The following is a 52060-nucleotide window of genomic DNA, read 5'->3' on the forward strand; positions in this document are numbered from 1 at the left end:
GAATGCGAAGGTAACACAAAGAAACTAAGCTACATATTTCGTGAACGGAGATCGGGTAAATCCCGATTTCTTTCTCTGGAATTGAACATTTGGGCGGACCGAGATTAGGGAAGTTCCCGAAATTTGATCTAGTGGTTAAATATAGATGGCAAGCAATACCTAAGAGTGTAAAAGTGTAATATAGATATACGCCTATTTAGATTATTGTTTTAAACAAAATAAACATTTTAAACATGTTTTTTTTTGTTTAGAACAAAGTACTTTGTTTTAAACATTTAAAGCGTTTTAAACAAACATGTTATAAATAAAAAAAACGTTCTTTTTTAAAAAAAAAATGTTTTTTTTTTCAACTCTGACAAAGGTATCGCACCTTTTGTAACAGTTTGCCGCAACGCAAAAATTGCAATTTCATTTGGGATACACGAAATCACAATTGTAAAGTTTTCTGTTTACATCCAGATCTGCTTTATTTAGAGCACATCTTTCCCATTACTATGCTTATTTTTAATAATAATAATAATAATAATAATAATAATAATAATAATAATAATAATAATAATAATAATAATCCAAGTCTCGAAAAGTCAGACATAACCCTATAGTTATTATACCTGCTTTTTTTGCAATTGTAGGGTGTCATTACGTTGCAGTTTGCGTCAAAGTAAGTAAATTTTTGCTTTAAATTTTGCAATAATACGCATACAAGATACAATTCGTTACTGTATTTTATTTTGCCCTGAAATATTATTTGAAATTTTTGAAGCTCCATTCTGTTTGAGTTATCTTACAAGTCTGTGAACAGCAACAGATCGAAAAAAAAGAAAGAAAGAAAGAGAGAGAGAGAGAAACAGCTTTTGAAGTCATTTGAATTGAAAACAACGTCATACTAGTTGACTAACGTGTGATTATAAGGTGTGATAGTCTCTGTTGTAAATTTGTCAAGGAATCTGTTTGCAGCTGTTTGGCAATACTCGACCAAGAATAAGAAAAAGAAGAATCTTATATTTACTTCGATTTGTTTACATGTTACAACAGCCATTCTTCAATTTATTTAAATCTGTGCATGGATTTACTTGATTACAAGTACCGGTTTCAAATGTTTCTCTAAACGTAATCGTAATTCATAGTGTTACGTGTAGAGTAAATAAAAGTTGCAGACAGTTGCAATTGCGTATTAAGAGCTCATCAATGGCTAATGAATCATATGTAAAGGTGGAGTTAATCTGCGAAGAAGATACTGATGATTGTGTTGTTAAAGAAGATGTACTTGACGAGGATGAGTGGATGCATCCAGTGCTGACAGAGAACAAGGAATCAATATCACCAATAAAGGAAATAGAAAGTGTGGCGCAGAATGAAACTACAAGTTCCTCTTCCGGAGTGGAATTAAATGTTATTTTGGTGAAATCAGAATCTGGAATTGAAATAGACTATGCGTCTGACAGTAATATAGAAATGTCAAGAAATGAATTGTTCGAAGAAAATTGCACGACATATTCTACGAACTACAGCCAAGTATCGTAAGTTCAATCCTGTCTCGAAATGTTCAGTTTTTATTTTGTAGTTGGTATAGATTGATAACACGATAACAGCTTTGGAATTTCACAGGTAAAGTGCAATACTACGAGGAATTTAGGATAAGGTACGGATTTGAAAGCAATACGAATAGGATGCTAATTTAATTCAGGGTAATAGTTAAGAAAAGCTACTTCTCATCTCCCGTGCACGAGGATACATCTTACTATTGCACTACCTAAACACACTAAGTACAAGGGCAAGAACTCAGTCTATTACCTACTTTTTAACATCCTAGATAGTCATTGAATAATTCCTGAAAGTATGGCGTTTCTCGTCCTTCCCTAAATGGGAAGTACGGCTCCTTAACTATAATCGAAATGCATTTAGAATGATAGTGAAATGTCGTATGTAAAAGTGTGCTCTTCTAATATCCTTGTTTATGCCCCGTCGCTGACGTACCTACTCCCTACGGACACACCTCTTCGCTGGCGCTCCGGCCCCCCTGCTACGTTCGTCCCTGACTCAACTTTGGTGCTAGGAATGTACCGATATATCGGTATCGATGATATTGGCAATTTTTGGGAGTATCGGTATCGGCAAATGGGCATCGTAATATTAAGTGACACATTTCATCGGTTTCTTTTAGACAAAGTTGTTTTAAATTTTAGCATTTGTACAATTGATTTGTTTATGCGTGTGTACGACTTTGATTAGCACTCCTTATACTCAACTGATACTTTTAGTCCTTCGACGCCAAAATTGTGGTGAAGAAAAGCCAAATTTTCTCAGTCAGGATAATGGCCCCCCGAAGAACCTTTTCTAGGGGGGAATTCTATGTTTGCTATATTGTGTATACATTTTGGTGAACTAGGAGGGGTCCCACCGTGGCCTCCCCCTGTGGTAGGGTTTGCCCAAGTGAACCGAAGCCAAAAAGAACACCGGGATTTTCGGATTGAACTCACCTTAAAACCTACCTGGGTTCTTGAGCTTTTTGTTAGTATTTTATTGGTACAACTAAGGTGATCACATTGAAAGTGATTTTTGTCAGAGCTCAGACTTTCCTTCGGCGAATTAGATGTTTTCTCGTTAAGGTATACAACAACACTCAACATAAGAGCTTTATAAGCTTCTGAAAGCACTGAATGGATTAAAAAAAAAAAAAAAAACGAAGTAATTATAGAACAAATTAATGTATGGATTATGCTTGTAGCCTATTTGAAATAAAATATGCAATTTTATATTTTAGAAAATTTATCCCTGAATAATGTGCTCGCCGACTACTGACACCCTGGGACGTTATCTCTCATACGTTTGATGGGTTTAAGGCCATGGGTGCCGATATTACCAGTAAACATGTGCATTAGTAAAACTATATGTATTATTTTTTTATTAACTTTGATGGTAACACAAGTGGTCTTCAGTAAAATTTGGTTTTACAACAACAACAGTTTAGTCCAGTTATTGCTACTCTTCAAATAAACATTCTGAAAAAAATAACAGCAGCAATAGCGTATTCTTGTCAAATTTCAGGTTAATGATGAAAGTTCCGAAAACCACGAAACGCTTATTATTTCAAGTGCGGAATTCAAACTTAAGTACTAGTGGATGTTTCGATGTACAGTAAAGAAAGCTTGCATTAAAAGAAACAAACAAACAAAAAAAAAAAAAAAAAAAAAAAAGTTCGCGGGAAATTCTTGCAATTGAACGCTCAAAGCATCGGAACTGAATACTTCGACAATAAAGTTATTTATTTTACTCTAGGAAATATTCAATTGCATTTAAGACATTTTGAAACAATTACTTTAATACAACTAACAATTATATAATTCATATTTTATAAACTAATGGCTGATATTCAGTATCTTCCCCAATTTTGCACGTATAAGATTTACAGTGTGTTACTTGATTTATAAAATATAGCTGATTTAGGGACAGCTAGGAAAGGGAGCTAGAAACCCCAGGACACTTATACTTGTACCTTTGTCACAATTTAGACAAAAACAAGGTACTCAGTTCTGGAGCTATGAGACGAGTTCGGGGAGATACTGCCATCCTAAACCAATTTTTTGGTAAGAACTGGCTTGCGACAAGTGCTCGGGAAATTTCCGTAAATGAACGCACAAAGAATCGGAAGTGAACTTGAACAACAAAACTATTTATCTTACGCTTGAAAATATTTAATTTCATTTAAGAGATTTAGACACATTTGTTTTGCAAAACTGGATTTTTATTTGTTTTAAATTAATATATAAGGTGTTCATATCTGGCGAATGTCACTGAGGCTCCTGGGTTGATTCGATCTACATTTATTGGTTCGTCTGCTGTACCACACATACTACAGGGTATCAATTTCAGCCTTTTAAGTTTAAATTTTCAGGGTACAAGCACGAGACACACTAAACCTCCTGCACAGATTTTGGCGGCACGCCAGCGTAAAATTTCGAAATGGAGGCCATTTTCTTTAAAGTAGCGGGTATTCACACTACGAAGCGCAATATTCGGTCTCTTAAGTTGAAATATTCAGAATAGATGCACAAGACACTGTAAATTAGATGTATATATTTTGTCGGCGATCCAACTTAAAATTTCAAAATGGCGGCCATTTTTTCAAAACAGCAATGAATAGAAAATTGATGCAAGCTGTAACAATGATAGTCTTGAAATATAAATCACATTTTAACACTTTTATCCCGGAGACGTTGAAATATTTCGAAAAAATCCAATTAAACACGAAAATATCCGAAAGAACCCATATGGGCCAGGTGGGTTGTGCTTTTTTTTTTTTTTTTTTTTTTTAAAAACAGTGTTTTTCATACCTTGCCCTCTGGGCGCCCATGGTCAGGATAATTTGAATCCGAAACGAGACAGAGGTTTCGATTCAGAAGAAAATGCTATGGAAGAAACCCACTTTGTCGTTATTTTTCCTACTTACTGGTTAAGAACAATTTGTTCTAAAGTTAATAAATAGTTTTATCGTTCACGACTTCGTGTAAATTTCACTCTTATCTTTTTTCTGTTTTTTTTTTCTGTTTTTTTTTTTTTTTTTTTTTTTTTTTTTTTTTTGGGTATACTCAGCAACACCTGGTTCAGCACGCATAATTTTGTAAACAATAAAAAATTGTAATGGTAGTATCCGTTTGCATTATATGTATGCAATAGAGACTAGTAAATGCAACGTAACTATCAAAGTACGTTATCACCCTAAATATGAATCAGTGACACATAGAATTAAGTTTACACTGTATAAGCCTTTGCTGTTTTTAGTACATTTTATGTGAGCTGGATTAACTTTAGAGCAAATACATTGTTTGGAACCTAATATGAAATTCTCCTTTTTGTCTTTATATGTCAAATTTTTGACTTATGTCTAATATACATTATTGCAATGTTGATTATTTCATTATTCTGCAAATTCTTGATATATTTAAGAAATGTGTCCAAAAGTATCGATATCAGTGAAAAAGTTTTATGAGTACATCCCCAATTCGTGCTTTTTATTTGTCATTTATCACAAGTTAGTTTGCGTTATATGCATTGTAATTTTTGTGGCATACTCCACACTATACTAAGCTATCCTAAAGTCAATCTGCAAGTATTAATGGAGTTTCTTATTTAGTGCATACACATCTAAAAGAAACACAAAGCTCTAACCTAACCTAAAAGTGTAAGAAATGTGTCAAAATTTGGTAGAATCATCTGCTCAAGTAATGACAAAATAATTACTGATATAGGCTAGCACTTAAAAAAAAAAAAAAAAAAAAAAAACTCCTAATATTTTAACATCATTTTTGCACACACTAAGGATGTAGGCAGGGGATGTCGTTAGGAGAGTGGTAAGGGGGAAGCCTTCCCCCAAAGTTTCGTAACAATTCTTTAATAAGTTGGCAAATTAAAATACCCAGTTGGCAATTTGAAGAATACCGTTTTGTTCAATTGACTTATTTGGTTCAACATTTCCTTAGTTACCCAGTTACTGTAAATTATTATCAGTTCTTTTGTAGACTTGCCATAAATTACGTATACTTTCCTATTTTGAAATATATTGATATATTTGTTTAAAGCTTCTTTGTTTGTTGCAAGTGATCACATTTCACTTTTGTTCATTTGATATTCTTAAACATTTTGAAGTATCTTTAATGAAAAATCGGAAAATTGTACCTCTGACAATAGCAGAATACAGGTGGCGTGCAAAATTAAAACAAAGACAGACAGATAAGAGGCGTTTCAATGCCAAGTAGGATTTGATACATGTGCGTATACAAGAAAACAGACCGATTGTGGAGATTAATAAGAGGGTAATAAGAATTGATATTAATAAAACAAGAACAAAGCCGTGACTGGTTAATATAAACATTTTGCTATGTGTAGTATGTAAATTAGACAAATTTAATCATAATAGTTTTCCACAGAGTTGGTAAAAGTGAGACTAAGATTTTTGAAACACTAGGCAATCTTTTTTATCAAGTCTTGGCAATTTCATGTTTCATTTCTTCCCAGTTGTGTAATGCTCGCTACGCCGCTGGATGTAGGGGCTAGTATGTAATAAATACGTTAATAGGTTTATATGTAGTCAATTCTTTATCCGGTTTGTTCAATTAATTGATACATTTAAGTAATTCAGTGAATCGATCTTTTTGATGAACAGTTACATTCTCCTAATGTTTTTTCTTTGTATATAGTAAAGGAAAGCTTAACAAGTCCATTGAAAATTTAAAATATACACGATCAAATGGGCACCGTATTAAATTTTGGTAGTCCAAAACAAGTGACCAAATATATTAATACAGGTAAATGCGACACTGCGTACCGATTTAGTTTGGCCTTGCGTGAATAGCTATATGAATCGCGTTTCTTTGGTAACTTTCTGCGGGCATTTTCAATTTAATAGATTATACTAAACCTTTTAGAAAACATGTAGGTTGAGTTCATAGCTACGCCCTCAAATATTCACTAAATATTTTGGCTCTTCTACATCAAATGTAGTTTAGACGAGCTTACTTTAAGAGAGTACAGCACTGTTTAGGTGTAGAACCGTTCTCTGTAGTTTTTTTAAAATATGCGCCATATCGTGTACGGAGAATAGAGTTACAATGAGTACCTTTTGGTGTTATTATGTCATGGCATTAATAACTATTTTAATGAAGAAACTGAAAACGCAAGAAAAGCGAAACAATAAGAATATAATTTTTCGCATAGCTACTGGGTTTACCCCATATCTGCATCAGATTTTCTTAACAAACGTGGCTGATATTCGGTACTGGATAAGACTAGCCCGTCATAGCAGTCGTAATTTTACGGGTAAAATGAGTGTACATACAAAAGTGTATTGTCTAGTGCATTCATTTTCACTGTCAGAGCGTTTCTGCACAATGTAGGGAACCAGTATTTTATGTTTAGAAGTTTAGTGTTACTAGTGTCAAACCAATATGAGGGACAGAATGGTGAAAAGCAATGAATGCTATATTCAGTATTTCACATACTGTTCGTATTTATATTTAATCTCCGTCAATGACACACTTGCTCCCTTCAGGGTTATGGCCTCGTGGGTCAGCCCTGCTGTGATACTGCCCTGACTTGATTGAATAGCATTCTTGCTTTTAGTAGCGAATTGTTTTTTCCAGTTTTTATGGCGTTTGTCTGGACATGTATTTACACCCACACAGTGAAACCTTCCTAATGGTGATCTGCACCCATGGACGTAACTTGTACCGTAAGAACAATTTCTGCGGTACTGTGAGTGAATTTGGTGATGAAATTGCATATATGTGCATATATGGCTGATGGGATAACATGTAATCATTTCCGAGGCACTTCACTTTGCCCACATATTATCAATCTGTACGCAATTTATTTGGGCATGCGCCAGGGTAATAACGTCTTATTAAAGAAAGAAAAGTCAGATGCATATATTATTTGACGAGCTTTTCTTAATCTACACTCAATATTGTATATTAAATTGAAAAAAAATGACGTCAGTTCTAACGTCTTTTTCATCTTTTATTTATTTTATTTTATTTTTTTTTTATTTTGGCCGTTTACAGCAGCATGAGAACCATTTCCTCATGATTCAAATCAATTAGAAACATGCTGACTTCTGCTATGATTCTTTAGGTAAATATTGCAAACTTTGGTTTGTTTCAGGTTTCCATAAATTTAGAACACTGCTGACTAATTTTCGTATTTTGGTACTAAGGTAATTAAAACTTCAAATAAGTAATTTGTCAAGTGATAGTGTGCCGTGTTTCCCGGAAAAATGTATAACTGATTTAGTGATCAGGCTAATAGTAATAACTAGTGATGTGCATTGTAGAAACGCAAGCGATCGTCTCTGGTTCCTCACTAATTTGTCTTAAAATGTAAGAATAAGTCTCTAACCTTGAATAAAACACACTCAGTATCCAACAAATAAAGAGTTTCAATAAATTTTTACTAAAATTATAGTGTATAAAATTAGGGAGAATCACTTTTTTCTGGCCCATTTTAACTCGAAGCAGTTGAGACGATTGGTTATCCTAAGAAAAGAAATGTATATTCGACCAAAATCGATCGCTTTAAACGAGTTGTAATAGATTTGTTTTCTAGAAGCATGTGTATAGGAGTTCAAGTGGCCTTTCTAACTGACTCCGGTAACTCCTAGCAGTGAGGATGGTATAAATCTAAATAATTGCACTCAAAATCTAATACCTTTATAATTTATTATAGTACATATTTTTTAAACCTTGGTAGAAGATGAAGTTCACATTCTTGTTATCGGTTAAGTTTTATCTACTAGAAGTGATTGCGAAGAAAGAAAGAAAAAAAATGGAATGAAAGAAAGAATGCTCCTAAGCACCATAACCTTTCCAACACTAATCGCAGAAGAGTTCTGCTAATATATTTCGTAATCACAGTAATATGTTCGTATCTTTTCCTTCATCACCAATACACTCAGTTAAGAGAGCATCACCAAAATTTTGAAAACAATTTTTATCCCTTTTAGCAGATAATGCAATATTTCTTAACTGTAATATACCTACACTGAAACATAGTCTTAACTATTACTTTCCTTATAACGCACTTAAGGTGATAGTAAAATTTAAGACAGTATAATTTATTAATTTGGTTCTTATTGTACAGGATGTTCCTACCAATAGTAACCAATAAAATGACACCAAACTAACAACACATACAGCACATACAATAAAGAGTTCCCTATCTTACAACACGCACCTATAATTCAATGCTCCATAAACTACAACACTCACGTAATAAGTAGAACTAATTCATTCTTAACAGGTAAATCTAATAAGCAGTTTCACCGAATCATAAACTAACGAATTACTTAAAGTAGAGAGTGGCGTATTTACGATTTTTTTTCGGGAGGGGCTTTGCTAACTTTCGGGGCGGGCTTTGCCTGGAAGTGTGAAAATTCTGCAAGATATTTAATTTACTTTAATATACTAAGTAAGATTTCAAGGGGTGGGGGGCTTAAGCCCGGAAGCCACCCCCCCTAAATACGCCACTGTATATATATATATATATATACAGTAATTTTATATTCGTAATTGAACGTTTGGCAAGTGAACTTGTAGGGAAACCATCAAGAAAGTGTATTTGTAGTAACATTCAAAGAAGTTTTATTTCTTCGTTACGCATGGAAGCGATCTTGCAAAATTAGTCTTTGATCTGCTGTTGTGAAGAAGCCAAAAAGATAGCAAAGGACGGTCTTGAAGTGTGTGCAGATCGTGCCTTTAATTTCATTTGGGACTGGAAAATTGTGCATAGAACTTGCTAAATTAAGTGAGAAGCTCTGGATTTTCTATGAAGAAGTCATAGATTTCAGCGAGCATGTATGGTAACATTATTCGCCAAGAAAATGTTATTCTTATAAGCATATTGAGATTTGTAATATCAGAATGATAGTAGGGGAATTACTTGATGCAGTGTATAATGTTCACATACCTTGAATGGTATGTAGTGGTTTTTAAGAGAAGACTTCTCAGATACTACTACAGTGTTGTCATAAAGTGAGCTTAATGAAATGAGTACGCCTAGTGTAAACACTTGGGACACTAGCAGAACTAATGGAGTTTTAATTCTGGAGTTTGTGGGCCTCTCGACGCTTAACTTTTGAAACGTAATTTTAGTAAATATGAAGATCGTTTTCTAGATATCCTACCTCAAATACAGGATGTGCTTGTCAAAAGACAAAAGTCGAGTATCTCATAGATCTTTCCTAAAGCGAGTTTGTGGAAATACATTTGTTAGAGAATTTATGTGGACTTCTTCGGTGAATATAATGTTACTACAATAACACTCCACTAAAACGTTGGAATTCACGTGATACATTTCTTAGACCTTTGATTCTGCCCGTAGTAGTATATCGGGTAACATTCGGAAAACGTTTCTGACTTCGGTTATGCAAAGTACCTACATTAAGCAGATAAACAAAGGTGTTTGAGAGAGCTTATCTTAAACGTACATTTGACTTTTCAGCACGAAGTACCTTGTCCGTGTTCGAGCTCTCTTGTGATCGGGTTTTCTATTCCAGGTAGTGAAACATGCATCGAATAAAAATAAAGAAATGAATCAGTAAATAATTCGGAGCCTTCCTTTTAGCAGTAGACTCGGTCTATTTAGCCTTATATATTAAATTATCTAGTCCATTGAATCAAGATTTTTGATATTTAGTGATAAATTTTGACACTGATACTAAGTTAATGGTCAGTTATTTAAAAAAAACAAACTATGATAGTGTTAATGTGAATAATTTGTAGTAAAGTTCACAAACATATTTGAGTTTGTATTTTTGCCTTTGTATTTCACCCTCATCTTAAACTTAAAGAAATAGTACTGTTTGATATTATCTTTCTGCGTTGCATCTGGATATCCAATCCTGGATTACATTTACGGAAAATTGATGCTCCTTAGCTGCGGGTTTTTTGTTTACCTCTTTTATCATACATCTTGTGAATTAAGAATATTTAAAGTTGAGTAATTTTGGAGTTAAGTAAGTAATTTTATCCTTATATTGTTCAAGAGAAAGAGAATAGTAAGAAAATAAATCATATCAGAGAAAGAACGCCGATTAACTACTTGGCACGGGCACAGAATACAGGAAACCTTGTACATTTTCACAACGGTTATTGTTAACACTACTAAATTTCTGACTAATACATTTAAGTAGTGTAACGTCTTTGTAATAGCTCTATAAACAGTCTAAACAATTCGTTGGAAATAAAATCAAAAGCGTCCAGCTGCATGCATTTCTTCTTTACCGAATTAACGATTTCGCTTTTCTCTTGAATATATTATCAGATGTTTGTTTTCAGAATAGATTAATGACTTTGTGTGTATGTATGTTATAATGACAAATCAAAGTAAAATGTACTCTTACCTATCCATTAAAGTTTAGGTGTTTAAAGAAGTCTAAAATTCCACAATCAAAAATTCGCTGAAAGGAACATCGACTTTTCAAAGGAGCTTCTTATTATCTTTGTCTCTACAATTTTTGACCAATTATCTTCAATTTATTCGTATTATTTACTCTAATCTCATTTCGACCACTTTATACTATAGACATGAATATTTTATATCCCCTGTCTAATATAAGTCAGGGAGTGTTAAAGGTTTCGAAACATCACTTTTAAATCCGGCCTTTGCAGGTACGTAAACGCACATTGAGTATTAATTACTCGAAAGCTTTTCTAGTAGTGATCGAAATGAAATGAAATTAAATCTTCGAGTTTTACGTCTCACGTTTATGCCGGTTAGGCTAAAGGAGACGGTTATGATGAGTAGTGAATGAAATCGTGGAATGAAGAAAGTGGGAAGAAACGGGAGAGCCCAGAGGAAACCCACGCATATGTTGTTTGTCCACCACAAAGTTCACTTGGTGGGGCTGGGATCGAACCCGAGACCCGAACCACCAAAGGTGAACGCTCTACCACTGAGCCATCGCGGCTCCTAGTAGTGATCGATAAAATATAGACGCTTCATTTCCGTTTACTCTTTTATTATGTTTTAAATTTTTTATAGTGCAAGAAATTTATCATAAACATAAAAATTGCTAGTATAACATTTTAGCGTTTAAAAATATTGAAATGAAATTGCCTCAAACTTTACCGTGAATTTTTATATATATGCACCTTAGCAAATGAAAAACATGTAAGAAAGTAAAAACAAAACGAAAGATTATGAGAAAATTTAAAATTCTTCAGCAAAAATTTAGAAATTTTTTTTCTTGAAACTAACATTTATTACCGAAAACTTTTTTTAAGTGATTTGAAATTTATTTTTTCAGTAAACGAAAACTCCAATAAAGTGATAATTTGTAAGTTTTTTTTTTAACCAAGCGGTTTTATTCATTAATGCCTTTGAAAACAGTGAAAATCATGTCGGAAATGTAACACGATTCGCTGCAAGAAAATGCGACTATATTTTTAAAACCACAAACTCGCTTTCATTCTTGTATATAAATTTCTTTGTACTTAGTAAGTTCACATTACCTCGTAGTAACTCATAACGTAGTTGTAAATTACTTCTAACAGATTTCTAAAGTGTTAATGAATTTTATAGACTACCGTAAGTTCGGCAAACATAATGAAATCAATTTTAATTCATGTATCATTTCGTGTCAACAAAAGACACGATGATGAAAATGTGTATAGTACTTGTAATGAGTGGAATTTTAATGAGCGAACTACTTGACATATAAATTGATGTTATTCAGTAGTATTTAGCTAGTCATTTTGAGAAATGGAAATCTTAGTGTTCTGTCAAAAGAAAGATTATATAGAGTGCATAGAATAGTTCACTGTATGTACTCTATGCACTAAGGTTATATATAGTGCATTTGTCTCGGTTTCAGCATTTTGTAGAAATTTATTTTTTTACCATTGCCAAGGACAGCTATAGTTTTAACAGCAGAAACTGTAACCTTTCACTTATTAGTGCTAGTCTTTCCGTTTGTGTCACTTATTCTGAAGACACAGATCCATGCAGCCCTCATATTCTTCTCGGATTCAGTGCAGCATGCCTCTTCAATGGGCTGCATAGTGAGGGTTGTCCAATCCTAAATATCCTTGAACATACTTTGACACTGTTTTTAACGAACATCTAAGAAAGAAACCGCCTGTTGTAAAATACAGTTTATAAGAATGGCCAGAGTAATTTAGGATGATATTTTTTATTTTAGATTGTCGGGTGCAAAGTTGCATACCAACTTATTTGGGAAAGAACTCGTACATGCCGCACAAATGGCATGAAAACTTTACCAATAGAATATGAGCATCGTAATTTATATTCATTTGAAAAGTATTTCAGTTTCTCATTCGCACATTATTTTGTCGGCAATTAAAATCGCTTCAGAGGCAGTAATGAGCCGTATGCTTCTTCATATACGTGATGGTTGACTTTTTTTTTTTTTTAATTTTTATGTTTAGTAGCTCTCCAGAAACGGACCTCTATTCATTTTAATACTGAGATGTTTCGATTGGAGATGTTGCGTTTCTCTACTAATCTATTTTTCTGTTAACGACGAAGTGTCTTTACTGGTATGATGGCCTGCACAAATTGTATCTTGTACTGATTATATAAACTTCAAGAATAGTTTATGACTTTCGTAACAGATTCTGACAGTTTAAATAAGAGTGCAAATAAATCCTTCTGTCGGTATGCCATTACAGCAACTTAACCTGCGAGTTATCAGTCAACGCGACAGCCTACTACTGGTACTGGGTGAATAATTTCTGCAGGAGCAGCTCCTTATGGATGAGTTCGTGCAGCTACACGTTAAGTAATATATTCGCTTTACGGAACTGTATCGTCGTTCCTACTTTCATTTGGTAATATAGAGAGTATATCTAGTATTCTCATAAAATTTCCTTGGTAAAATTAACTTGGAATAGCTAGAGGCATGAAATCATGTAGAAGTATATTAGGGGACAAGCATAAACAACCAAAACTGGTATTACTTTTAATGGCATCTTTGGTCGTTTATTCTTGTCTTCTACTTTATTGATTATCTCTAAGTATTAATGATCAATTATACTCGTTAGCGGAAGAAATCCGATTTTTTGGAAATCCGAGTATTTTCTACGTATTCTCGTTTCCGAGTGGCTATGTATTCTCGTTTCTCAAATTGATTATTTTGTAAGAATCTGTTTAATAATGTAATCAAATCCCATGTTTATTTAACCTAAGTAATCAATATGCTTCTGTCTAGAATTAAATAGTTTTTCTCATTTTATTATAGATTAATTTCATGATTTAATGTTAAGCATTTTTATTAATTTCAGGAAAGATACTTCGTTCAAGAAAAATACACAAAAGTTTCGTAACATCTTTGGCCATAGAACGAAGACCAAAAATCGTATGAGGAGACATGCTTGTCAGGTGTGCGGCGAAACTTTCTGTACAAAACAAGAATTAGGCAATCACATGTCTATTCATACCTTAGAAAGACCATACCCTTGCCCAAAGTGTAATAAGACTTTTTCTTTAGAAGGGTATTTAAAAAAACACATATTAACTCATAGTTTAGAAAGAAGACATCTCTGCCTGGACTGTGGAAAAACATTTACTCTGAAAACATATCTTAAAACTCATATGTTAACTCATACGTTAGAGAAACCCCATTTATGCCAAGAGTGTAACAAGGCTTTCACTAGAAAATCGGATTTAGCAAAACATGTGTTAACTCATAGTTTATCTAATAACTCAGTGAAACCTCATTCCTGTGAGGAGTGTGGTAAGACTTTCTCGATGAAAGCGTATTTGAAGCAACACTTGTTAACTCATATGCAGAAAAAACATCTATGCCAGGAATGTGGCAAGACTTTCTCTACGAAAGCATGCTTGAATAAACACATGTTAACTCATACTTCAGAAAGGCCATATCGCTGCCAAGTTTGTGATAAATCGTTTTCTCAGAAATCACATTTAAAATCACACGCGTTTATCCATACAGGAAAGAAACCCTATCCTTGTACTGAGTGCGACGGTTCATTCTGTTCAAAGTCAGCTCTAAAATCACACACCTTAATCCATAAATCACAGAAGCCATATTTGTGCCAGGAGTGTGGAAAGGGTTTCAGAACAAGATACGAATTAAAATCACACATGTTTGTTCATACGTTAGAGAAACCTTATATTTGTAAAGTGTGTGGAAAGAGTTTCTCTTGGAAATCAGGTTTAAGGTCCCATATGATAACTCACACTTTAAACAAACCTCTTTCTTGTCTTGAGTGTGGCAGAAGTTTTAGTTACAGATCACAATTAACGAGGCATATGTTAACTCATAACAAGGAGAAGGTACTCATTCCACTAGTGGCAGGATTTTCCCTCAAAAAGGAAGTTTCGTAGCACGTGTTAACGCATAATATAATGTAAAGTATGCAACATGTTAGCAACAGAGGTCTCAAAAAGGACGTACGCGTATTTCAGATAGTAGTCCTTACCTAAATAAATATCTCTAGAATAAGTATGAGAAAGCTTTGTATTGAAATATAGAACCGTCTTACCTGTACATTAGGGAAAGACAGCTGGCAGAACTAAGGAGAAAATGAAATTACAAATCACGTTATATACGTAAATTAACACAATAAAAGGCCAACACTCGTTTAAGAATGTTAAGAATCATTTTCTTTAATATTCAGGATGTACACGTTTATGTAAAGAAATATATATTTACGAGGATTTTCCCCATGAGAAACATTTGTTTCAATATGTAGCTGAAGTTATGTTGAAAACTAGAAAGGTATCTGCAGAATAGCACCACGTTCTCGCGCTTCAGTGCAAAGTACAAGAATTGCATCAAGCTTATCACAAAACAAATGTTCTTGTATGTAAAAGTATTACTTTAAGAACCAAATTTGGAGGAGCACATGCTAAGATATGCTCTAAAGGAACAGTTACCAAGTAATAGCAAGGATTTTGCTGAAAAGTGACCTTTGCAGCAAAAATTGATACTGAACAAACGCACTTTGTCGGAAAGATGAAATCAGAATAGGTAGTGATTATTATGCATTGGCAAAATTATTTTCGCAGGAACTGTGCTTATGATTTTTTTAAGAGCTAACTAGGCGTTAATAAAACAAATTTTAATTTTCAGTGATGACGTTTCTGTGGATTATCCCCTTGAAGCATTTCATTATAGCCCATAAATTAATCAAACTCTTTTTAAGTGCGTAAGTGCTATAATTTGAAGTATCATAATGCGTTGCTACAGATGACTGTACTGTTCAATAACCATGCGATTGCGTGAGTTTTGATACATTTTCACAAATTATCTTTAAGTATGCAGATAAATCGACATGACCAGCAATTTTCCATAAGACTGATTTGTCTAATAGCTTCAGTTCATTCTGTGGTGTGATTAAGTTACAAACGGTTAATCTAGTGCGGAAATTGATAGCAGTGCCTCATCTCTGAAACAACTTCCTTCAGCATAGATCCTGGGTAAAACGATAATAAATAAGTGTATTTTATGTTGAGGAATTTTTATGTGTTTGTCTACAATATTATGTTCTTTAGAAGTTCAAGCATGTCCACTATATTTAAAATTGTTCAAAACATATCTCTTTGACAAACTACTTTCCAGAGTTTTGAAGGTATGCCATGTGGTAGATATCGGCTGATGGATCTTATTGGTTCAACTTTCATCAAAAATATGTTTAAAAACATGTTTCATTATTGATCTCTATTTCATATTTTTCATTTTCTGTCAATATTGAATTTTCTTTTTAAAAAGTTACACAATTGTTCATGAAAATCGAAACAAAATGAAAATCATGGTTGAGTAGAACGAAATTTTTGTCCCTAACATTTTACGTGTTTATATAAATATTATTGATTTAGATTCATGCAATTTAAACTTGATAAGAATGAGTTGTGTAAAACCTGCATGGAATAACTCGGAACATCTCTCCGAGTTGTAACATATTAATTAGTTACAAAAGTATTCCTTATGATTCGCCAGCCATCTTACATAGAACTCATCAGGATATTGGGAGCCTCCCGTCAAACTACGAGTAATGGACTGCTTACGAACATTTCACAAATTTTCAATCAGCTGCTTCTCATGGAAGTACTAGTCAGATAGGGGCAGGTACCCGCCATTACCCTAATAACTTTTATATTCCGAAATAAATGTGGCTACATATATCCTGTTGAAACGTAGCATCTTTAATTGTCTGTCACATTAAACTCGCTGATGTAGCAATAGTGATAATGACACAGATTTCGTGTTGTACTCAGTAGTTCCCCCTACCAAGCGTTACACAATTTGACATTATGCTGGCAAATTGTACCTGCCATAATAGCGTCAAACGTGTATGTGAGTGTCTTTACAAGACAGGTGGTAGCAGGAGTCACCAGACAATACAACCTTCTGCGAACAATCGCATCATTACAGCTAGATTTATGTACCATGTATCATCTGCAGTGATATTTTCTATGTATGGTTTTTAATTTAAACTCTCAAAATGGATTTTCATTTGAGCAATCATGTGATCCTGATGGAACGTAACCTCTTTCATATATACATAATATATATATATATATATATATATATTGTTGGGAAAATGTAAATTAATTTTTGTAACAGAGAATACAGCAGCAAAAAAAAAAAAAAAAAGCAATTCTAATAGGTTAGTTCCTGATAGATTCACACGTAATAGGTATGTGAGCATTGAGGGTATTTACCTGCGTTACGGAGAGACTAATGGTTTTTATATGCTAATCATAAAGGAACTTCCAACTCAAAATCTTTAATAGTACGCATACTTGCAAAGAAAAGAATGGGAATAACCTTCGCAAAAAAGAAGCACTTTTGATTCGTAACACTCTCTCAACCCTATACTTAGATTACCTCCTACCTTATGCTGTATTTCATCTTGCATTATCGTGGAAAATTTTGCTTCGTATTGTAGGAGACTTCCTCTATTTAAACTGTGATATACTAATGCATATAAAGTGGGAATAATTTTTATTCGAATACTGGGGGTAATTTAGGCATGGTTTCATGTGGGCTACTAAAAAGACTTCTAATTTGTACTTCGGCCTGTATGAAATTTATCAGGAGGGCAGTACATATGACATGAAATCCTGTGGGGGGGGGGCGGTAGGTAAGAAATAAAACGCCGCCCCCAGGTACGATTATATGTGGATCGTTCAATATATAAGATTCCCTAACCTGTAAAATATTTATTTATTAAGATATATTTGTAAGCTATATATATATGTGTGTAGATGGGTCTTTCCTCACGTCTCCACGTAATTTCCGTTGAAATTCAGGCATTTGTCTCTCTGATACAGCAATTTGTCTAAACCCTTTGCAAAAAATCAGGGCTCTGGCTATTTAGCACTCTTCTCTCTTTCGAGGCGTTCACCTTACAATGCAGAACTTAACACTAGAAAAAAGATGGAAATAGCTCGGTGCTAAAGTAAGGCAGTATGGAAAGCGGCAGCCGTTCGCACTGTATTTCTTGAATTTTCTGTCTTGTTTCAATGCTGAGTAGGGACGACGTTATCGGGAAGAAGAGACCAGGTCGCTTATGTCGAATTGCGTTTCCCTAAAAAAAAAAAAAAAAAAAGAGTTTAGGTTCGACATAAGTAACCTCGTCTCCTGTCAACTGATGATAAAGAAGTGAAGCCGAATATGAGGAGAGCACTAACTAACCATGGCCCTGATTTTTTTTGCAAAGGGTTTGGACAAATTGATACAATGGTGAGACAAATGGCCGACTCTGAATGAGGATTACGTGGAGATGTGAGGAATGACCCACCTACACATGTATCTATAATTTATAAGTGTATCTTAAAAAATGATAATAATAAAAAGTTAAACATTTTTGACAGCTTAGGGAAACATATATTGAACGACACACGTATAACTATAAGGAAATTCGAACATTATATTGAAAATGATACGGCAAAATGATAACAGTATTCAGATGCAGAAAATATGTGCTTATAAATATAATACTATAGAATGGGTTATGAGCAGAGAGGAAGAATAGAATTTGAACTTTACACAAGAAGAAATTCTTACTCACGTATGAAAATATTATGTTTGTAGCACTTGGAAAGTCTATTGAAAGTTGCTGTAGCTTGTGCATTTGTTGTATATGTTCCGTGTTCGATTCGCATGAAAGGCTCTATTTTCTGCCGCTCTGTTATTTTTACTGCGAAACGAATTATAATGTGCATACTATACTTTAGAGCGGAGAAACACGTTCTGTTGGGACAGAACAGCACTGAATGGAAACACCGAAATAAGCCAAAATATAAAGAACAAAAAACGAAATTGAATTATTCTACCTGATTTGTTTGTAGGTATTGTTTGCATGAAACTAATGTGAACACTTCAGTAATTTACGATTCTTTTTTTTCGCGAGCACTATATAGAAAGAAAATTATACCCAACTGGAGTTGACCATTTACAGCCATTGTTTCAGATTAATACAAAAGAAGACACACGGGCTGTAATGTTCATTATAGAAAAATTTTACTTCTCAAATTTCTGTATGTAAATGATTGCAATGGAAAGATCTGGCAATGTTGATCCTCGTTGTGTTTTTTCGTGATTCAACGGAGCTGAGAAAATATTAAGAATGTGGAAATGTAGTGTCACGGACATTAAGATGTCGAAAACTACATGGGACTAGAGAAGAAGCGAAGTGATTTTAGCATCATATGTGGTTTATCAGGCTTCGTTGATTTCGGTATACCAAAGGTAGACAACTTTTTCTACCTTATGTATGGATGTTTACAAATTACAAAATAGCATCTCTGGGTCGTACACGAAAATGAAATTTACAGACGTAGTACATAAACCTCGTTTTATTTTGGTCAAATTAACTCACCACCAGCAGTTTGAAACCAATATAAAACCTCTATAATTCTCTAAATTATGCTTTAACATTGAACAAATAATAATTCGGGATATCTGGCAGTAAGTAAATTTTGTCTGTAACAGAGACTAGAGGGATCTACGCGTATTGAAGAACTGAAGTATGGTACTTGTGGAAGATCCTTTGGATAGCTCGCGTTGCCTCTGTTTAAAAACAGGGTTAATTTATTTTTATTTTCTGCTTTCTTGTGTTTCACTGCCTCAAACGGATATCTACATAATAGTATATCAGAATAATCTTTCTGATAACGCAACTCACGTCAAAGCGAAGCCTGCCTTCCATTGTATTCTTGTAGCTAGAGCCCATGCTTTTGGTACCCGAAGCTCCATTGTATTCCCGGTGGAAGCATCAAACACAATACACTGGCTTAAGTTACACTTTAATATGAAGCTATTGTCCTACATATGGTTGTTGCTAATGGAGAAACACATGTAAATAAATCACTCTTAGTGTACCCGTTACCTTAATCAGCAGTTATTGTGCCATCTTAAAATTTGGATACGGCTATAGAGAAAGCTGCTTTAGAAAGCTTCATACATAAAGAAATAATTTTCAGATAGTTAACCATTTGGCCAAGTAAAGAACCATGTCTAGATTATCCGTGTTATTGTGGAGTTAATTAATCCATGAATTTTATATATTTAATAATTTTTCCATTAACGAGGAAGTACTGTTAAGGTAGTACACCAATACGCTACTCAAGTTTATATCTGGGTAATTCCACCGGGAATTGAACTCGCAAACATGCTCACGAAATGCACGCGCTTCATCTACCATGCATGAATATTTAATGTTTGATATTTTTAGTATATTAAAAATGTACATAAAAAGGAAAAAGAGCGAAATAGAGAAGCTCTTCCTACGTTCTAAAGTTGAAAATTTAATTTTTTTGCTGACAAATTTATTAAGCTCTCTTCCAATGTGTTTTTTTAGCAACCGTGGAAATAAAATGCCCAATAAATTCATACATCTTCATTAGTCTATTTTCCCAAGTCATCTGGTCTTCTAATAGTAATCGATGTTTCCTTCTTCAAAAATCAGTTGAGGAAATCAGCTGGAAGTTCTTGTGTTATCGATCGCTCAAATAACCGAAACAAATAGATTTAGAAATACAGTCGGTGAAGATATAACTCGTAAGATTGATGCAAATCATGTAAATACGTTGCATTCTTATTGTGTGTTCCGTCAGTGCTATCTGCTGTTACACTGCTGTGCATTTTGAAAAAAAAAAAGTTCCGATGATTTTGGTTTGAGTTGTGTTTTCGTATAATTTTGGGGCAGTGATGGCAGTGGGGGCATCAAGTTTTCCCCATCGCGTCTCATCTTCCTGGAAATACGTATAGTCTGAAACAATATTAACTATAGGTTGGAGGTATAAAATTGATTGATCGAGCCTATACTTAATATTGTTTCTGACTGTGCAATCACACAAAAGCCTACTTCTTGAAAAACAATTTCATTCATTTTGCCATTTTTCCAAAAGTTACAACGCTTGTATTCTCACTTTTCAGCAACCAGAAGTAGTCGGCATCATATTAATGGTCCAACCACCTTCATACCTCTTTTCAGTATACTTTAAGTAATAGTGAAATAGTGCACTGTGTTCTCTACTATAGACACCAAGAGAGTGTGGGCAGTTCTCTAAATATCCATGTAAAAAGCGTAGTTTGACACTCATATTACACCCAAGACTTCAAAGATCTTGCAGCAGTTCTATGATATGTTTGGAATCAGGACTACAGTATTACGCGGGAAGTTCTTCACAACAATCCTGAAGCTTTACCATACTTTCTTCTCCATTTGAGTCATGAAATTCACAAAAAGTGGGTCGTTGAGAAGTTTTCTTATCTGTGGACAGTGAATATACCAGCTGAGTTTTACGATTCTCACAGTACTAAATACGTTGCGTATGTACCTAAAACACTTACTGTCCTCATTTAGAGCACGAACTATGTCATGACGCGTAACCTTATATGCAGGAATGGATTAAAATTTTTGAGCACTTCAAGAGTGGTGCGTGTTCATCATTCTTCCCGCCGAACGACAGATTTTCGGCATGGATATTCTTTCCTAACACAATGTTCACCCTTTGCATGACTCTCATTCGCAGAGACAACAAGGATGTTTGATGTAGCCCGATTGAAGTCCCAGCAGTATCGCCACACAGAAGTCATTGGTGTTCTTGTATATAAATAAGTAATTATAGTACTCAGGTTTGTACTCAGTAACAAAACAGTAAGGCAGGGAAAAAGCTACACTGAGTATAGAAAATTTATTCACTAAGACCATAAACGAATGTATTCTTTCTATCTTCCATCCTCCAAATGTAAATTACCAAAGAAAATAAGCCAAAGCATTTAGGCATATTTGAAACATACTGCAAAAGCATTTAGCAGTATTTTGCTATTAACATATATAAACGATATAAAAAATATTCTAGTACAGGTAACTAATATGTAACAATTGTAAAATCTTTATTGATTTATACATTGAGAACAGGAACCTTCATATGAAACAAATTAAGCTGACTACTTCCATGGCGACGAAGAAGATGGCGACACACTGGCGACTTCCATTCCCACTTTACCCGGATTTTTACAGGAGATGAAGCATTGATTATACAGTACATATGTACAGTAAATTGAATATGTGGACATTTTGTACATGTGTGCGCATTTCACGATGAATACTCATGCGTACAAACATAAAATTACAGTGGCATACATAAAACAAAATGTAACGGAATTATCAGATTATAAACACCGTGGTAAGAATTCTAAAACAAGCACGAACGGTTAAAGGGTACTGTAAGTGATCTAATTTTAAGCAAAATTTTATTTCGTACGTCAAAGTGAATATTTAGTTATCTTTGATGAACTTCTATCAAGTCTTTGGATGTATGGTTTTTAATAGTGTTCTGTTTTTCTATAACTCTACCACCTGGTGACGAAAAGCCGAACTAAAGAAGAAGGGGGAAGTAGAAACCTCTCTGCCTGTGTAATGTTTACATGCTTTCCAATGCTCCTATATTTCCTATATATTTGTGTGTCTTCCTATGAACTCCTATATTTCCTATATTTTAAGGAAACCTATATTTTTGTAGCATTGCTACTTCCACTTTGAAAAATAACATAAGAAAATAAGATGTGGATGGTTAGAGGGCCTTTTCTGTCCACGGTAGGGTGGTTGAATGGAGACCCTTCAGTGTTTCGTAAGAACAGACATAACATCGGTTTTCTTGGACGAGTGGAAACTGTATTTTGTGGAGCCACTTACCAAAGATTCTTGTGCCCGTGGATCAATACTGGGGAAGAGTATGTGATATAAGAAATTCATATGGAACAAATAATTATCCAATTATGTTTAAAGTGGTCAAAGCATGGCTATCAGTATTTCATGATGTGGAACATGGTTTCTCAGACAGCACATACATTTTAGGAAGTGATCTATCCCATCTTGCACACGAGAATATGAAGGCTCTGAGGACTGTAAAGGACAGCATTAGAATGTATGGAGGAAAAATATATTTTTTCATTAGCATTGGAAAGCCTGTGTTATGTACGGGCTAGTGTGGTGAACAGTTCGAGTGCGATATTGATTGTTTTTGAAATAATGAAACGCAGAAAAATAATAGTCTTGTCCCCAAAAGCTACATATTTATATATCGTAATTAAACTATTTCGTGTTTTGCTTGTTCATTGAAGTGTTTGTTTAGCCAACACATACCTTGGTAGGTTACGTAAAGAAGTTTTCGTAATACAATTTTATATAAAGTATACTTTACATTTAATTCCAAATATTTGTGTTTCGTTTCGAATATTTCAGAGAGTATTTATTTTTTTTAAAATTATGTGTTCTGAGTTAAAGAAAAACAAATGTTTTATTTTCTATAACATTGTAGTAAAATGCGTTATTGATAGTTTCAGAAAAAAGAATAGTGAACAATATTGAAAATTCTCTTGTTAAAAAACGAATTTCAAACTAATTGTTGAATACAATTTCCTTAGATATTATATATTATTTTGTCTTTTTATAATGTTCGCAAATATTCGTTTACTTTAGTAAGCGCATATTTTAGCAATATTGGTAAAATTTTATTCAAATAGCATGAGAAAGACAAATAATCGATGCATATTTTATTATTCATTTTATTAAAAATGTTCGGAAAAGCTTAAGAGACATTAGTGAAATATAACTATATATATATAAATGATGATATCCGAAAATGAAGAATGGGCTGTACACATTGAAAGCCCCTCGTTTTTCATTTTGTGGTTGATAAGTTCCAACTTTTTCCTTGTCGTTGTCAAGTGGAATGACCATTTACCTGATGAAGCCATTGCCTGGCAAAAGTTCTCAAAATACTTCTACTTAGTTATATATGGTGTGTAACATCGGAATGGTGACCTTGCTTAGAACTAAAGCACAGTACAAGATTCTTGAACGCTTACTCTTCTTACATAGTGCGCATCTATCCCGTCGAACGCCAATGTAATTGATCCAATATTAAGCAAGATTTTATTTTGTATGCCAAAGTACATGTTTATTGATCTTTATTGAATATTTATGAACTCTTTGGATTTATTGCTTTTTAGTAGTTTTCTGTTTTCCTATAACGCTACCACCTTGTGATGAAAGACCAACCTAAAGAAGTAAAAGAAGGAATACAAACATTTCTCCCTTTGTAATAATGTATGTGTGGGTTTGGTGAACATTTCGAGTGGGATAATGACTAAGCGTTTTCAATAATGCAACGCAAAAAGTAAGAGCCTTTTCCCCAAAGGCTAGTTATTTACGTTTCGTAATTAAACACTATTCAAAGATAATTTTGAAACTAATGCACGAAACTAATGCGTGTTCCTTCACCATTGGTGGGGTAAGTATATATGTGGGTAGGTCAATAAATAAATAACTGCAATATTTTTCTATTTCTCTTCAGGTTGGATCTACGGTATTGTGTACCCATCAGCCATTAGGTGTCAGCGTTGACTTTGCCTGTGGTAGGTTGCAACGTTATTACATCAGTTCCCTTTACACTGTTGCGAAGTAAAGATAGCCGCGCCACTCTGTGTGCACCAAAACAGAATTCTGTCGTCCGATTTTTGTGGTCTGAAGGTGTATCCGGAGACGAAATTCACAGAAGAGTTTCATCAAAATATGAAGGCAATATGTAGCGACAGTGAAGTGGATTGAACAGTTCAAAAGTGGTCGAACGAGCGTGAAGGATGAGGAACGAGCATGGCGTCCAGCTACAGCAACAACTCATAACATTATTGAATTAGCCTGTCCATTGATTCTGAGTAACGGACGATTGATTCTTGATGAAGTAGCAACTCATATGCAGCTTAGTATTCTTCTGCATATGATGCATACATAACAGGCTCAATTTTCACAAGATGGGTTCCGGAGAACTCGATGAAGAGTACAAGCGAAATTGCGTGAGAATCTGTGAGCACCTACTGGACCGTTATGCTAACGAATATGAAGCGTTTCTCATGCGAATCGTGACTGGAGATAAAACGTGGATTCATCCTTTAAACTGGAGAGCAAACGCCAGTGTGTGGAATGCAAGAAGTTCACATATCCCGTCAAGAAGTTCAAAAGTAAATCTTGTGATGGGAAGGTGATGTTAACACTGTTTTGGAACTCACAAGTACCAATCCAGGAACATTACCTCGAAAAGAAGTCAACAACCAACAGTAAAAGGAACAGCGAAATGCTGGTATGCAAACTGAAGCCTGCAATTCGTAATAAATTTAAAAGTCGATTGTCGGAAGGGATTCTTATGTTGCATGAAAATACGCGTTTGCATATTGCCACCCACACCGCTCAAACTTCCAGACGCTTCGTTTCGAGGTGTTGTGGCATTCTAACAAGTAAACCTTACGTTTTGGTGAATCGAGTTGCTGACTGAGACACATATGAGAAAGTAGTACTAAATGTGGTCAGTATTTCAGTGAAGTTATAGGTGCGAAGCTCCAGGGGTTTAGGAGATACAGCTACCAGAACATCACATGGAAGTACATAATAGTATTCATACAGTTGGAGGTAAAAGCCCTTTAAGACCTCTTTTAACGACAAAAGGTGAATAACAAATATATGGGTACATATTAGGACTAGGGGGAAGTCATATAGTAAGGGTATACCTGACGGCGGCCATCTTGAAATCCGCCATTTTGAATTAAGGTTAAGTTTTTAAAATAGGAATAGGGCCATGTGATACATGATTTAAGGCGCAAATTTACTCAGAAGAACAATGGTGACGTTAATTTTGATTTACGCGCATTTGGTAAAAAGTTACAGGGATATTAAATATTGTTGCAGCATATGTATTAGTCCTTTACCCAACCTTGTAAATTTTGTGTTAATGATAATTATTAAATAAAAAGCAAGTGGATTAATATTGATGTTGTCGTGTGTGCGTGGCACAGACAAGGTGAGCAATAGTACAGTGAGGACAAGAGCGAGCGAGAAATAGATGTGAACAGCATACAAGAAAAACAACGAAATGGCGTGCAAGTATAGCATCAAACAACTAACATTGTAACGCCACCATTGTGTTTCTGATTAACTTCTAGCCAGAAGTCATCTATCCTGCATTACTCTATTCCCATTTACCTTTGTGCTCGTTAATGATAAAGCAAAAATGGTTATACCCTTGGATTTATGGTAAAATTTGCTATTAATAAGGTGTCACTGTTATGCGTTTTGTTTAAAACTTTTGTCTGATTCAAAATGGCGCATTTGAACATGGCCGCCATCAAGTCAACTCTTACCATAGACCTAATATTTATCCACCTGCTTTTTATTTAATTATTATCATTAACACAAAATTTACAAAGTGGAGTAAAGGACTAATACATATGCTGCAACAATATTTAATATCCCTGTAACTTTTTACCAAATGCGCGTAAATCAAAATTAATGTCACCATTGTTCTTCTGAGTAAATTTGCGCCTTAAATCATGTATCACATGACCCTATTCCTATTTTAAAAACTTAACCTTAATTCAAAATGGCGGATTTCAAGATGGCCGCCGTCAGGTATACCCTTACTATATGACTTCCCCCTAGTCCTAATATGTACCCATATATTTGTTATTCACCTTTTGTCGTTAAAAGAGGTCTTAAAGGGCTTTTACCTCCAACTGTATGAATACTATTATGTACTTCCATGTGATGTTCTGGTAGCTGTATCTCCTAAACCCCTGGAGCTTCGCACCTATAACTTCACTGAAATACTGACCACATTTAGTACTACTTTCTCATATGTGTCTCAGTCAGCAACTCGATTCACCAAAACGTAAGGTTTACTTGTAAGTAGTCACAATTTCGCCCCATCAGATTACCATCTGTTTGGTCCACTTAAAGATGCTCCTAAAGCTCGTTGATTCAGCTCTGATTAAAAGGTGAAGGAAGTGATGATTTCGTGCTTGTTGTGCAAGCAAAAACTTTTTTTTTTTTTTTTTTTTTTTTTTTTTTTGGCAGAGGGTATCGAAAAACTTGTGCAAAGTGATTCATTAAAGTAGAATGACTATGTTGCAAAATTATATGAATAAAAACATTGTACTCTTGTGGTAACAAATAATAAAAATTGTTTGCAAATACTTTTTGACTTGTCCTCATTTGCAAATTCCTCTTAAAATGCCTTAAAAGATCTATAAAATACTCCATACGTAATTGTTGTTTGCGCGCTTTATGTTTAATGCATGAGTGTTTTATTCAAGATTTTTCGTACCAAAAAGTGCAATGTTGCAATCGAAAACACTAGTTCATTTCATGCAAAATCATCGTTGTTTGAAAACAAACAAGTTTTTTTATTTTTATTTATTTTTTTTTCTTTTGCAAACGTTAAGAGTGTTATTCTTGAACTCACGTAGCAATTAGATTGAAAACTTAAACACGTTCTTTTGTTATAGAACTATTTTAGATCACAAAACTAAGAATTTTTACCATCAAGTTTTCATTTAAATATTAATTCTTTTTACATAGTTTTACTCATTTCCGTATCAATTTGCAAGAAATCATATAATCTGAAACCTCGAGATTGATTTGAGTAAGAAATTCATAATGGCTATTCTTTGTCCTAAAGAAAAGATTCAAACGAAAAACGAAGTAGAGACTAATAAAGTAAACGTTTAGTTCATGTAATAGACTTTGCCTTTGTTAAATAGTATAAAAGAACGTGAGTAGTCTCGTTAACAAAAAAATTAATTTGTTTTACAAATCATATTGGCGTCTTTATTTATGTACTACTTGTGCAGATAACAACCTTATTATTGAACTTTGAAATACTTTAATTAGAAAAATATAAGGTCTAAATCCGTGGACAGCCTTAGGATTTGAAATCAAACCGCGAAAACGTATAACACATAGATCTTGATCACTAAAATCATTTTCCAGAAGAACAGATATATAAGCTAAAAGATTTACTGTATGAAATTGAGGGACAGTAGAACTTCTAACCTTTCTTACGAGCCTAGATTGACATTATCAATTAGTCAGAAGAAAGTAAAAATAACCTTGAAACGCAAACCATATGAAGCTGTAGCTGGCATAATTTGTAGATGTGAGACAGGTGTTGCTCAATCTGTGACAACTCAGGGGAACACACCGGTAATGAAAGCAGAAGAACATTGTGTCCACTCAAGAAGTGTAAAACAGTACGTTTAAAATGAGAATGCGAGTTATCCTTCTGGAATATAGTCCCCAGCAGAAGCTGCTATAAACCTCGACTTTGACAATGTACTATTACCTGGTCAAATTCCGTCAATGTGTTTATAATTTTCTTTTACTAGTGGAGTTGCTAAGTTTTTCAAATACAGCAAATTCATTTTAAATCCTCTTTAAAAAATATCTTTCTTAGTCCACCAATAATTGTAAAGATTGCAAAGTCAAAATAGCGCACTAACAAATTGAACGCTTGCAAAAATCTAATAATAAATAAACAGCAGGACTTTGGTAATAAATAAACAGCAATGCAATATTAGAGACCAGCGTCATATAATTTTCGATTTTTTATTATCTCTGCGTGCGTTTTAAAACTTCAAAATAAAGCATCTATGATTACAAAAATTCATTACCTTAGCTTCAGTAAGGGAATAGGTCTCTTTCTCAGGAAAGTATTATTTTTTTAGAGTTTCTGTTTTGATGAAAATGATGTTTAAGTGACAGTGATGTAATATGTTGTAAACTAATGATTTTTGTGAATTAGTGTGTGAGATGATTTTTGATTATTGCATTCTCGTATTTACAGGTACCGAATTTCCAAATGTTGCACACCTAGTGGGAATTGCTATTAATACATATACTCAAGATTTTTTAATTTTGAATATTGATAACATTGGCATGGAAGTGAAAAAGGTGTACCGTAAGAGTGATAGTTGGTTAAGTGTTAGTGAGTTTCAGGGTACTCTTTCATCAGTAAATGACAGTAAGTGTTCTTCCTTTTCTTCAGTAGAACTATTGTCTGGAGAAATTTACGTGTACAAGAATAAAAAGCAGTTAGAAGACTGGAAATGTGACCAGTTAAAGTGGAAACATTATGGTACAAAAAGACTACCGCGTAATAATCCATTATTAACATGCCATTACTACACGTCATCAAGTGGATACTTTCAGAAACGAGCTTTTGTTCTTTACAGGAAAGGAGTAAATTATTCCACTGTCAAATTAGTGCATTACCTCGGCTCAATCATCCCAGAACTATCATCACCTTACAAAAACAGTAAGGAAAAATGTGTAAGACCACACGTTAGGACAGCAATATCTCAGCTCCAAAAACAAGAAACAGCAGATCAATTGGCAACCAAAAAAGTCATATAGAAATGTTTAGTTTGAAGAAGTTAATTCTGCATTGACTCCAGTTCTACATCCTCGATATCCAAAACAAGTCGCCAACAATATAAGCAATGAAAAGAAAAAGAAAGTAATGCCCCACGACGAAATTTTTGGATTGTATATGTATCAAGAAGACTTGCAGAATATCCGGAAATTGCAACTAATACCTAATTTTGTAACAATAGTTTCCAGTAAAGGAATGATTAATGCTTTCAAAGACGTTTGTTTGGTAGATGGATGCAATCTATATTATGACACAACCTTTGATTTAGGCGACTTTTAGGTCTCAATACTGTCATTCACGATGTCTGTATTTGAATCTACACTTGTCATTCCACTTTCCTATATGATTCATGATAATAGAAGTGCAGGACTACATAAAGATTTTTCTAAATCTGTTACAGAGACATGTCCGGAAATTAAAACAATGAACATTATATCTGACCGAGAAAAAGGAATCACAACTCCCCTACAAAAAGTTTTACCAGATTGTGAGCACTTCTACTGCTGGAATCACATTCAACAAGATGTGAGGAACTAGGTTCGCAAACAGAGAAAGCACTACAGAAGATGAAAAATTCTCTTACCAATGTGTGGGACCTTTCAGGTAGCAGCAATGAAGATAAATTTGAATAGAAAAGTTAGTATGAACTGGAGCAGTAATTTCGAAAGCTACTTTGACAAATATCTTATTTCTGATGTGAAAGCAAGTGCTAAAAAGATAATGATTGAAGTAAATGTGTATACCGCAAGAAGTGAAGACCGATAAACGCTTCTGAAGCACTTAACTTCGTATTAAAGAGATTTCTAATCAAAAAGGAAGTGAATTGCTTAGTTTTTGTTTTGTCTATAAATCAGGATTTGTTCTACCAGAGATTAATCTTAAGAGGAAAATGTTGAATGGGAAAATATAAGCTAATGGAAAAATACATTAATTATCGTTCTGATCTTGATCAAGTTTCTTTCCTCACAATAATTTGCAAGTAGACGACATTCACTGTGTTTTTGAAAATAGCACTTTGAAGATGAGATGAAATTTTAATGAAGAAAACAATTTCAGTACTTTTCCATTAGGAAAATAGTTACTGGTGCAAGGAAATGAAAGACACATACCGGAAGAACAATGTTTTATTCTATCCTTTAATGAAAAAAAAAAAAAATACGTTATAACACTTCACCACAAAGAGAAGTGTAGTTGTAGCATGAAGAAGAAATGCCATCACACTCGAGCCGTAAAATTACTAATTGGTGATAATGAATGGAAAGATAAGCGAGTAAAGTTAAGTTGTTTGATGAAACGTAAACGAGGGTACAAGGCAGGAAAGAAAAAAATGTCTGGCGTCATTAGTACTTGTGGAACGAGTTGATGATTCACAAGTGTTCAGCCATTCTAAGTCCCCAAAAGACACTTTAGTCTTAAGTGTCCCTACCGTCATTGCAGGTAAATCAATAGTTAAAAGGAGATGCTTGGTACAACCTGCAGCAGCCTCCACTCCCCTATTGAAGCCGTCGAGGAAGAAATTGGTTTCTAATCGGACTTAAGCGAATTCCTATTTAAGTATATGCTATACGATACTTTTGAAGGAAAGTTTAAAAAAAAACAAGGAATTTTGTTCGGGTATTTAAATTTATCCCAGTGTTTTAAACAGCCTGACAATGGGGAGAAAAACGACTGTTGAAGAACTGTATTTACAGAACATAATTGGAGTGTATATATCTACTGTATTTTAATTAACGAACTGTCAAGGAAATGCAACTCTGTCACACTGACAGTACGTGAAGGTATATTGAACAATGGTAACTTAAATTTCAATTTTAAATGTGGTTTGTCAACTCTCCTTTCTTTCAAAATCCGTGAGTATGATATCACGTACATTCCTGTAATTAGATCTTCTTATTGTAGATTGATCATTGTGCTCTGAAAGCAAAAGATTGTTCTATGTTTGGACAATTTAGGATTATATAATGACGAAGATGTTATACTTTTGTTTTCCTTTTGGAAAAATTATTATAAGTTTCAAGGTTTACAGTTTGACTCATTGGAATGGAGAGTGTATGTTCTGGATGATATTCCGCATCAAAGAAACGGGTATGACTGTAGATTGTACGCATGTATGTATGCTGAAATTATAATTGATAGAAGTACAGCTATTGTGTCTTACCATGACGAAAAGAAGATGGAAAACTACAGAGCAAGAGTCAAAAATAAAATACTCATGAAAAATCCATTTTCTGGTCCAGAGAGAAATTCCTTCAAGAAAAAACAAACTAAAGAGTCGAGTAAGAGTAATAAGAACTTACGTGAGGTTATTAGATTTAAAGTTAACAGGTTTTATTACAGTTCATGTATATAAGGAATACGTATTAGCATTGCAACAAAATTAACACAATGTACAGAAAAATTTTTAATTTAATTTTATATTAATGTCATGCTTTAGCACAGTCACAAGATAAAAATGTAGTCTAGTAATTACAACAAAAACAAGAAATATAAATAACAATTTTATGTACAGTTAATGTAGCTTTAGTTTCTGTTTGACTACTTCTGCTCTATATTGCCTTTTAAAGACTTTTCAGCATTATTTTGTCGAATGTAATAAGAATATTTGAATAAGTATTTTATGAGGGGGGGGGGGTCAAAACCTGAGATTAAAAAGTCGCTTACAGTTAATGTAGCCTTAGTTTCTGTTTGACTACTTCTGCTGTATATTGCCTTTTAAAGACTGTTTTCTGAATTATTTTGTCGAATGTAATAAGAATTTTTGAATAAGTATTTTATGAAAGTGGGTCAAAATCTGAGCAGTAGGGGTCGGTTACAGTTAATGTAGCTTTAGTTTCTGTTTGACTACTTCCGCGCTGTATTGCCCTTTATAGACTGTTTTCAGAATTATTTTGTCGTTTTTGGTATGAATTTTTCAATAAATATTTCTATGAGAGTTGGTCAAAAGGTGAGCAGAAAAGTTCGGTTACAAGTAGTGTAACGTTACTTTTTATCTCACCACTTCCGTTCTTTACTAGTCTTTAAAGAATGTTATGAAAATGGCGTGCAGAGAGTTTAATTTAAGTTGGTGAATTAGTATTTGTATGAGGACTCCTGAGTTTTGGCCACTTCTGCTTGATGTTAGTCTCTAAAAACTATTATCAGATTTAGTAGGAATTTTTTAATAAGTCTTTGTATGAGGGTTGCCAAACTTGGCCTTAAATTTTATTAGGACTATGTCTAATTAATTAACAACCCGAAATCAATGGTCTTAACTATAATACTGATACTTTCTAAATATTTTTTACATTTGTCCCTTTACACTTCTAGAGGGCTCCTGAGTTTGGATTTGTGCGGTTAGGATGAATGCCATTCCTTTAATTTTTCTTAAGTTTTTAAAACTAATAGTATATTACCCATTCCATCACTTGCATTTACTTCCATGATAACGTTATAATCTCAATAACAGCCAACAATTTCTACAAATAATTATTTTTTTTATTATAATATATACTGTACCATTGTGGTAAGAGCTATCTTTCAGTCTCTCTTAAATTTTGAAAATTAAGAGTGTAGTGCCTATTGTATCATTTATACTTATTTCTGTGATACAATCTTAATAGTGTTATGGTCTCAATAGCAGACAGCGAAATATCTAGAATAGTTCTAGTTCCCTTTAGAGATCATACATGCCGTACAGTTACGATGAGTGTCACTTCTTTTAGTTATTAGATGTTGGCATAATATAATCATTAATTCCTTCTATAATTTATGTTGGTTTCCATGATGTGTGTGTTTTTTATTTTCCACTTTTCTCATTCTTTAATTTTTTTTATTACAACTCTTACACGCTATTGTAAATTTTTAGCAGACGTTTGTCAATGTAACCGCGATCAAATGACATTGAATTCAAGTTACCACAAATCAATAAAAGCAGATGAAAATTCTTAGGATGTGATTGGAAGTTAGGGTTGAAATGAGAATGGGAATGAGCAATGCGTTTGTGTTTGGAATACTTGAGGTTTTTTTAATTCTTTTTATTTTGTTCAGGACTAGGACAATTACAATGTATTCTGTTTTCTGGCGATTTGAAACCTACATTCCCATGCCATGAATTCATGGCCACAAAGAAAACGAAAAACTCTGGATATAAAATTCTGGAAACGAGAAAAATTTTGGGGTAGAAGTTGGGATATAGTCCTTAAGAATATATCCTACAGCAAGCATCAGTAACTATAAACTGCCTACCTCATTTCATATCAGAAACCAAAACTGGCGTGTTTTAAAATACTGTTCAATAGGTTATATGTAATATAACGTATAGAAAATAAGCTATAGATTTAATCCGTAAATATGGGTTAATATTTTAATGTTATAGATTTTTGATCTTTCACGTTTTTGTATACTATTTTTAAATATGTATACCCATAGCAGTAATTTTATATACTTACTATAAATCAAAATTAGAAGTATTTTCTTTTTCAATGTATGATTGAAATTTTACCTCCATTCTAATGTAAAATATGTATATTGGAATACAATTTCTAATTAATGAAAATATATTACTAGTGTAGAAAAAATGACTATTAAAAATTAAAGGTTATGAGAAGTTTTGTATGTAATACGTTGTATAAAGTTAAACTTATTTTCCATTGTATGTCCTGTGAAATAGTAAACTAATTTCTACATATAATGAAACAAATGGACAAGATAGTTTTAGACAATCAAAATATTTTTAAATTTTAAAAACTTAATGAAAAGTATAATTATCGAGGTCATAAAATATGATGCCCATATTGCTTCAACCGCCTCTTTCGCGATAAATATTCAGACTTGTAAAGGCAAGGATATTTTATTGAACAAACTTGGTGTTAGCAAATATTTATTGTGTGTGAACAAAAATACCCAAATACATAGTTCTATTTGCTTTGAATTTTCAGTTGAAGCAAACGTCTCCTTAGCCATCACTGTAACAGTTAGGCGCTGTTACCAAAATATCACTATTTATTAGACAAGTCTCATATATTGTAAATTCCTAAAATTCAGTCTGAATGTTATAGTGCTTTATAAACTGCACAAAGTTTTCTTTGTTCAATTTGTTTGCTAATACACAGCTGTAGTTAAACACAGAGCAGCCAAGAACAGAACTAGTAGAGAGAAACAAGATACTTACTTTTAACTCGTGGCTGATGAAAGTAGTTCCGAAACACCGATCTTAAAAAAAAAAAAAAAATCAACGGCCAGAAGCAACGCAATAGTAATTTTACTGTGTTCAAAAGTGTTTGGTATTTTAGTAATGATTCAATATAAGCCAACTGATACCACTTCCATTTTCCTTTCTTACTGGAAACCTAAATATTAAAATCAAAAATACTATTTCCTTTACTTACCTATTTATTTCCAAGTTACAATACATTCATCCAGTGTTCAGCTCAGTAACGAAGAGCCAAGAGGAAATGCACTGTCGGCTTAGAAAACCATCGCACATGATGTTACTGCAACTGAGGTGTGAATATCGATGGTAAAGTACATAAATAACAGGTGAAAAGTCTTAATATTATATTGTCGAAGGACAATATTACCTTACGAGAATGTCTGTTGTGTTCATTAATTAAATGACGCCTTAAGTGGGACAAGAGTAATATCAAAGAGAAATAGTGAATAGCGGAACAGTTATTTCCCAATGCCAATTCTGGCGGCCCTGTAACACGATGTGATCGAGTAATTTCAGTTTCTTTTTCAAATGTCTCCTCAACGGTTACTTCCAGCTAACATTTTTACTGGATATTATTTGTAGAACGTAATCTTAGGAATAAAATAAACCAAGAATGAATGGACTAGGATGTATGGTAACGAAAATATGAGTAATAGCGTAAATCACTCTAAATGGAGTAGAAAGTGGATTAACTACTTAGAGAAAATCAGGGGACTTTAAAGAAATTTTATCTTTAAATGGGTACTAAGAACTGGTAGATAATTCAACTTATTAAATTTCTTCTGATATTACCTCGTTTTCGTCTTTTATTGCCTAGACTATTAGGAGTTGTGGAGCATTTCTTACTGTGAGTTGATAGAAAAGGCGCCAGCAGAACTTTTCCCTTCTTACTTTCCCACCGAAAATTTAAAGTTGCAACACTCTTCGCCATGTGAGACAAAATGTATCAGACTCGGAGTCCGCCACCTCCAACTAGATTTGCTTGCACGCTATAAAGGAACAGAAGCAGCAGAAACTGACAGGTCAAGAACGTAAACTTTAAGAACTCAGACTTGGATATATATATATATATTTAAATCTCAACCACTCTTTAGCTATAAAGCATTCGACCTACAAGTTTTTAGAAACTCACATGGAGCAATTTTACATACACTCCATATTCAGGAATTCAGAGTTTCGAATGATTTTTCAGGCCACTGTATTGGATATCAGAATTTCAAAGATTTCTCTCTTTATTGTAATCCCAACAAAGGGAAAGAACGACTTCGAAATATTATCGTTCAGGAGTAACTGTGTATCTTACAAGAAGGAAGAAAGGTGAGAGGGCTCGAACTTGTATGTAACTTTAATACCCAATTTAGAAAGTAAATGTGATCATTGTATGAAATTGTACTTGAAGCCTAATATCAATAATTATGCAAATAAAGTATAGAAATCTTGTGTTTAAGGAATTCGTTTCTTTTTTTTAAGTCACTTATAATTATTTCTTTCTTTCTATGGGTCAAACTTATTGTCCACAAAGTATTTCAGTTAATGTTCTCTTTCTCATGTGATGTACAATTAACACACTCTTCATCTATTTACTTTCTTTCTTAAATAGCATGTTATAATCTTTACAAGTTCGAGTATGACAGGTTTGTAGGGTAATTTACACTTTTGTTATCAAGTATATGATGTTAGATTTAGCCTGTTAAGTACTTAACTAAGGCATATTTCAACTTTCATATAACATATTATTATGTTTCCCTTTTTTACTTAGGACCAGGAAAGGTGCAGTTAATTGCTTTTTAATTCACTTAAATATTTTGCTTTCATTTCTCGTTATATTCATTTCATGTCATTTTATAACCAAATCTATTAGATATATAATGTTTTCAGTTACTTTTATTTTTGTATAACGCAGCAGGCTAAACGAGCATTCTTATTGAAATCACGTGTCTGTCCTCACACTTAAATGCTGATAAGAGCTGGGTATTACGAGCATTTCAAAACATCACACATATAGTCAGTTTATCAATTTATTTAATCTATGTATTAAAATGCTAGGCTATATCTTTGTCTCCAAAGAAAAGTTTATATGTTTGTCTCCAAAACTTTCGACAATGAGATCTCGAAAATCACAAGTGCTAGAAATGTGCCGTTTTCACTGCTCGATTCCAAATTTTCTGTAGATTGTCCAATTGTAATTGAATGTTTAGAAAAAAAAAACATGGCGGTTATTTCTTTATTACATTTTTCAGGGGTAAATCGGAAGTGTTGAATTTTCAAAAAAAGCAAAGCATTGTATCGTACGAGTTAATACATTTCAACACCAACATTGTATATCTCTCAGGCGTTAGTTTTTTTTTATGACCAAATGATAATGAAAACGAAGTATAACCATTCTCCAGTCTAAAATGAATCTTTATTGTTTGGAGTGTTTTGGCCAATGAACACAATATATCACACACATTATAATTAACGTGTGTGTAATGTATTTGCTTATTACATACTGCATGCAAGAAGAAAGAAAACACTGATCATACATGAATTAGAAACTTCATGCGGATGTAGGCTCAAATCTTGCAAAATGTCCGAAATATTGGTAAAATAATCGAAAAAATATCTTCCCTTTGGGATATTCCTTGTCGATTTTTGTTAAAGACGTTTATCAGTTATGTCTGTAAAGGGATATGTATACAGCCTTAGGCCTTCAGCGGGACCTCCTTTACTATTTGATATATACCGTGTCCGAGAATTATCTATACAATTTTACGACGTTATATTTAAAGAAGTTAAGGTGATATTTACATGCGGTTTGTTGCATTCAATGCAGAAAGTCTTACAGGTTCTTCTTTTGTCTTTTACAGGTTAGCAAACAATAAATGAAGATGTGGACACCACAAGAAAAAGCACAGTGTGTTGCCTGGTACATAGAAACGAAGTTGGAGACTCAGGTGCAGCGGAATGTAAGGACCAAGTATGCACGTGATCCTCCAATCAAAGCTACGATTAAAGTTTGGTATAAACAATTCATGGAAACGGGGAGTGTTCTGCACCAGAAAGGAGCTGGAAGACAAAGCACCAGTCAGGAAGATGTGAAAAGAGTGAAACAGGCCTTTGTGCGTAGTCCAACAAAATCTGTTTGCATAGCGGCGAGAGAATTGAATATGCCCAGGACTACGGTTGATGATGTTCTTCATAAACGGCTGAAGCTGCACGCTTAGAAGGTGCAACTCCTTCAGGCCTTATTGCCATCCGACAAACCCAGACGTACTGGCTTTGCTTGTTACATGCTGAACCGCATTGAGCACGATAACCAGTTCCTGCAAAAGATTTGTTTCAGTGACGAGGCAACATTCCATGTGTCTGGGAAGTTGAATAGGCACAATGTTCGCATATGGGGATCCGAGAACCCTCATGTAACCCGTGAGATGGAGCGCGATAGCCCTAAGGTAAATGTCTGGTGTGGGTTAATGCATAATAGCATTATTGGACCCTTCTTTTTCGCTGAAAATTCAATCACAGGTCAGGTGTATCTGGATTTGCCCCAGCTTTATGTGATTCCTCAGTTGGAGGATCTGCAACCAAACATTCTGTTTCAACACGATGGAGCTCCGCCACACTGGTCTTTAGAAGTTTGAGAATACCTGGATGAGGTGTTTTTCAATAGGTGGATTGGTCGCGACGGTCCGATATCATGGTCTCCGTGGTCGCACCACTGGACTTCTTCCTGTGGGGGTACCTTAAGGACATTGTCTTCGCTACGAAGGTAGCAAACCTTGAACAGCTAAAGCAGCGTATCCTTGCTGCTTTTCAGACAGTAACTGATGATTTGCTGCAGCGCACAAGGGCTGAAATTGATTTTCGTCTGGATGTGCTTCGTATCACACATGGTGCCCACATAGAGGTGCACTGAACAGGTAAAAACTTTAAGACTTTCTGTATTGAATGCAAAAAAAAAAAAAAAAAGCATGTAAATATCACATTAACTTCTTTCAATATAACGTCGTAAAGTTGTATAGATAATTCTCGGAGACCCTATATATATATATTGAAATACCTTTCACAATGCGATTTGTATTATTAGATGACATATTTACGAATAGACTGTTTGTCAATTGGTGTTGTGACGAGACAGGAAATAAGATTTTCTCGCCTTCTCTTCTAGCCTCGAGAACCATTGTCTCATCTCGATTCTCGGAATATTTTCTCGTCTCGCCTGGTCTCGATTTTTTTGGATTCGTTTTGTAATTTGTGAAGAAATTTTATACTCTGTTGCTTTTCTTAATTTAATAAAGAAATGATCAAAATCCTTCAGCGTCGCGAGAACTCCTCGGAGAGTAAACTGTAACAACATTTAAATGTGTTTATTACAATTAATTTTATAGTTACTTTCATATCTTAAAATGTTTATTAATGCTCTTCTCTTTGTTCGTATAATTACTCTATTAATTTATAGTTTTTATATTATTAATCATGTAACAATAAAACATGGTTTGAGATCTAAAACTTGGACGAACTATTATAGTCCACGAGACTACAGAAAATTTTGGTCTCAAATTTGAAAATCTATTTCGTCATGACATCCGTCTCATTTTCGAGACGAGACACGTCCTGTCTCGTGGGCAAAACAATTGCCTATTTATTTATTTATGTATGTATTTATTTATTTTTTTTTTAAAATGATCAGATTAAGGCAGTAAATAGCATGTATACGTGAAAATACTGTATAAGTCGAGGCATGAATTGACTTTGTTGCGAAATGACGATATTAATTAAACTCAAAGAATGGGGACAAAATGACTCACGAGGAAACCGATTCAAGTGTAATACGAAATTGTGGACGAGTTTATGCGCAATCAATGTGTTTTTGTGTACACTTAAACGTATTACAGGGAGAATACGTGGATCTCAAGCGTTTCGGGGATATAGAGGAATAAGGAGAAGGTTGGTGATTTGATATTTTGTTAATTTTTGAATATGTAGCGATAGTACAAGTAAAATAGACTTTTAGAAATGAAGAATTCCTTCATTCACGTACTTTAGTAATACGTAGCTTTACACAAAACAGAAGAGTCCATAAAAATTGTAGGGGAAGAATGTTTTGGAATCAGATGGCGAAAATAACGGAGCTCCATTGTTGCCTGAAATAGGCATGTAAAGTGTTTATAGGTTTCTTCGTACGCAAAATCGAATAACAGCATCATCAGGTGAAATAGGATGAAAAGTGTAAAGAAATTATGTCCGTCCGAACTTTCCAAACATTTATAACGATATGAGGAGCTACTTTACTTTGTGACGTCCGTATTGTTTACATGCAACAACTATATGATGTACAGTATATCAGGTATACAAGTGTCAGTGTTTAGTGTAAGATACGATTTTTGTTTATTGATTCATACTTCGCGTTTGAATATATCTCACACAACTACACACTGTCGTATTTACGTTTGCAACAATACTATGTTTTTATATTTCGTATGATTTCATTTGTTTCTCTATAGCACTTTTGCACAGAATATGACCTTGTATTTTTGTTCACATAATAACGTCTCTGTTCCTTTGATAATATAATTAATACATTTCATATCACTATTTTCTCATTTTCTTTCAACTAAAGACATGATATATCAGCACGTAATATCATATAATTTTGTTCTTCGTGCCAATGGTGTTATTCCCTTCTTTTTCCGGCCCGGATAAAAGCTACGCCACTCACCTCAACATTCAACACCACTTTTATTAGCTCTGGTGCATTTTCTTAAGGGTTAAATACAATTTTTAAACATATTCACTCGCAGCATAACCGAAAATTCATAAAATATAAGAGCACCAGGTTTCCCCTTACCCCTCTATATCTCCGGCAAGGTTGAGATCGGGGATTTTCCCCACTAATTGAATTCATTGTTAACAAAAGCACTTCGATTGTACATATACTCGTCCACAATTTCGTATCACACGAATCGGTTTCCTTATCAGTGGTAGACTATTGGAAGGGATCTCTGATTACCAGAATATGTTAGCTTGTCTAGTCAATGTCATATCCACGGGTTATCTCGGGATTTTTCCGTTTCTTTATTCCATTAAATCACTTCATAATCATTCACTTTCATTAATAATGTTTAACGATACAGGCTACAAGGCATAACAGTGAGTCTTAAACAGATATATTTCATTTTTCACTTACAATTGATCAAATACATACATTGTTTCCTTTTTTCCTACAACTTTTATGTTTTTAAAATGGACACACGCACAATATATAATATTCTGAAACTTATTATGCTATATTGTAATAAACAAATTAAATTTAAAAACCGATTGTAAAAACCCGAACAACGCTATCTCACAATTATTTTAGTAACCAATAATAAACTTCAAAATATCTAATAATTATCTTCTTATTCGTCACGCAAATATTCTCCGTTATCCGTAATTTAGATATCACTCATTATCCGGTTATAATTCGTTATTTGTCATCCGGCCATTATCCGTTATTCGAATATCATCCGTAATTCGGATATTATTCGTTATCCGGATTAACCGTTTCCTTAAAAACGAATATCGGACAATTTCTTATCCTGATATCTGTTATCCGGATATTTTGGTTATCCCTAGTGTGGAAAAGAAATAAAAATTCAGAACAAACGAATTTCTCCTTGCAGCGGGCCAGTTGTACCCGAAAAAGCAGTAAAGCCATTTTGAAGGTAAGAATTATTACGATTATTTAAGTGTTTTTGAATGTAAAAATTATTGCGAATATTTTATGTATTTTTCGACTATCCTCGTTTATGCGTATATCCCCGTCGCTGCCGCGCCTGGTCCCTACGAACTCACTCTCGCTCTACTTGGGCTCCCTGCTGCGCTCCTGCTCTGACTCGGTTAGATAGCATTCGTGCTTTTAGTGGTTATCTAGCACAAGTTGGTTCGTGGTTTATGCATTAGATCATTTAGTGCATGTTCTAAAAAAGAAACCGGAAAATGCAATAAATGTGTGAAAAATTGGTAGAACCGTCTGCTCGAGTGATGCCTTTTCGTGCGGAAATACACGAGAGCAGAGTTAGGCCCCATGAAAATTAAGGTAGTCTGATAAAAGTAAGTTTAGTTTCACCTCGAAATTTAATAGCTGTTCTCACTCACCTTAAAAGAAGGTGGCCCGTTACGAGGAACATTGGTCAAGGGGTCTACAATATGTAGCTGGAAAATTAGATGTTATACCAAATATGACAAAAGTTCAGTAGGTATGACTTGCACACTATAGCTATGTAACGTTAAGCATTTTAATGAGAGTTTAAGTACAAGGGTCATTACGTTACTAAATCCCTTTCCTTTCACCGTAAGCAAGCTTATTTTAACATTACGGTAATATAACTAAGTAAACCAACTTTACCTAACCTGAAATTACTGGATGGGTCAATGTGCAAGTGTAACTAAAGTCCTAACCCAAATATTCAAATTATACATCTACTGCGAAAAAGTTTACTTTGAGTTGCAACAGTAACTTGACTAAGTTCACGTGACTCGTTTTCCGGAGCCGTTCCCACGAGGGGACGATTCGATTCATCAGAGAAGTCTGAGTTTCTCGAAGCAGACATTACGAGGAACTTACTCTCAGACTACTCTTAAAACTCATATATATTCAACATACCGTGCATCCGATAAGTTTCAGTGTAGTCACTGAAAATGCAATACCAAATTTTGGGCATTAGGAGTAGTGCTAATGAAGGAGAGAAGGGGAAGGTGCCAAACCCCGCCTACTTTCAGAGCACAAATTTTGTGATACCAATGATGATCAAACGCATCTGCACAATGTAAATATAAATAAAGGTTGTTGATCCGTGATTTAGTGCTAATAGCACATTCATTTAAAATAGCCGTGCAATCAAAAAAGGGAGGCGCGCCCGCAAGTCAATGTAAGTAATATATTTGTTAAGTAAGGTTTCGTAAATACTGTATATAAGCCCGGTGTGTTTCTAAAACTACATTTTCAAACGGGCGTTTACTAACTCTTTCTGTGTCGTATAGGCGTCCAAAGTTAGGTAGCAGTATGTCAACGTTTAGGAAAGTAGAACAGTCAACATTATTCCATAATGCCACTATAGAGCGACAGGAATTATGTAACTTGACGTCCTCGTGACATAACGCATTCTTAGCAATAAGCCTTGAAGCCCATGTCGCCGTCGGGCAAGATTCGACACGGCGCCCATAGTTCTTGTTTATAATAATTCCGTTTAACTCTCTGTCCTTGAGAATATTAACGGGTTCCAATGCCCAAATTTGTACATAAACATTCCTTAACCCAACGCCGAAGTTCGGTTCGTTCTGAAAGAGTTTAAGCATTTAAAGGGTTAATTTTATAGCTTGAATATGCACGTACTGGCACAAATGAATAGTAGTTCACTGATGTGCACCAATCATATTATATACGTTGAATATATTTAATGAAACAAGTATATCAAGAATACCTAGTACAATATGGTCAGTAATTTCTTTCCCTCTTCTACTCCGCTTACTCTGTTTCTCTCTTTTACGTACCCAACTTTGATGTCTAAATAAAGAAAAAACAGCGAGTTATTTATATATATGATGTGTGTTAAATAGTACAGTCGCGGCCACCGATAAGCGACCCTTACCCATACCCTTCGTAAGAAACAGCCCCTTCCGCAAGCATGACCACAAGTGACCACAAAAGTGTTTTCTGCACGTGCTGAGGGACAAGGTTGTCACATCTTTTCTTGAAAATGTCTGGACACCATATGTTCTTTCTTCTAGAGAAAGCCATTGAGAAACCCGTAGTAGAAACGTGAATTGTGTAATAAAAAGTGATCTAAGAAAAATGTTAAATGATCGAGTGCCAACAACAATTCAAATAGGGCGAAAATACCAAAACTGAACACGAATTATTTATGAGTTTTTAAAAAGATATATACACTACTATGTTTACTACACTACTATATTATCTACACTATTATATATAAAAAGGATTAAAGTGACTTACTCATCAATAACTAAGACAAACTATTATAGATAGAAACATGAATTTGTAAGAATGTTCCTTTGTCACAAAATCAAGAGCTAAGAAAAAGATTTGTTTAAAATGTGTCTTACAGGGAAGTAAAAAGAGGATTCAAATACTTCTTTGCTAAGAATAAAGTATCTCACGAATCCTTGAAGTTATTTTTTTATTCCGTTGCTGAGAAGGGGAAATAGGGTCATTTTCTATAATATTATACGTATAATTTTAGTTTTATTAAAGAAAAAGTATCAGGTAATTAAAAACAAACATTAGTGCAAAATATCAGAAAGTTGCAGATTTGATTAGCAGTTGGTTGATAAAGCTGCCAGTAAATTGAACTTAAAACAAAAATTTGAAACAGGCTATTGTGAAAATGATGTATGTAAATACTCTACTATTGTATGGAAATTAATATAATTCAATCGCTATCAAATGTCTTACATGAAAACGTATCCTAAGGTTAGTGGCTTGGACTAGATTTATGGTTCTCATCACTGAAGCCAATAAATGGGCGATATTAAATAAATGTTGTTTAGATTTATTGTATATTATTCTGATATGTGGTCTCTTTTCACTTACGGCTACTGGTTTGGGAGGTGCGAAAACGAGTTAACTCAGTGTTGTTCACGAGAAGAGACGTCTTGAAGAAGTATCTTCTCGATTCTCAAAGAATTTTTTTCCGCCTCGTCTCAAAATAATAATAATAATAATAATAATAATAATCTTGTTCAGTAATTTTATATTCTTGTAAAAGTAATTTTGGTGAATTTTTGAACTTAGCGATAAGAAATATAAATGCTTTATTGGGATAGGTGTTAAATAATTAGTATTAATTAAAAAGATACATATCGCCCAGGTGTTTTAACCATTGTTCATATCGAAACCAGGTCTGTAGCTAGGATGGCCAGGGAGATTTCCTCCTCTTCGACTACCTTCAGCCCTCCTGAAACTTTCACTTATTTGTTGGTGTGTATATCAAATAACTGCTTCTGTTATTTTCGGCCTTCGAGTAATGAATCATAAAAAGATAAAAGAAATATTGAACTGCCAGTGGTAATAAAATAAAACTGCCAGTATTACTCTAACTCAGGGTTTCTCAACCTCGGGGTCGCGACCCCCCAGGGTTTCATATGGGTCACTAAGATAAACGGAAGAGATAAATATGATTAAAATCTAATATCGGAAAATATTTTAAATATTATTTTGAATTTTGTTCTGATAGGCATATTTTTATTTTAATCCTTACTGTTAACAACAACAAATATGTCTACTAAATATTTTCAACAGGTGCAGAGTTGTTTAAAAAATCAACTTAAATGAAAGAGGTATGATATGAAACTAATGAGAACTGCATATTGAAACACCAGAAAAATCAAGTCATTTAGAATACTCAATAACTTATTTTAACAACTGTTCAAGCTTTTTCCACGAAAATTAGAAATTACTTTTTTTTAACCATACATCCAAAATTAAGGGAGTTCTAAAGTTTTAAAATTTTCAAAAGGTCTCCATTTTGAAACAGTATAACGGATCGGATTCAATATTTGTAATATGAATGAACTGACTAAATTTGGTTTCAATCCATTCGCTTTTAGCGAAGTTACTGTATCCACTATATACAAGAAATGGATTCTGCTATTATAGAAATAGATGGACGTCGTGAGATCTTCGCAATAGGTATATTAAAAATCCCATACAAGCTTATTACAAACCAGAAATTATCATGGGGTCGTTGGTAAGAGGATGTGATAAAATGGGAGTCGCAATAGAAATTATGTTGAGAACCACTGTTCCAACTGTATATGAATTCTACAAGAGCGAATGTTATCAAACATATTACAAAATAAAAATTTGCATAGTAAATTGGGCAAACTATTTTTAAATAGGGGATTCTGTAAACACGCGGGATTATGTATTCGCCCGTTCGTGAATACAAATATTTTGAACAAGAAAAAAATTAAATTGAACAATAATCAGCCACAAATATTATAAGGTGCATGATCTACGAAAATAAGAGAATATTAAAAAGTATGGAATACTGTCTTACCTTGGAAAGTGCTACTCCTGATCTAAGTCAGAATCGTCTGTTGACGAATCTGTTATTTCCACTAAAACTCTGCTTGAGTTATTGAAAACCGACTGAAGATCTCTGTGACTGTCTTCAATATCCTCCACGTGTCTTATGTAATTTTTCCAATTGTCAACACTAATTCTGCTGAACGCACTATTTAATAAAGACACTAGTTTCGGTAGGGATTCACCTTTCAAATTTTGGGATGCTACCGTCCGTTTTAATTGCGACCACACCATTTCGATTGGATTCAATACGCAATGATATGGAGGTAATCTTAAAACAACATGCCCATATGATGCTGCAAGGTCGTCTATTGCGTACCTTTTTCTTCTTTTGTTCGCAGGCAGTTGTTCATCAATAATTTGGAGAAGAACAGGTATTATCGGGACCGGACTAGGTATGGCGATATTGTGGATTCGCATATAATTAAGAATATTTTCTTTTCTCCACGATGTATTAGGTTTTGGATTAATTACACGGCTATGGTAAGGGGCATTATCCAAAACTATAACTAATGGCTCCTCTAAGCGTTTCAGTATGGAGTTTTCAAACCAATTCTCGAAAATTTCTGCGTTTATTGTCCCATGATAATCGGCAGGAGCATCAGACATTTTCTTGTGGGTTATAAATAAAGCACTATCCACAAAACCAAATCGGCCACCACAGTGCATAATAACTATCCGCTCCCCTTTTTTGTCCGAAGTTGCAACTGTGCAATTGTCAGAGTCGTCGGACCAATTTTTCATTTGGCACGTGTTGCTATCGTACCAAGTTTCATCTAGGTACACGTCAGAGTATCCCGCGGAACGGTAAGCCTTAATTTCTTCGAGATAACGGTATCTCCAAGCAATAACTTCATTGGACTCACATTTCGCGCTTTTTCTAGACACTGATTTATATGAAAACCCCATACTATGCAATAGACGACGTAATGTTCTAATCGAATATGGAAATTCATAGTTAGTCCCGGATGTCTTCTCACACATAACTCGAGACAGCGTTCTTGCAGTAGGTGACACTCCTTTCTTATAGCACTCATATACCGTACGTCGCAGCAAATCGCGAGTAAAATCATCTATTTTGCCGAAAGGTAACTGCTTTCTGTTCACGTGTCGTTTTGTTGGCGTTCGATAAACACTGGGATCTGGAATTTGTAAAATATTTTTTATCGTTGTGAGTCCAATCCGCGTAGCATCCGCTGTTAGTTTCATAACATTTTTGCTGGGTAAAACTCCACCTTTTCGAATAACTTCACGCAAAAACTTTTGTACATTTCGCACTATAAGGACGCTTTGCTTCCTCAGCTTTGCTCCACTTCCAAGTACACGATCCTCCTTTCTGTTACTTGGACTTCTCTGGCCAGAAGGACCAGGTTGCGGATCATTTGGTACCGCAGAACTACTTATCCACGGCCGAAAGAAATTGGACATTTTCACTCAGCGAGAAAATACTAAGACACCAGCACACTACAATCACTTGGAACAAAGTGTCGAGGGAAACTAGAGAACTCAAATTTACCAACTGACAACTATTGGCAATATTGGTGGCCATAAACAGTAAATACAAGCGTAGTATAAGAAACTAACAAGTAAGTTTATAGAGAAAACATTCTATGCTAAGATTTTCCCTTCCTTCTATTCGTTTCTTTAAGTTTCAAAACAATAGAAAAAAACTGTTTTAACTTTTTTTTTATATGTTACTGCTCATTCATAGGTGAAGAAGACCTAAGTCAAAACTTTATTTTTTTTTCTTTCCATTATAAACTTCAAAAAATTGATGTATTTACAAGGATGTGATTCATTTTATTATGGTTTGCAAAATCCGGAAAACTGTAAAACTCAAGAGGAAAAAAAAAGGAATAACCCTACTGCCTGCCTTAAGTTGTAAATTATAGCACCAAAAGTAAAGTTTCTTGCAGGAATTGAGAATAAATATTTACCCTTTTAAAGGCATTTATACACTTCGCTTTTCCTTTTTTTAAATGTCATTCTGAAGAAAAGAGGATCCTTTTTTTAAAAAGTGAGATCTTCGTTAGTTCATTTTTTCGTGTAGATCTTTTATGGGCAATACATAAGTATGTCACTTCACCCAAAACTTTCGAATAAAAACATTATGCAAGTTGGTGTGTAGGGTAAACTGAAAAATCACTTCGTACTTTTGCTGTCCTCACATGACAATCTGGACTGAAAACCTTAAAACAGGGAGGAACAAGGTCATTCAGAAATCTGGCAGCATTGACTGCTTCGAGAACCCCAGTGAAGTTTGCGGTTGCTAAGCTACAGGGGGTAGAGGACAGTCTTTCCTCTTCCAGGAAAAATAGTCGCTTATCCATGGCCCCGACTTTATGTACAATTAATGTAGCGCTTATTACTACAATATTTTATGAAAAAGTATAAATTTGCACCCTTTCCTGTATCGTTATTCAAAAGTCTGTACAATCGTAAGGGATGAAAAAAAGATGGTTTCAAAGAGGGTTCTAATTGTGATGTTATTGTGATTTCCAAATTTCCGGTGTAATTTTCGCGGTGTTACAGGTTATTTGGGGTAACTTCGGGTATTTGTACGTTGATTCGCGGGGGCATAAAGGAAGGCTTAAGGGTCGCGAGGTCACGGTTGGTAAACTGTATTCTGGGACGTTAATACGCTGTCATGTAAAAAGGAACAGCGGACGGTAATGTGTTGGTTAGCGAACGTAATTTTGATGTGGTTTAGGGTTGTTGAAATTTGGGAGTAAGGTTACCCGTTTACAGCGTTAGGGCTAACTACGCTTGAACCCAACTTTCGGTTAAGATGGGTTCAAATTTAAGAAAATTACAACAACTTCAAGTGAATTTTCATTTGGCACTTTAAGTACGTAGGTACAGTATATATTGGACATTACAATGGAAAGCTGGTTATAACGTTGAATTGAAATGAAATATTTCAGTTTTACGTTCCACTGTTATGCTGGTTAGGCTAAAGGGACGGTGATGATGAGAAATGAATGAAATGGTGGAATGAAGAAAGTGTAACGGGGAACCCCGAGAAAACTCACAAGCACGGTGTTTGTCCCCCACGACGTCCACATGGCGCAAGCTGCGATCGAATCAGGTGAACGCTCTACCACTGAGCTACCGCGCCCCAACTTTGGATTGACTAATCATAGAAGAGTCTAAGTTACAGGTTGAGTGCTTTGGGCTAGTATAGTATAAAATTCAGATACTTCGCATTTCTTTCATTTATAACTTCAGTAATGGTACTGTTTGGCTTAAAATCCATACGTTATTCATGCTTATTAGTTTATTTGGGGCAAAGCTTTAGACACTAACTACTAGTGTGCATACTAACAAAATTCATAGTTTAAATAAGTTCCGAAAGTTTTAGATAAAACAGTATTGAAATTTTGAAGGGTACATAAATAACTGTATTTAACCACTGAAGATGAGAGCTTAAATTCATCGATACTTCCTGAGATTGGCAACTGAAATTACTCTTGATCCTTCTATGCTTGAATATTCAATTAAATTGATTCATCCCCTTTGGATGGATCTTGTTTGTTAGGCTCTTACCCAAACATCAGGTACCTACCGGTACCTTAAAATTTTCTGTACGCATGAACTAAGGAGTACCTTCTACTAAGGACATGAGTTTCCCCACATTCCTGCCGTATACCCTATATCAAGCCTGGTGCAGATGCATAAAAGCCATAGAAAGAACGTTGCCATTTTTTAGACTTACATAGATATTTCTGTAGTCCTTGGTATGTGTTTGACATTGAAAATGACATCGAGACATCAAGTACTGCGTTCGTTAGCAAAAGAAAGGGACACGTACAAACAAACTTTATAGTCTATAGAAACAATCTCACAATCCATTGGATCCAGCAATGATGTCTCCAATGTGGAAAGTGATGTGGAGTCTTCATAAACTATAACTTCGGAGAACAACAGTAGTTATCCACAAAACCACGAAAGAAGTGGGAAGAAGAGGCAAGAAGTTGTAACAGGTAAGGCAGCACTTAAAAAACGGGTACAAATTATGTGTTAATACATCATTACATTTTATATCAATTACGGCAATATATACCTACATATAAATCCGTTGAAATACAATTACGGCAGTTAACTTGTTCACAAGGAACGTTATATTAAAATTTTGTGCCTCCAGAAGAAAGTGTAGAAATATTTTTTCTGGTGTTCAAATATTCCAACATTGCAATATAAATTCTCTCCCAAACTTTATACGGCTCCTGTCTACTGGGAATGGCTTCCAGGCTAATAGATAAAAGCAGATTGGAACGTGTTAAATTGTGTACTCTGTTCATTGCTGTTGTAGAAAGTTTTGCCTTTTTTTATAATTTTATGACCAAACGAAGTCCAGTGCATCTATGTGATGTTCTGTCCGTTTTGATCTGTGTTTAGTTGTAAATATTTAAGGGTCAGCATATGTTATTATTTATATTATTCTTTTTAAAAAGTTTAATCATCACATTACCATAATGTTGAGTGTTGTCTGCTAGCTGAAGAAATTTTATCTTACAAGTAAACCTTACCTTTTGGTGAATCGAGTTGCTGACTGAGACACATATGAGAAAGTAGTACTAAATGTGGTCAGTATTTCAGTGAAGTTATAGGTGCGAAGCTCCAGGGGTTTAGGAGATACAGCTACCAGAACATCACATGGAAGTACAGAATAGTATTCATACACTTGGAGGTAAAAGCCCTTTATGACCTCTTTTAACGACAAAAGGTGAATAACAAATATATGGGTACATATTAGGAGTAGGGGGAAGTCATATAGTAAGGGTATACCTGACGGCGGCCATCTTGAAATCCGCCATTTTGAATTAAGGTTAAGTTTTTAAAATAGGAATAGGGTCATGTGATACATGATTTAAGGCGCAAATTTAATCAAAAGAACAATGGTGACGTTAATTTCGATTTACGCGCAATTGGTAAAAAGTTACAAGGAAATTAAATATTGTTGCAGCATATGTATTAGTCCTTTACCCAACCTTGTAAATTTTGTGTTAATGATAATTATTAAATAAAAAGCAGGTGGATTAATATTGATGTCGTGTGTGCGTGGCACAGACAAGGTGAGCAATAGTACAGTGAGGACAAGAGCGAGCGAGAAATAGATGTGAACAGCGTACAAGAAAAACAACGAAATGGCGTGCAAGTATAGCATCAAACAACTAACATTGTAACGCCACCATTGTATATCTGATTAACTTCTAGCCAGAAGTCATCTATCCTGCATTACTCTATTCCCATTTACCTTTGTGCTCGTTAATGATAAAGCAAAAATTGTTATACCCTTGGATTTATGGTAAAATTTGCTATTAATAAGGTGTCACTGTTATGCGTTTTGTTTAAAATTTTGTCTGATTCAAAATGGCGGATTTGGACATGGCCGCCATCAAGACAACTCTTACCATAGACCTAATATTTATCCACCTGCTTTTTATTTAATTATTATCATTGACACAAAATTTACAAGGTTGGGTAAAGGACTAATACATATGCTGCAACAATATTTAATTTCCTTGTAACTTTTTACCAAATGCGCGTAAATCAAAATTAACGTCACCATTGTTCTTCTGAGTAAATTTGCGCCTTAAATCATGTATCACATGACCCTATTCCTATTTTAAAAACTTAACCTTAATTCAAAATGGCGGATTTCAAGATGGCCGCCATCAAGACAACTCTTACCATAGACCTAATATTTATCCACCTGCTTTTTATTTAATTATTATCATTGACACAAAATTTACAAGGTTGGGTAAAGGACTAATACATATGCTGCAACAATATTTAATTTCCTTGTAACTCTTTACCAAATGCGCGTAAATCAAAATTAACGTCACCATTGTTCTTCTGAGTAAATTTGCGCCTTAAATCATGTATCACATGACCCTATTCCTATTTTAAAAACTTAACCTTAATTCAAAATGGCGGATTTCAAGATGGCCGCCATCAAGACAACTCTTACCATAGACCTAATATTTATCCACCTGCTTTTTATTTAATTATTATCATTGACACAAAATTTACAAGGTTGGGTAAAGGACTAATACATATGCTGCAACAATATTTAATTTCCTTGTAACTCTTTACCAAATGCGCGTAAATCAAAATTAACGTCACCATTGTTCTTCTGAGTAAATTTGCGCCTTAAATCATGTATCACATGACCCTATTCCTATTTTAAAAACTTAACCTTAATTCAAAATGGCGGATTTCAAGATGGCCGCCGTCATGTATACCCTTACTATATGACTTCCCCCTAGTCCTAATATGTACCCATATATTTGTTATTCACCTTTTGTCGTTACAAGAGGTCTTAAAGGGCTTTTACCTCCAACTGTATGAATGCTATTCTGTACTTCCATGTGATGTTCTGGTAGCTGTATCTCCTAAACCACTGGAGCTTCGCACCTATAACTTCACTGAAATACTGACCACATTTAGTACTACTTTCTCATATGTGTCTCAGTCAGCAACTCGATTCACCCAAACGTAAGGTTTACTTGTTAGTAACAAAGAAAAAGAAACAC

At 34.3% G+C, this 52060-nt stretch overlaps 2 protein-coding genes across 4 annotated transcripts; one reads left to right on the forward strand and one right to left on the reverse strand.

Moving 5' to 3' along the window:
* Positions 1 to 936: 936 nt before the first annotated feature.
* LOC145664395 (uncharacterized) lies at positions 937 to 34612 on the forward strand. 3 transcript variants are annotated; one of them, XR_014127433.1, is made up of 3 exons: positions 938 to 1520; positions 13797 to 15957; positions 28669 to 34612. XR_014127433.1 is itself a non-coding variant. In XM_081731075.1 (2 exons), exons 1-2 carry the CDS (start codon positions 1189 to 1191, stop codon positions 28712 to 28714), a joined length of 378 nt encoding a protein of 125 aa, XP_081587201.1. In that variant the 5' UTR covers positions 937 to 1188; the 3' UTR covers positions 28715 to 34612. The 3 variants fall into 3 exon arrangements, 2 of the variants coding, with proteins under 2 accessions (XP_081587201.1, XP_081587189.1); XM_081731075.1 differs by lacking the exon at positions 13797 to 15957 and having other exon boundaries at positions 937 to 1520; XM_081731063.1 differs by lacking the exon at positions 28669 to 34612 and having other exon boundaries at positions 13797 to 25367.
* Positions 34613 to 45503: 10891 nt separating this feature from the next.
* Positions 45504 to 46949, reverse strand: LOC145682359 (uncharacterized). Its single transcript, XM_081753934.1, has one exon. The coding sequence runs from the start codon at positions 46947 to 46949 to the stop codon at positions 45504 to 45506; it is 1446 nt and encodes a 481-aa protein (XP_081610060.1).
* Between the last annotated feature and the right edge of the window lie 5111 nt (positions 46950 to 52060).

This window comes from Thermobia domestica, chromosome 1, assembly GCF_964235325.1.
Source record: "Thermobia domestica chromosome 1, izTheDome1.hap1.1, whole genome shotgun sequence".
In the NCBI taxonomy this organism is placed as follows: Eukaryota; Metazoa; Arthropoda; class Insecta; order Zygentoma; family Lepismatidae; genus Thermobia; species Thermobia domestica.

Coding starts and splice junctions, on each gene's coding strand:
- LOC145664395 (XM_081731063.1), top strand. CDS start 1,189: ATGGCTAATGAATCATATGTAAAGGTGGAGTTAATCTGCGAAGAAGAT. Junction 1,521..13,796: donor ACGAACTACAGCCAAGTATC/GTAAGTTCAATC, acceptor TATTAATTTCAG/GAAAGATACTTCGTTCAAGA.
- LOC145682359 (XM_081753934.1), bottom strand. CDS start 46,949: ATGTCCAATTTCTTTCGGCCGTGGATAAGTAGTTCTGCGGTACCAAAT.